Source organism: Pleurodeles waltl, chromosome 3_1 (assembly GCF_031143425.1).
Source record: "Pleurodeles waltl isolate 20211129_DDA chromosome 3_1, aPleWal1.hap1.20221129, whole genome shotgun sequence".
Lineage (NCBI taxonomy): Eukaryota > Metazoa > Chordata > Amphibia > Caudata > Salamandridae > Pleurodeles > Pleurodeles waltl.
The window spans coordinates 241,499,740-241,571,828 of record NC_090440.1 but is presented as its reverse complement, the minus strand read 5'-3'; positions in this window follow the sequence as shown (position 1 = coordinate 241,571,828).

The window sequence follows — 72,089 nt, the reverse complement described above, 5'->3', positions numbered from 1 at the left end:
TATTAAGGAGGGACAATATATCAGCAGTGAGGTATGTCAACAAGTTAGGGGGAACGAGATCCAGAATTCTAGCGGAGATAGCCAAGGAGTTCTGGCACTATTGTTTGAACCACAGGCTAGTAATTGTAGCAGAGTATTTACCGGGAGCTCAGAATGCAGTTGCGGACTGGAACTCCAGGTATCTGATGGATACCAGCGATTGGAGGTTAGATCCAATTATCTTTCAACAGATAATGAGGGAATGGGGTCCTTGTGAGGTGGATCTCTTTGCATCTCGCCTCAGTACCCAGATTCCGAGGTTCTTCAGCTGGAGGCCGGACCCTCTCGCATCAGCGACGGATGCGTTTCTACAGGACTGGTCCCCTTTTCGGGGATATGCCTTTCCTCCATTTCTATTGATTCCCAGGGTTCTGTCTCAGATTCGGAGACAGAAAGCAGACTTAATACTGGTGACTCCTGTGTGGAGATCTCAGCCCTGGTTCCCTATTGCACTCCAATTAGCGTGTGCTCCGCCGTTGCTCATCCTTCCTCGTCAGGACCTATTGTTGAGTCCGGGGGGCCTTCAACATCCTCTGATCTTATCGAGGACTCTTGCGCTGATGGCACGGATGGTTTCAGGTCAAATTGGAAAACCCCATGCATTTCGAAACAAGCAAAAAACTTTATCAAACAAGCCTGGGCTTCTAGCACCCACAAAATATATGCTTCTGCTTGGCGCAGATGGACTAGTTGGTGTAATGGAAGGAATATCAATCCCTTTGAATCAAGTATTGATTTGATAATCCATTTGTTAGCTGAGATAGCCTCCTAAGTCTAGCATATAGGACGGTTAATAATTTCAGGTCAGCTATTTCGGCCGGACATAGACCGATTGATGGTAAACCAGTTGGTGAACATCCACTGGTTTGTAAGTTATTGAGAGGTATACGTTTTTCTAATCCACCTCAAGCCAAGTATACTACTTTATGGGACGTAAACGTGTTATTAAAATTTATTGATTCCTGGCCTAGTAATAAGTTTTTATCATGCAGACAGCTCTCAGCGAAACTGACTATGTTACTTTGTTTGGTTTCTTGTAAACAGGTTTCGGATGTCAAGGCCTTGGATTTAGCTGGTAGAGTATATTCTCCTGAGGGTGTTACTTTTTCCATTTCTAAAACGACCAAAACTAACTGCAGGTCGGTATCCTATCCTTGGTACCCGGATAATTCAAAATTATGTGTGGTACAATGTTTGAAAGACTATAAGTCGGCCACAGAGGAGTTCAGACAGAACATGAATGGCCAGTTATTAATTTCATTACAGAAACCCTTTAAACCAGTCGCTCCGGCCACTCTGGCACGATGGGTTAAATGGCTCATGAGTGAAGCAGGGATTAATACTGATCAATTTGGAGCTCATTCTGTGAGAGCAGCTATGTCTTCTAAATCCTTTGGTTTAGGCTCTGGTTTGCAGGATATTATGAAACGGGCGATTGGTCTTCTGAAGGTACTTTTCGTAAGTTTTATTTTAAACCTGTGATTGATGTTGCATCTATTGTTATTATTCAGCTTTAAACTAGCATAATCCGAGCCTCCGGTCCTGACATAGAATTAAAACAATTCGAGCTTACGCGTCAAGAATTTTCAATTCTATTAAGGACACGGAGGCGAGGATTATCCCACCCGTTATTGTTATTGGAGGTTATATTCAAATGTATATTTTATATAAAGAGTTATGCCCTCCCTATAATTTAATTAAAGAAATGTTAAAGAATTTTTTCTGGAAAGATACGTCAAGGAGAAGTATTATTATTATACATTATCATTTTATTTCTAGGATCTGATCAGAAGAATTCTTGAGATCCTTTCAGATGACAGTGAGAAAATCCTTTGGTTCCTTCTTCATCGTAAGATGCGTGGTTGGCTTGTTGCCGGAGTGGATTGATTCTCATACTCTAGAGCAAGAGAGAAGTTTCGTATTCTTCATACTCGGAGGAAGTTCGTTTGAAATGGTTGCAGGATTATCTGTTGGACAAAAAAAAAAAGGATATGACATTGGGGGTCAGATCTCTTATTGGTATGGGTCACGATATGTGATTGGAGCATGTGACATGTGATATGTAGTCATGGGAAATGTAGTTTTTTCCTTTACTGTATTGTTATGGGCTGCTGTGAAAGTTCAGTAAAAGAAAGAGACAGCATAATCCTCGCCTCCGTGTCCTTAATAGAATTGAACATTCTTGACGCGTAAGCTAGAATTTTTTTTATTCACAACTCCAATCGTTCATTACAGGAAAGCTAACCAATCGATGAAATGTCTCTAATCTTAAGAGGGTAAGAACAAAGCGATGCCTAGGGTTCAAAACATGTTGCAAATATGGTTCCATGCCATCTGTCATCTGCATCAGTTGGTTCCTCACAGCACTCGGTTTTTGTGCTTCTACAGCCCTCCTTAAATCAGCCAAATAGGTGAGGCATTTCATTTTGAGTTCTTTCCTGGTCAGTGTTTCCATTATTTCTAGAGTAGCATAATAGTCTGGATAACCCAAGTCCATTAAAAAGTTCAACCAAGAGATTTGCAGTGAATAATTTGAAGTTTGACAATCTTTTATGATCGCCCTATTCAGACTTGCATGTTCTGAGGACCAGACTTTATGCCATAACAATACTGGTTGTATCCTTATTAAATCGGCAATATGCGTAATCACCAGTTCTGAATGGCACACAAATGATGAAGTCGATTTAGAAACATTCAAAGGCGACTTTAAAAAATCGTTTTCCGCTGTCTGCAACACATTACACTCTCTAAATCCCCATAGGCCTGCCCCATACATTGCAACAGAAACACATTTGGCACTATAGATTGTCAGCATATCTTTTGGAGTAATCCTCCATAATCTTTTTGAAAAAAAATTTATGGCCATATTAGTTTTGATAAATTGTAGTTTCCTAGAGTTAATGCATTGGAACCAAGTACCTTTATTGTCAAACAGGATTCCTAGGTACAAGAATGTCGATTTAACATCTATTTTCTCTCCCTTTACTGTGATGGGGCAGTTTTTAATAGACTTAAAGACACATTTCATCACAAATGTTTTAGAGCGATTACTTCTAAGGCCTAGTTCAATCAATCAAAAAAATGTATAGAGCGCGCTACTCACCCGTGAGGGTCTCAAGGCGCTGGGGGGGTGTGAGAAAATGTACATAAACCTAATCATACACCATAGCTGCTAGGCATCTGTTTATCTTTATTATGTTGCCATGTGCTCGACAAACCTCCTGAACTTTGATGACTGACCTTGTGTTCACAGCCTTGGGCTGCAATCTGCTTATCCCTGTAATTTACTTGTTCTAACTGTAGTTCCGAGAATGTTTGTCCTTAATCAGTAACTGCCAGAACAGGTTCGTACAGGTCGTTGCCACCTCCTGCCAGCTGCATTTGTACCTTCTCCCACCACACGTGTATCCCTGAAATATTCTGAAGGCCGCAGAGGACCTTGAATACGCTAGGGGTGGAGTTGTCCTCTGACTAAGCAGTTTTGTGTGTATATAAGGTTGGGTGCCCCAGAGTGAAGGGGCAGCCTCCATAGGATAGTCACTTGACTGTCCTGGGACTCTGTATTAGCTCGAGCTATAATCCATGTAATAAACTTCTCTTTATTCCTCCAGTTGGTGACTTCGCTTGATTTGTGTACTCTCTGCTAAACGGACCCTGAGGACTAGGGTGTCCCTCCACCGCTGGGAAGAAGACCCCGGGCGGGGATTCTATCTTTCCTGGTTCCTCAGTTGGCGCCCGAACAGGGACCCGAGTCAGGCATCCAGGGGACCGACCAGGTGACGGAGGGCTCACGATTGGATTTCCAAGGGAGGCGCCCCACACCGGATTCTGAGCTTCGTTCTCTGTCGTGGACCTGCGGATCTCCACTGTGTGTCTTCCAGCCGGCTCGACTTCTCCTGGCGCTGTCTGAATTCGGGTCTCTGTTTTCCGTGAAGTACTGGAGTCCCCAAGTGTCGAACTATAACAGAAGTGTCAGGTAAGGACGGGAGTTGAAAGATTCCTGTCTAAAAATAGGTCTGTGAGTATTGTACTGTTTCTATCGCTCTTTGCAAAGATCGACGTCAGTGGTAAGACTGACCTCAGCAAAGGGCATATTTGCCACTCATTTGGTGTATTCAAACCACTTGTGTAAGATTTTTTTTTTTTTAAATACTGGAAGAATGCCAGCGTTCAGTTGTTTTAGGAAATTGTGTTGTTGTCTTTGCAGTACGGACTCCCGTCTGGAGGAAACATGCCCTGCTCCTCCAGCCGGGACTCCGAATCATGATATATATGTTAAATATGGTATAGGTCCGATTATCTGGTCTGATATATGGAGAAAAAGAACCAAAGGTAGTTCTGATTTACAATGGCCTATTCACAGGACATTTGATAAAGATAAAGTAGACTATTTACAGGAACGTTTGTTTGTGACAAAAAGTAGACCAGGGATGTTTGATTCACTACGGACTTGGCATAAAGAAGCAGACCAAAAACGTAGGAAGGCAGAGAAAGAATTACAGAGACATAAGACCAGGACGGTGACTGAAAAGGTATATGACTCTGACGTAGCTGAACATCAACAGAAAATTTTAGAACATGACTGAAGGCTTCACTTACAAACTGATAAGTGTTACCCTTCCAGGACAGTAGTGGATAAGCCACAAGAGGAAGACCCCCTTTTAAACGATATGTTAGATAAACCCCCGTTATATACTCCACCAATATATTCTACACTACATCCTCAACCTGCACCAGGTGACCCTATTGTGCCACCCCCGGTTGGATCTCAGGCGAGTGCTCCGCCACCCACCACCACCCCTCCTGTCACCAGACCTATAGAGGATACACCCCACCCGACTGTACACACCCCTCGACTGGCCCCCGTTTGGCCCACCCCTGACTCCTGTTTAGACACCACACATACCCCCCGTTCCATGACCCCACGAAAGCGCACCCTCCGCGGACACTTGTTCTCTAATTCACAAGAGGAAGATGTCATTGAAGAAATGACACGGAGGTGGATGACTAATTGGAATGACTATGGGGTCAGGGACATTGTCCACACTATGAAACAATGGGATAGTTTAGTTCAGTTACATGCAGCTACCCTTATGTGCAACATTATAATACAAGAATATGAGGATGATGGTTCCTCAGCTCCCGCGGGAATGGTGGACCTCCGAAAACGCGCCTCTATTGGACTGCCGTTTGGTTCTGGTCTACATGATTATGTTGTTACTCTTCTCGTATATAGGGACCGCCTGTGGACATGTAGCCCTTCTATAAGGGCATCCATGTTTCCCATGAGAGAGGTTCCGCCGGTTTGGCGAGAGCCGGTGATGGATAACGCTGGCCAAGTTATTACCGCAGGGCATTTTCAACAAATGTGGGTACACACCCCATGGAAAAGATCTGAAACATATACCCTAAAAGCCGCCTTACCTGACCCCCATAAGAATCCTGCAGGATATTATAAAGAACTGCAACAAATTCTTGAATCCTGTACTATGATGTTGTCCGATATTGACATGTTAATGGCAGCAGTAGTCCCGCAGGAAGTATGGTCAAAAGTACGGAGGCACGACCATGCTGAACTAGGGGACATGAGGGACCAATTGCAAGCAGCAGAAAGGGACAAGGTTGGGGGAGCGAAACCAGACCCACTTATATTGGCTTTCCCACTGCGTATTTTGGATTTAATGAAGACCATACTTGCACCACACAGGATTAATTGGGATAAATTGGCCGCCTGTAAACAGAAAAAGGACGAGGGTGTTTCAGACTTTTATACAAGGTTTGAGGGTGTCTTTTCTGATTACAGCGGCCAAGACATGACTAATGAAGGGGGGATTAGACTCTTTGTTGACAAATTCGTGGACAATTTATTACCAGACATAAAGGGAAAATTGAAATTGTGTGAAAGTACGAGGCCAGTCTCTACTGCCACTGGAATACTGACAATGGCCCGATATTATGAGAACAGGGAGATAGAAGAACAAGAATGAGAAAAAAATGAAGGAGTTGAAAACGAAGGTGTTATTTCAGCAGGCCTACCCTCAGCCCCGTCAACAGCAGTCCTGATCAAGGTCACAAGGACCTCCCAATGACAGAAGGCAGTCCCAACGCCCTCCCCGTTCTTCCCTCTCCTACAATCAAGTGCGCCTATTGCAAGCAGGAGGGCCACTGGAAGAATGACTGCCCCAATAAGGACAACTCCACAGGCCGCCCCATGCCCCCACCGCAACAGGACAACAGACCACGCGGTAGGTCTGGTCCTGCAGACAGACCCCGCCAGAAGGCCCCTTCACGGTCCCACAGTACCCTCCGCCTGAATTATTTTGATGCTTCATCCCAGCGTCAATATTTTAATGATGACTATGATGCGTATGAAGGTCAGGGGTCCTCCTTTGACTAGGACAGCCTTCGACAGAGGGGGGTGGGACCAGTTTCTATTCCTGTTAGGCAGAATGGCCCTCACGTTGAGGTACAATTAGACGGTACTTCACATGATTTTTTGGTAGATACTGGGGCCACCAAAAGTTCTGTTAAACAGGAAGAGGTCCAAGGGGTCCCTCTGTCTGGCAATATTAACGTCTCTATGGGTTTTTCTGGTGTTCCGGTGGCTAACCCCGTCTCCCAGCCGCTGCATGTTGCTATAGGTCCTTACACCATTAGCTCCCCTCTCATTCTTACTTCGGCCTGTAGTGAGAATTTATTGGGTTTGGACCTATTAAAGAAATTGTACGCCACCATTTATTGCTCTCCTGATGGAGTTCATGTCACTTTAGGTCCAAATATTTCCCCGTCACAATTTTTGTCAAAACCACTTCCACCCGAACTTCGAGATTTGCCAGACATTTTATGGGCCACACATAAGGACGATGTTGGATGTCTGGACATACCACCGTATGTCATACGCTTGAAAGCCAATGCCAATTTGCCTTGTCTTCCCCAATACAAATTATCCCAACACATTGAACAACAACTCAAAAATATTGTGACCCAGTTGATTGATTTGGGTGTCGTTGAAGAAACACGTGGTAATGATTGTAACAGTCCTGTCCTTCCTGTTCATAAAAAATTATCTGATGGCACCGCGTCTCCAGGACTCCGATTTGTTATTGATTTACGGGCGGTCAATAAGATTGTAATACCCCAGTTCCCTGTTGTTCCTGACATTACGACATTATTAAAAATGATACCTGCCTCCGCTATTTGGTTCTCTGTTATCAAATCTTAAGAATGCATTCTTTAGCATTCCCATTCATCCAGATAGCAGACACATCTTTGGGTTTTCACTGGGTGGTCGCAGTTTCCGGTTCTGTCACGCTCCACAAGGCTATACTGAATCGCCTAGCATTTTTAGCCAGGCCCTCAAGGGTCAATTAGATACCCTTGTTTTTCCTTGCTCCTCGACGCTGGTTCAATATGTGGATGACCTTTTAATAGCATCCACTTCAGAACAAAAACAGATACTGTAGCCTTATTGAAACATCTTGCACACCATCACCATAAAGTCTCCCTCTCCAAATTGAAATATTGTAGACAGGAGGTTATATACCTAGGACACCTCCTGTCTAAGGAGGGACGTACGTTGACGGCTGAGAGAATACAAGCTATACGAGACATACCGGTTCCAAGGACACAGAGAGAGGTTAGGGCCTTTATAGGTATTACCTCCTTCTGTCGTCAATGGATTCCTAATTATTCTCTTTTGATAAAACCGTTTTTGCATCTCACCCACAAAGATTGTCCTGAAACAATTGAATGGAATGACGATTTTCAGTTTGGTTTTGATGAATTGAAAAATACACTCTGCACAGCACCTGTACTGGGTACGCCTGATTATCGTAAAGATTTTCAGTTATATGTGAGCGAGAGAAATGGATGTTCACTATCAGTGTTAACCCAAGAGCATGGCGGCAAACAACGCCCCTGTGCTTATTTTTCGGCTCTACTGGATCCAGTGGCCCGTGCACTCCTGAGTTGTCTACAGGCAGTAGCCGCTGCAGCGGTCGCAGTGCGACAGTCGGCCGGGATAGTCATGGATTCACCCCTCACCCTGTTGGTCCCACACACTGTTGACGCACTATTAAACAAAACAAAAACACAGCATCTTACTAATGTACGATTAACTACTTATGAACTGACACTTTTAGCTAGTCATATAACATTAAAAAGGTGCAACACGCTCAATCCTGCCACTTTATTGCCAATTACTGAAAAAACTGAAGATTCTTATGATGACATACATGACTGCATTCTCCGGACGGAGGATGAAACAAAAGGGAGAGTGGACTTACAGGACACTCCACTGAAAGACCTTGATGGCATATTATACGTAGATGGCTCATGCATCAAGCTACCCGATGGCACTACCTCTGCAGCCTATGCAGTTACAACAGCTACCACTGTAGTTGAAACATCTAGAATACCACATAACTCCGCTCAGGCCGCAGAATTAATAGCTCTAACACGAGCCTGTGAGTTAAGTAAAGGACTTAATGTGAATGTTTACACGGACAGCCAGTATGCATTTGGCGTAGCACACAATTTTGGTCGCTTGTGGGCAGAACGAGGATTCCTCACCTCACATGGGACATGTATTCAACATGGGACCCTTATAACTATCTTACTTCCTGCCCTGGCATTGCCCAAAACAATGGCTATCATGAAGTATAGTGCACACAAAAAGGTGACAGATGAAACTGGACGGGGCAACGCCCTAGCCGATCAGACAGCAAAAGATACAGCGTATGCAAAGACAGGACACATGTATGTGGTAGATAGTACAGAGAAGGTTTGTCCCCATTAAATATTTGGGAACACAGTAGAGAGTGTCAGGAAGATACAGGATGAAGCAACTGAACAGGAGAGAAAGGAATGGGAAGAAGGGAAGGCCAAGTTAGATGAAAATACGCTGTGCTGGACAGATCTGTCACAGAGGGAAAGATGGATGTTACCCGATGCATTCGTTCTGCCAGTAGTGACTATGGCCCCTGGTCCTGCACACGTTAGTGCGAAAAGCATCTGTAATTTGCTTGATCCGGTTTGGTCTAATAAAAATATCAGAAGAGTAGCTGACCAACTGGTTCAATCCTGCATGATTTGTTTACAACATAACATAGGGAAGGGTGCCTCAGTTCCCGCTGGGCATTTTTCACCACCAACGTATCCCTTTGAAGTACTACAAATGGATTATTTTGAGATGGAAAGGTGTAACAACTTAAAATATGTCCTAGTTGTGGTCTGTATGTTTAGTAAGTGGGTAGAAGCTTACCCTACTAAAGATAATACTGCCCTTACTACCGCAAAGGTACTTCTGAAGGAGTTCTTCCCATGGTTTGGGGTCCCAAGGTGTGTCTGGTCAGATAATGGGAGTCATTTGTAGGGCAGGTGATGAAAAGGGTGTGTGAAGGGTTGGGCCTCCGCCAGAAGTTTCATGCAGCTAACCACCCCCAGTCAGCAGGACTAGTTAAAAAATATAATGGCACACTTAAATTGAAGATGTCAAAGATATGCGCAGAACGCGGTATACGGTGGCCGGACGCGTTGCCCCTGGCTTTAATGTCTGTCAGGATGACGCCTCACTCTAGATCAGGGTTGTCACCCCATGAGATAGTGATGGGAAGGCCTGCAAATGTCTGGGGGGTCCCTCGACCTCACAAGTACTCACAACTAGAACATCCTGTTTTGATGCACTATTTAAATGAACTCACTAATTCTTTACATATATTCACCAACAGGTGCGTGAAGCACTCCCATCTGTATCCACTGATCCAGGTCACAAGATACTACCTGGCGACTGGGTTCTCACAAAGAATTTCCAGGGGAAAAAGAGTCTCGAACCTCGATGGAAAGGTCTGCGACAGGTCCTTCTTGCTACTCGAACAGCAGTTAAAGTTGAGGGAGCTAAGAATTGGATACATGCATCCCACTGTAAGAAAGTACCCCTACTCGTACCCTCTGATGAAATAAAAAGTGGTGACCACCCGATGACTGAGGACCATTTCAGCAACACTACGTCGAGTGATAAAAAACAGAACGACAGTGTGCTGCAGGAGGTTCCCTCAGATTTAGGTCACACTGAACAATTGTTTCCTGACCATACCATACCACAGTCCACAAGATACGATTTCCGCCCACGAAAATAAGAAAATGAACAATGAACTGATTGCTTGTCCCCTGTACTAAGTCTGACGATAGCTGCAGGGCCGTGATTTTGTCTGTCGGGGCGGACCAGGGTGTCAATAGGACTGCTGGTATCACCCCACAGTGAAGCAACCACCAGTCACGGGCAGCACTTAGGTCGGACTGAACTGCTAGTGGGACAAGCAATAAAGAGAAATGGGTGTTATACAAGAAGACAAGAGGAAAAAGAAGAAAATAAGTAATTTAAAAAGACTATTAGGCTCACGTATCGCTTGTCTCACCATAACAATACTATTTTTGGTACTTCTGTCCTGCATTGGGTGGGTAATACATGATTCTGATTCAGAGGTCTCACCAACTACGCCACCGCCTTCAGAACACAGCCATGTTTCCTTACTACTCCATGAGGAAGGACTACGTAAGGAATATGAAAACAATACCTTCATATCTATGTTACATCAACATCAGCTGGCTGTAAATAGAACAAATTGTTGGATATGTGACTTGCTACCGAGTTCCGTGCAAAGCATGTTCCCATATATTTCATTCCCTTTTTCTTTTGATGACTCCTGCAGCGCCTGGTATGAACTATCAGCCATTTGGGCTACCTCAATGGATGCTACTAATTCCGGACTATTGGTCACCCACCTATACCGGTTATGCTGGCCCACTGGAACGAGAGTTTATGGAACAAAGGAAGAAAAGTCAGAATATGCTGACCGACGAAATAGGTCTACTGACATATATTTTTTATCCTTTAATACCACACCCCGGATTGGCCGAAGATTTTTTGTAACACAGGTCAAGGCTCCACTTTGTTTTCAGAAAAGTGGTAATAGGAGTGTAGGTGCCAGTAACTGTAATGCTACAGTAATATTGAATGGAAATAATTGGCCTACCATGATACCATCACGAAACTCGTATTTTGTTTGTGGTAATAATGCCTACACCTCCTTGGTACCCACCTGGACCGGCACGTGTTGCATTGCTTGGTTACTACCACCAACTTACACAGCTGGCCCTCAACACCACAGGACTCGGAGAGGGGTAATATCTGCAGAAGATACCTCAGCACAATAAGCATTGGACTACTTTAAAGGAGTCCTTCCATTTTGGGGCACTATCATGAACAGTAGGGATATCAGACATCTCACACGAGTCGTGGAAGCAACAATAAATGAAACAGCAGGAGCTCTGAGTAACATCACTGCAGAGCTCGCTGCTGACCGGCTTGTTACTCTTCAAAACAGATTAGTTCTTGACATCATCTTGGCGGACCGTGGTGGAGTTTGTACTTTGATCGGATCGAGCTGCTGCGTTTGTATACCAGACAATGCCCATTCAGTGTATAAAGCTATTCAAAGGTTGCATATGATAGCTTCCACAATACACCAAGACGAAGGAACATGGTCCTTAACCGACTGGTTTTGGGGTTTGATTTCCCAATGGGGCTGGAAGATACTAATATTCCTTTTTGTGCTCGCTGCTGTATTCCTCACCTGTTGTCTTTGTGTACAGTGCCTACCTGCTTTGTGTGGGTGCTGTATGGCATCCCTTGCCCCCTGGCCTGTTCGCCCTCCTTAACACACAGCTATGCTGTCCCTTGAGCAGGAGATAAAAGACCTTATGTCCATTAACATAGACACTGAATGACGTTCAAACTTGCCTCACAATGGCAAAAGGAGGGATTGAGAAAATATACATAAACTTAATCATACACCATAGTTGCTAGGCATCTGTTTATCTTTATTATGTTGCCATGTGCTCGACAAACCTCCTGAACTTTGATGATTGACCTTGTGTTCACAGCCTTGGGCTGCAATCTGCTTATTGCTGTAATTTACTTGTTCTAATCGTAGTTCAGAGAATGTTTGTGCTTAATCAGTAACTGCCAGAACAGGTTCGTACAGTTCATTGCCACCTCCTGTCAGCTGCATCTGTACCTTCTCCCACCACACGTGTATCCCTGAATTATTCTGAAGGCCTCAGAGGACCTTGAATATGCTTGGGGTGGAGTTGTCCTCTGACTAAGCAATTTTGTGTGTATATAAGGTTGGGTGCCCCAGAGTGAAGGGGCAGCCTCCGTAGGATAGTCACTTGACTGTCCTGGGACTCTGTATTAGTTCGAGCTATAATCCATGTAAAAAACTTCTCTTTATTCCTCCAGTTGGTGACTCCGCTTGATTTGTGTACTCTCTGCTAAACGGACCCTGAGGACTAGTGTGTCCCTCCACCGCTGGGAAGGAGACCCCGGGTGGGGATTCTATCTTTCTTGGTTCCTCAGGGGGACTCGTGGGGGGGAGGGAGGGTCACTGTTCGAACAACCATGTCGTGAGGTTCTTTCTGAAGAGCAGGAAGTCTTTGGCTTTGCGAAGGTTGGTGGACGGGGAGTTCCAGGTTTTGGGGGCAAGGTAGGAGAAGGACCTGCCTCCTGTGGTGGTGCGTTGGATGCGGGGGGCTGTGGCTAGGGCGAGGTCGGCTGATCAGAGGTTGCGTGTGGGAGTGTGGAAGTTCACTCCTTCGTTGAGGTAGGTTGGGCCGGTGTTCTGGAGCCATATTAGATGTCCGTTAAGACTTTATTCGTTTCAGCCCACCCCTGTAGTCTGTTCAAAATAATACGACCAGCTATCTTTGCAAGAGTGTCAAGAAGCGAGATTGGTCTGTAACAGGCAGTTCTCCCATATAATTGACAAAAGTTGCCAAAAGACGTTGCAACACTAATGGGGTTCGTGTCATAAGAACATCATCATCAGCGTACATAAGGGCTGGTATCAGTCGGTGTCCAATTTGTGGTAGATCCTTACCTAAATTAACTAACACTGACTCAAGTTTATTTATATATAGTGAGAAAAGGAAAGGCGCTAATACACAGCCTTGTCGAACCCCCTGATTTATACTGAATGAGCTGCTGCACTCCCATGCACCCCAAACCATACCTTTGTGCGGCTTCCAGAGTATAGCTCCCTTATGAAGTGAACTATTGTTTTGTCTACCCCTAGTTGTAGCAGAGTAGAGCATAGTTTGCTGTGGATCATGCATTCAAATGCTGAGGTCAAATCTACAAAGGCCATATATAGGTTTCCTTTCCTAACCTTAGTGAATTTGCCAATCAAGATGTCTAAATTTAGCGCCTGTTCCACCGTTCCTATCCCGGCATGGAAGCCATATTAGATGTCCGTTAAGACATTATTCGTTTCAGCCCACCCCTATAGTCTGTTCAAAATAATACGACCAGCTATCTTTGCAAGAGTGTCAAGAAGCGAGATTGGTCTGTAACAGGCAGGTTTATGACGATCACCTTTTGAAAATATTGGTACAATAATAGACTCTGCCCAGGTTGAGATAAAACCTGTGGAACTACATGCTCTAAGAACGTGTGTCAATAGAGGGCCCTAAAGAGCACTGTTGGACTTATATATGTCCAATGGGACACCATCTGGACCTGGCGCTTTCCCACTCTTGCTTGCATTAATGGCTTCAATAACCTCATTTATGCTGAATCTGTCTGAATGTACTGTTTTTGAGCAGTATATTTCAGAGAAATGGGCTACCCATTCCTCTTCCGTAATAGCTATTTCTAAGCTGGGAGATTCACTTTCTCCCAGCAACGGGGAATTTACTAACTTCGAGAATATAATGCTATTGTTTTGAACACTTGCTTCATACAGGGTATTCCAAGCCTCCTCCTTTATAAGTTTTTTCCTATGTTTTACAGCCTTCTTATATTCCTGTCTATAGATAGAGATCTCGCTCCTGCTTCTTTATGGATTATGTAGGGCCTTCTTAAGGGTTTTATGAGTCCGTGTGCATTCAGAGTCAAACCAGCCCTTTTTTTCGGAGGACCTGGCATTTTTGCATTAACACTAAGTGACTTTTTAATCCCATGTGTGATTGCTGTAAAAGCGCTAATACATTCTTGTGGGTTTATGTTATCATTAAGGCAAATCTCAAAGTTATTAGCATGATCACTAAGCAACTGCTTCATAAAGCCTATTGGTTCAATCTGAGACCAGCGTAGAAAATACCAGTTTCTTGAGCCCAATTCTATATTGCTAAGATTATCCACATTTCGCATATACTGCTTTTTACCTGAAGGCAAAGCAAGATGTATGCTTTTCGGATAGTGATCACTAAGTGCAATATCATGAATCTGATGATTAGATGCACTATAAGAAAAATTATTAGATATTAAAATAAAATCTATTGTTGTGTTTGCGCATCTGCCATTAAAGGTAGGTTTGAATTGTGAATTACTACCATGAATTCCATTTGTTATTGATAAATCAAACTTGAACGTGGTATCGTTCAATATACTACCATAATAGTTATGACTGAAATGAACTTGGGCCTCATTACCGTCTACATAGAGGCCACAAGCTTTCTCGTTCAAGTGTGTGCATAGGTGTGTATTAAAATCACCTCCCCATACAATCAAGGTCTCTCTCCCAATGGAATTACACGCTAATCCCAAATCTTCCTGTATGTGTCTGATTATATTAGAGATTTTATCCAAAGGGGCGTTATTGTAAAAATGTACAATAACTAACTGTAATAGCTTTTAGAGTTTACACACAATCAGCTGATAAAAAACATTTGAAATTAAATTGACCTACTTTATCAGTTCCAACGTATTTGAAATAAAGGTGCAAGGCCCCCCTTCAGTCTGCCATGTATGGAAGGAATCGCGGGATTATGGAATGCCCTATATCCACTTATATGTATGGGGTCTATACACCAAGTCTCTTGGAGGCACAAACAAGGAAATGATCCGATAAAGCATAACCATTCAGTGTTATCTGTTTTACTATGGAGGCCTGCCACATTCCAAAACAGAAGGTGGAGGCCTGGTCTTGCAGCCCCTGAATCATATAGATCAGGGGAGGCATGATCTGCCTCATTGCAAGGGCTAAGTAAATGGGTAAATGAATGAACAAAATCTCCTCCATCACACCCTTCAGGTCTGATGTTATCCTGTTCATTGTTGGTTCCCGCAGGTACTTCCCCACTATTGCCCACCATACTATTATTATTATTTAGTGGATTAGGTGGAGGTTCCTCAAAGGTAACCCCCCTACTACCACCAGCCTGCTCATCCAGCAGTCAGTCCAGGTCTTCTAAAGGCAAAAGAGCTTGAAATGTATTACTAGTGGGGACAGCATTATTACACTCTGTTCTCATCCATAGTGAGGGGGTCCCATCTCTAGGTTGGTCTCGACCTTTATTACTGTGATAAAAAAAAACTAATGGGAGTAATAAAATACTGTCATTAGATACCCATCAGGGACTTAATTCTCAGATAAGTCTTTCTACCAGTTTTGGAGATTTAAATGAGTACCACACAATCTCCCATTAATGATCCTACCTACCCATTCAACGCTCCTGACCATTTTTATATCTTCGAATAATGTGCCAATCATGCCGGGTTCCATTCGAGAACCTATCCAGTTTAGGGATTTGTTTCTTAACAACGTCCAAGTTTCACGGTTCTCGGCAGATATGGTAGGAACATTTGTAAGCACCACTACGTAGGGAGTTACTGCGGGGGGTAACTGTAAGGTATCACTCAGTAAAGGTGAGATATCCAAGGGGGTGGGTGGGTCATATTATGGGTCTCAGGGCCTCTTGTACTTGTCTGCCCCATTTGGTGTGTACGATCGGTGTGCCCTGCTTGTATGCAGGGCTCTGTGGGAAGCTGCTTGTCTGCAGATGAAATTTGCAACTACATTACTGGACATAGATTTAAATCGACTATACCATTTGGTCGAGGGATTTTAGAAGTTAGATCAACCAGTTGTGTCTTCACTAAATCAAGAATTGATGCGACATTACTCTCCACTTGGATTAAGCCGTTTAGAAGACTATCAAGTGATGTTTTAAATGTGAGTTCTAAAGCTTTAAATGTATCTAATATGTTTACGTGTGCTTTTATCGTAGTTTCGGTTATCTTCTGTGGGGGTTTGTTAGTGGTGGTTTTAGTTTGCGACTGTCCAATCGGTTGAATAGTTGTAACATCCTTATTACGAGGTTCAATTATCGAAGGGCTTTTAGAGCTCCCCCTTCGCAATACTCGAGGTTTCCGTATATGTTTGGGTGGCGGGGGAAATCATCAACCTCTAATATGGACTTGTTTACATATTGAATACAGCCGTTTTGGGCTCCATCCTGGTTCCTAATTTCTATTCCCTGCAACTGGTGTATGGAGTCAGGGTCTGAGTTTAAGGGGTTATTATGGACAGGTAAGGCCCCTATAGGACTCCTTTTCTGGAATGTCCAAAAATGCTTTTGCTACACTTGTTTCCACGCTAACCCTCTATTAATGCACTTCCGCATTAGCGGCTTCCTGCTGCTAAGGAATCTGGGGAATGTAGTTAGCAGCCCCCAGACCCTCTCGAAGCATCAATTCAATTAGTATACTGTAACTAAGTAACAGCGTTGCCTAAATATATAGATAGATAGATAGATAGATAGATAGATAGATAGATAGATAGATAGATAGATAGATAGATAGATATAAATGTGTTCCTGTTTCTGTCTTTGACCTCTGTATCTGTTTTTGGTTAGGGAGATTTCAGTTCTGCATGTTAAGCACCAACCCCTGCATAGCTTGACTATATGTTAACGGTGTCTGTTAAGCGAGAAAAGCATTCCTACAGAATATCAGATATTATATATACATACATATGTATATAATTGTTTTGTGGGTTACTCTCCTTTTAGTATCTGTTTTGGGCAGTAATTACACCCTTTTCTTTTAATTAAAAAAAAAATCACCACATGTTACCTCTGTCTGGCTTTAAAACCTAACAAACTAATTTTGCCCTTTTTACCTCTGCCCATACCTTAACCCTGAAATCGCCTTTGCCTCTATATCCCTTCAACTCTAAAATCACCCTTACCCGTTTACCTCCAGACACTTCTTAACCATAAAATCACCCTTACCTCCCTTTTCCTCTACTGACGCCTTGACACTAAAATCACTCATACTTCCCATTACCTATCCTCGTAACTTTACCACTTTTTTCAAGATAACATTAAAATAATGTTATTAGAAATATATATATATACTTACCTGTGGAGTAAAAGAGCATGCACTAAAGGATGCGGGGGAAGAGTAAAAACCCATTAGCATCACTTAACTGCATGGTAAAGACTATGGGGTAAGGGTCATGTGGGGTAAAAGATAGGGAGCAAAGGTCACATACCATTCCTATCACTACACACTTGTGAAGTTGGGATAATTAATTAAGAAAAATACCAGTCAAATCAGTTTAAGGGCAGTTACTTTTCACATAATCTACAGTAGTTTTTAAGCTATTTCATGGCAGATTTAGAGTTTGGCAGACAGGTTACTCCATCACAAATGTGACAGAATGCCCTGTCTGCCAAACTGACGGTTTAGGACCACCAGCTTTCCATCAACCCCATTTTGCTCAGTTAATGGCAAGCTTACTCTGACGGTCCATCAGAGGAAGGGCATAACACTACCCACCATATTTAGTGACGGTGGTGTGCTGTCCCTGTTTTTGGTCCATCACGGCCAGGTAATACCTGGCAGTCATGGACAGAAAAAAATAATAATCCCTACACACAGGGAAAACTAATTTTATCATCATTTGATGCCTATGAAGAACCATTGACTGCAGGTGAGTTTGGGATGCCCAGGTTTTCACAATCTTAGTCTACCAGAGGTATGGGTGACCTCTTTAAGTAGACAGGATGAAGCTGACATGGTAGCACCTAAGCACATGGACCCTGATTTATACTTTTTGGTGCAAAACTGCACTAACGCAGTTTTGCACCAAAAAGTTTAGCACCGGCTTACACCTTATTTATGGAATGGTGCAAGCTGGTGCAAAGGGTAGGCTACCGTAAACAAAATGCTGTTAGTCAGGTGGGGCTAGTTGTATGTAAGAAGGCTGTTTTGCACCAAAATGACGTTAGGGTGGTTAGAGTAAAAAGAATTACTCTAACCTGCCTAGAGTCATTTTCTGACACAAAACCATCCATACCACATGACTCCTGTCTTAGAAAAGACAGTCATGCCCACCACCACAATGGCCAGCACAGGGGACGAGGGTCTCCTGGGCATGGCCATTGCACCCAGGGCCCCCAATGGCACTTTAAAATAAAATACTTACCTGTAGTACTTACCTATACCTGGGATGGGGTCCCCCATCCTCCACTGTCCCTCTAGCATGGGTGGGGGTGTCTCTGGGGCCTGGGGAGGACACCTGTGGGCGTATTCTGTGGTGTTCCACCATGGAAATAGGCCCACAGGTCCCCTAATGCCTGCCCTGGCCCAGGTGTTACAAAATGGTGCAAAGCAAGCTTTGCATAATTTTTTGACCCCTCCTCCTTCCTGTGCATGATTTGCGCTCAGGGGGATAAATATGGCGCTAAGGCCTCTCAGTGATGCAAAGTAGGTTTCCATGTCCAATAAATGACTTTAACTCCATAAATTTGGTGTTAGACAGGTCTTGTGCCAAAGTATAAATATGGAGTTAGTTTTGCACAGAATTTGCGTGAAAAAAATGACACAAATTAGGCGCAAAACAAGTATAAATATGCCCCTAGGTGCCTCCCATAAGAAACCCCAGATGGAGGAAAAGGTCTGAGGGTATAAAACCTCCTTGAAGGCATCTAGGAGACACACCAACACAACTGATAGAACATTGTGACACAACAAGTGAAGGGATTCAAAAGGTCAAAATGGTGTTTCAGCCATCTTGGATAGGGCATCTATATTTATCTTGAGAATCCTCACTAGAGAATTCTGGGAAGCAGAATGCCCAGGAGAAAGGAGGGGGATAAAGTATTCCCTCAGAATGGCCCCCTCAGGAGAAAGCATGAAGGAGGCAACACCATGGGTGGCCGAACGCTGCAAGCTAAGCTTGTAGAAACAACACGATGGCCCACCAGCACTCCCAGAGCTTCCTTGTGCCTGAGTTGCGTGTCCCATCCGATAACAGTGCACAAGTTGGTTGGCTGGTTGACAATTAGCAGTGCCACAGACTTAGCACCAGATTTGCATCCTTTTTTTTTTTTTTACCTAAACCGGCGCAGACTTAACTCCATATTTATATTTTGGTGCTAGACATGTCTAGCGCCAATATATTGGAGTTAACAAATTTTTTTGCCTGCGGGAAACTACCTTGCATCAATGAGATGCAAGGTAGGCTTTCCCGGGCAAAAAATGCCTCAAAGGCCCTAGCGCCTTATTTATCCTCCCATGCACAAATCACGCACAGGAGGAGGAGGGCCTTAAATAATGGCGCTAAGCCTGCTTAGCGCCATTATTTAAAGCCTGGGTATGGGCAGGCGTAAGGGGACCTGGAGGCAGATTTCCATGGTTGGAGACCATGGAAATTGCCCACAGGTGCCCTTCCCTGTCCCCAGGAGCACCCCCACCCACTCCTACCCACACCAGGAGGTCACCAACAGATGGGGGACCCATCCGAAGGTAAGTCCAGGTAGGTTTTATTTTTTCTATCCAACACTGCCCAGGGGCCCTGACTTGTGGACCCCTGCACAGCGCTGGCCCCATTGGGGTGGTGGGCATGGCTCCTGTCTTTACTAAGACAGGAGCCATGTCCATGGGCTTGTGTGCCAGAAAATGGCGCTATACTGCTTAGAGGTAATTGTTTTGCCTCTTAACAGTGTAGCGCCATAATTTGGCACACAAGCCACGGTTCCCCCTATGCCTCCCAGGCCCTGTTTGCGTCCTTTCAAAGGACACTAACAGGGCCTTAGCGCCAGCTAGTGTCATTCCTTAAATATGGCACCAGGCTGGCTTCTAGAAATGGTGCAAGCCGGCGTTATACTTTTTGCCATAAACCTGCGCTAACGCAGGTTTGCAGCAAAAAGTAAAAATATGCTTCTTAGAGTGGGAGACTATAGTTATTTGTTTTTTCAAAAACAAACTTTGGGAGTTTCTTTTTAAAAACAACACCTTTGGTAAAGTTTGGTGAACGTCTGTCAAAAGCAACAGCTGCTGGTTCAGCAAACTTTGTACCTCGACAAGAACCACCATGGTGCCATCTTTTATCAAAGAACACCACTGGGCCGGCAGAGTTCTCTACGTTTGGCCGATTGTAGGCTGTCAGTGTAGCTGATATAGGGCCTGATTCTAACTTTGGAGGACGGTGTTAAACCGTCCCAAAAGTGGCGGATATACCACCTACCGTATTACGAGTCCATTATATCCTATGGAACTCGTAATACGGTAGGTGGTATATCCGCCACTTTTGGGACGGTTTAACACCGTCCTCCAAAGTTAGAATCAGGCCCATAATGTCTTGCACCACCATGAAGGTCTTTACTTCGTCTCTCAAGCTCTAGATCAGGCCTTATATATTGTAAGAAGGGTTTTCACTCTGAAAGTTGAGTTATTTTTTTAAATAATACGTGCCAGTTTTCAAGTTGCCTTTAACTGGTACTTATGGTTTGCCGCTTTGTGTTTGAAATGATGCTGATGCAAGGTAATTATTATGGTGCAAGGATAAGTGAACAACCAGTTGGTGCATCATGTTATCCACTATAGTACCTTTAACGAAATTTCAAATAAATGAACTTTACAAACATGAAGAATGTAGTGTACCAAAAGGTTAATCACATAATATTTTATTGACAATTTGTTTTATAAATAAAACATTTATATTTTGTTAGAACTAGTGTATAGTCTTCCGTTTGTTGTATATGTAAGGGCATCTTTATATTCTTTCTCGGGTTACATAAGTTGTGGTTGAGAAAGTCAGTGCTAATGCTCATGTATTCCCTAGTGTGCTGTTTCGGCAATGGAGCACAGTTCGGATACATTCCCAAAATAGTCCTGCTGAAGTTTTATGTTTTGCAAGTTCATGCCAAGAGTCCTGCTTGCACTGCAGAGGGTCAGGAGAATCAGGGAGAGCGTTGCTGGAGGCTGTCGGCGAACTGCAAGGAGCCGACCGCCATCATGGATGGGCATTGCTTGAGCTTTGTGGTGGCAGTCCCTGCAAGAGGTCGATGATAAAGTGCACAGAGTTGGGCTGATGAAGCTTCGTGCTGATTTGCAGTGCAAGCTATGAGGTCTCTGTGAGAACAGCACGCATGCGGTCGCTAAGTGCCCGAAAGCTTGACTTGAGCGCCTGTGGGGCACACCAAAGATACAGAACCTGAGAGGCACCACTTGGGGCTCGGGAACTCGCTGCAGCTGTGGGGTTGGTGTAGGATGTTGGGGAGTCTTTTATGTCCCCCAAGGCTCAGATCAGGAGGCCTACAGACTAGTCCTTGGAGTAACTCTGGAGTCCCTGGTTCAAGATAAAGTTGCTGATCCAGTTCTTCTTCCTCAGACAAGAGGGCAGCTGGCAGCAGATCAGCACAGCAAAGCAGCACTTCCTTTAGAGCAGCAGTCCTAGATTTGCAGTTACTGAAGCAGAACAGCAGTCCTTCCTCCTTCAGAGTATCCACAGGCCCAGAAGTGTATTGAAGACTTGGGCACAGATTTATACCTTTTCAAGCAAAATTGCGCTAACGCAGTTTTGAGTGAAAAAGTTTACCGCCAGCTAGCGCCATTCCAAGATGCCGGCTAGGTGTCATACTTATGGAGTGACGGTAGCCGGCGGTAAGGCCCGGCTAGTGTCATAAAGGAGGATGCTAGCCAGGCGGGGGAGGCGTAGGGGGAACAGGAGGTTGTGCGTCAAAGGATGGCACTAGTCTGGTTAGAGGCATAAAAATACCTCTAACTAGACTAGCGTCATTTTTAAACGTACAACCCCCATGGACATGACTCCTGTCTAAGTAAAGACAGGAGTCATGGCCACCACCCCAATAGCCGTGGCCAGGGGACATATGTCCCCTGGGCATGGCCATTGGGCCCAGTGTCATGTAGGGGGGCCCAGATTAGCCCCCCCCATGGCACTTCAAAAAATTTTAAAAATATTTACCTGTACTTACCTTACTTACCTGGGATGGGGTCCCCCATCCTCTTGTGTCCCTCTGGTGTGGGTTGGGGGTGTCCCTGGGGCTAGGGAAGGGCACCTGAGGGCCCATTCCATGGTCTCTGACCATGGAAATAGGCCCACAGGTCCCCTAACGCCTGCCCTGACCAAGACTTTAAATAATGGCGCTAAGCAAGCTTAGCCCCATTATTTAAGGCTCCCTTCCCCTGTGCGTGATTTTAGCACGGGAGACAAATACGGAGCTAAGGGGATATCGTCATTTTTTGAACGGGAACGCCTACCTTGCATTTCATTGACGCAAGGTAATTTCCCACAAGCAAAAAATGACGCTAACTCCAAAACGTTCGAGCTAGACCTGTCTAGTATAAATCTGGAGTTAGGTTTGCGCTGAATTTGCATTAAAAAAATGACGCAAATTCAGCGCAAACAGAGTATAAATCTGGGCCTTGGTGCCTGAGGTCCAGTATTTATACCCAATTGCCCCCTCCTTTGCCCCGGGATCCTGAATAAGTGTAACCACGGGCCGCAAGCAGCTCAGTATCCAGGGAGAGGTTACTACATCTGTAGCTCCTGGGGGTTGGAATTTGTTGTTGAAGGGTGGAGGAAGGTTTGGGTCCAAAAGTGGTCTGCTAACTCATGGACAACTCACCTGCCAAATGTCAGAGCACCGCATTAGGGTGCTGAAAGCAACTGTGTGTGAATACAAGCCTGCCTGATATCACATAGCGATAGTGGTGTGGAGCGAGTGTGTTGGAGTGATTGCCTGGGATTTACTACACCGCACAGCGGGGGTACAGTGCACGTTGTTTACTATTACAGTAGACATTGGAGTTTACCTGGGCGGCCTAGGCTGGGGAGTTATTTTAATAGTGCTGAGGTTCTCGGTATTTACACCTTGCTGCTATTGTTGGGATCCGGGATGCATCCTATAACTGTTTGATATTGAATTAGGGTGATCGATAAAATGGGTCTCGTGCTGTCAACGTGGTTGCACCACATGAGGGTGCTGGGATAGAAAGTATTATTTTTTCTCACGTTTACATACTGCTAATGTCGTATTAACACAGTTGGGCCTAGTACTACTAGTTATATTTCTAAATGAGATTGATGCCCACATTTACATGATGCTCATCTTGTGTTAATTAATCTGTGTGTTGAGTACAAACTTTATTTACATATACATCGTGTAAAGTCTCTTTGTGATGCTCAGTGTAATTGTTGTGTTGTAGTGCTGTGCCAATGCTTTACACATTGCCCTTCTGATTAGCCTGACTGCTCTGTGCCAAGCTACCTAAGGGTGAGTGGAGTTTATACAGTGAGTGTAGTCACCCACCCCTGATGGGAGTGGTAGGTTCTGCCTGGCTAGGGCCACACCTCAGCCAACCAGAAGGTGCAACATTTGGCAGGCGAGTGGTGCGTTAGGACTTTCATTTGCACAGCATCACACAGTAACTAACTGCGTGCCACTATTTCATATTGGCAAAAGTGTTCCTTTGTTCCTAAGGTGTCCCTGAAGGACAGGTTGACGTCAGTGTCAGGGATTGTTGTTCCCCATAGATCTCTACCTCGTTGGCTACTGCTAGTTTGCCACCATGCCTGGGGTCCTACCTAAGGGGACTTGTTCAAGTTGGCTGAGCTGGACCTGTATATTGTGATGCAACGCAAAGAGTTCTGCCCAGAGAGGGGGGTGCTTGACAGGGAAGTGCCACAAAGGCGGATCTCCAGAAAGCCCAGCGAGCACGGGCAGAGACCCACCCAGGTGGACCAGTGAACAGTGAGAGAGATTCTGAGTGTGGGGAGTGACCTGAGCTGGAACTAGGGTTCTCAGATGGACTAAATGTGGATGACAGGAGCCCCAGGCCTTCGAGACGGAGAATCTTCTTGGCCAACAGTAACAGTGGTTTCTCCTGGGGCATGTCCTCTAAAGAGCTGGAAGACAGAAGGGGAGAAGGAACACTACAATCAGAACTTGCCAAACAGGACAAGGAGCAGGCCCTATCCCTTGCCAACCTAGAAAAAGAGCAACTCCTTGCCAAATTGGAAAGCGAGCAGGCCCTAGCTGAAAAGAGACCAGCCATGGAAGAGAAAAAGATGGCTGATGAGCTTAACGTCAGAGAATTGGACATAAGAGCCCTACAAATAGGGTCCAGTTGTAGTAATGGTGGCAGTGCACCTGCTGCTTCTGACAGTAAGAGTAGAGGTAGCATTTCCAAGAAATTATCACCAAAGTTCCTGTTGGGGGGACATCAAGAAATGGCTTCAACATATGAGGCAAAATTAACAGTGCACAGGGTCCCAAAGGAAGTCTTGGGGGTAACTTATGGCGGTTCTTCCTGAAGGCGGGGCGAGATGCCCTCCTGACACAGGCAGGGGAGGGTATGGTGAGCTACCTTGTCTAGAAAGTCATTGTGATGAGTAAGTTTGGGGGAAGACCCAAACCATGCGTCCCATACGGGAGGGATCTCTTACTCTACAATGGAAAGACAGTGGAGGGGTGCTCCTCAGTTGGATGGGCTGGTTATCTAACCACTATGGGTGGGGGAGATGCCAATCAGCGTAGACAGCTCCCTGTGGAGGTGGGTGGTAAATGGGTCTCATGCTCCTTCTCACAAGGAGAAGGGAATCGGGGATGGGCCAAAGCCCAGGAGGTCCCATGTTCTTTCTCAAAGGGAGGGGTAAGTCGGGGACAGGCCAGCGCCCAGGAAGTTTCATGTTCTCTCTCAAGGTGAGGGAGAGTCAGGTGGGCAAAAGCCCAAAATGCCCTTCACCCAGCCCCTGGGACTTGTGGATCCTCAAAGGGAGCAGCAGGTGGGGAAGCTAGCCAGTACCGGAAGGAACCCCACTCGGATGGGGTCACCAAGTAGCAGGGGGATGTAAGGGGACAGTCGGAATTGTAACCATCAGTTCTGGATCTGGGCCTGCCCTCACACAATGCAGTCTCCAACCCCCTGGTGTGTGTCTGGGGCCAGGCGTGGGCAAGGCAGGATCTTGTCAACAACAGAGACAGGCAGAAAGGGGTATAAGTAGTGGACCCAAAACCCCAGACTTTTAGAACCTTTCTGGATCAAGAGGAACCTCTGCCAAGGAGAAGAGCTGGAGGAAGGGTACTGCCCCTTTGCTGTGTTGCTTTGCTGGGTTGGCCTACAGTTGCTGCTTCTGCCTTAAAAGAGAGTAAAGGGTGAACTTTGCTGTGTATCCTGCTTGAGAGAGTTCTCCAAGGGCTTGGATTAGAGCTTGCCTCCTGTTGGAAGTCTCAAGGACACCAAAGACTTCAGTTTCATCTGTCTAAAGCACTGGGAACTGTGAGTTTTGTGTTGTTCAGGAAGAAAAACCACTGCAACGTGCCAACGACACCGCTGGCCTGCACCATGATCTGCTGACACCACACAGAGCCACATCACCCCACTTCACACCGCAACCCTGGTCTCACCGATGCCGCCATCTGACCCCGCCACGAGCCACTGCTTGCACCGTGACCTGTGGGCCCCACACTCTGGCATCACCTTGCTCACACTGCAGCCTGGGCATCCCCAATGAAGCTGCTCCTGCTGACACCAGCGCCGCTGCCTGCACCATGGCCTGTGGACACCACTCATGAGGTACACGAAGCACCGTTCCATCCCACACCGCAGCCCCAGTCCACCGACGGCAGCACCATCGACTCCAGTGTCATCACCAGGTGTCCCTGTCTGCACCACGACCCGTGGATGTCGCACGGAGCCTGTCCTGCACCGCTTTGCCGATTTGGACCTACCGACGACAGCGCTTCAGCAATGACAATGCTGCTGCCTGCATTGTGACCTGGTGACATTGCACGTCGCACCACCCCGCTTCACACTGCAGCCCTGGTCTCACCGGTGCCACTGTATGCCATCACTGAGCCGCCACCTCCACTGTGACCTGTGGGCACTGCACATCTCATCGTCCACTTCACACCGCATCCCAGTGCCATCCACGCCAACGCTCCTGACTTCATCAGCCTGGAGTTCGATCTGCAACGGGTGTGACTTCAAGGGCCTGACGACCCTTGCACTGACCTCCAGAACCGACACTGTGACGCCGCTCTCCGGATCTCATCACGAGGATCACGATGCCCTGCACTTCCAAAAGTACTGTTTGCGGGCCTTCCTGACACCGTTGCTGGCCCGCAATGCCACGGCTGGCCTGAACTGTTGGATTTGTTGATCACGACGCTGTGATAGTCCCAGGTGGAGCTATCGACTTCAAGGACCTGCCTTTTTAAGTAATTCTTGTAACATTCATATCTTATTTATTGTATGTTGGATTTTTATCATATTTGGTCTTGTTTTATATAGATAAATATTGGCTATTTTTCTAAATCTGGTGTGGTGTCCTTTGTACTGTTTTTACTGTATCACTGTGTGTTATGTGCAAATGCTATACACATTGCTTCTGAGATAAGCCTGACTGCTCGTGCCAAGCTATCAAGGGGGTTAGCAGGGGTTATCTGAGTGGGTATCTCCCTTATCCTGACTAGAGTGAAGGTCCCTACTTGGACTGGGTGCAAACTGACTGCCAACTGGAGACTCCATTTCTAACAGGAACCAAGACTGCACACCGAAAAATGACACAACCCCTTGCAGCGTGGAAAGAAACGACACGTCTGTGCCGAGTCAGAAAATCCGACGCAACACCTTATTTTTCTACACACCTCCGCCTCTGCGGTAATCATTATTTGTGATGCATAGGAGGTACTGTGTGTAACAAAGAGACAACTGTTTATTTCTAAGGATTGAGACTCTTTTAAACCTGTTAATAGTAATATTTCATCTTGTGCTTATAGGATCTTTGTCGTTTTGACCTTATTTTATTCAGATAAATATTATCTATTTTTCTAAACCTTTGTGGTGTCTTCACTGTGTTACTATATGATTTATTGCACAAGTACTTTACACATTACCTTCTACGTTAAGCCTGACTGCTCAGTGCCAAGCTACCAAAGGGTGGGGACAGGATAAATTTGATTGTGTTGTGACTTACCCTGACTAGGATTGTGGTCCCTACTTGGACAAAGAGGTATACCTCTGCCAACTAGAGACCCCATTTCTAAAAGGGTGGTACCCCGCCCAATAAGGGGAGCAGGGAAAAAAAGAACTCATCCTTGGCCCCTACTGGTGCCTGGGCATAGACCCTGGGCTGGAAGACCAGGTGCCGGAAGCCATCCTGGGCCCGGTCAGGAGGGAAGGGGGAGAAAGGTGAAAGACATCTGGGGCCATGGGCCTCTATTTCAGGGGCCAGCAAGAATTGAGGTCCTTGGGTGACTAGGTGCCTGGTTATAGACACTGGTGGCTGTTGGTGCCTTGTCCTTATGCTATTCCAGTGACCTAAGGTTGCCCCGGTGCAGGGCCAGGACTGCCATCCCGGGGGGCAGGAGGGGCCATACCATAGGGTGGTCCCCGAGAGCAGCAAAGGAGATTCTACTGAGGATCAGGGTGCTTAGAACTGGAGGGGGTGGTTTACCAAGGGATGGATTAAAACCACCCTGGCTTTAGGGTGGGAGGGGGTCATGTTGGACATGGCACTTCTTTTTGGATTTCCCTGAAATGTTTTGCTTTATCCTCCTAGTTTTTTGCTGATCCTCTTTGTGTGAGCTTAGGATTCTGAGCACTTTACCACTGTACTGTAGTTGGAAAGTGTGCATGCCATTCCTACCCATGCCAGGAAGGGGCACTTACGTGATTGTTTGAGGTGCCATACCCAGAATTGCCCTGTAAAAAGGTACAACACATACCCCCGGCAGGTACGGCCCTGGCCCTCAGTGGGACGTTGCACTGAGTGTGCCACCCACCAGAGTAGCCTTACAAACATGTGGTAGGCCTGATTGTGCACCTGCATTAAGGGTGGTATCTCCCCCACCTTGGCCATCCCTGAGTAGGCCTTCCACTACCCCTAGAGTACCCCCCGAGGGCAGAGCTGCTGGTGTTTGCAGTGGAGCAGCCTCATAATGTTTACTATCATTGGATTCAGGGTGACAAACCTTTCCAGTGGTAAAGGTGGCTTTTTCAGTAATGCCTTAGAAATGCCAGTTCTAGAAAGTGGGCATTTCTATGTTATAAAACCCCTTTTGCATGTCTTTTTAATTCAGCGTTATTCCTCTGGAGGCTGGGGGAAAACACATCTGTGCATTCCCCAGCGACAGCTATAAAACTTGGGCAACTGGAAAGACAGACCTCTGCCATTTGAGGGCCTGCCTGGATAGATTGGAGGGGGAGGTTTTGACACTTGGCCTCTTGCAGCTAGATCATGGCCTCACTAAAGATTAAGATCTGCATTCCACGGACCCATAGCAGGCAGTCCTGAAATTTAGGGGAGACAGCTGTGGTTCAAAGGGTAAGCCTTTGAACCACACCCAACTTCAAAGGCACACTTCAGTATAACTAGGAGTATCACACTTCAGAAACTTAGAGATACACTTGGAGGTATCCAGAACTCCATGGTGCACACTGCTAAAGGACTCTGTTGTGCACAGGAGTACTTACTGCCCTGGGAAGGGACCATGCACCCTTCCTGCATCGTGGCTAGCCTGGGCAAACTGCTGGCTACAGTGTGGCACTAAGAAGTGTGCTCTCCAACGGCTTGTTGGCTTACCCACTGTTCTTTGTGGCGGTCTCAGGGAAATCAAATTCCTCCTATGAGGGACCTACATCTTCTACATGTGTTATCTGGAGAGCGGTGCCCCCACGTGTCTATCTCATCTGCTGGATTCCACTGGGTAGCAATGATGTGAACATAGAGCTAAGAATTGTGCCTAGAGACCAGATTTGCTGGTGTGGAGCCTTCAAAGTACTGCCCGCATTTAAGGAATGTGGCACTTCATTGTGCGGCCACAACACGCATTAGCATCTGGTTGGTAGGGAGCAGATTCTCCGGTTGCGGGATCCCGCGTGGCAGGCTTTTGTCGAGCATGCTGCATTTCTCTTGTGCGACACCCACCTGCATGCTCATTGTGTGCGATGTCTATGTCACTGGTTGAGATGCTTGGAAGTGGGGCGTACACAGGAGGAGTGCCTTATTCTACCTTGTGCGGCACCGATAAACTTGTGTCTTTGTGTGTGTGACTGATTTTGTCTGCTGTGGCTCAAGTCATTGTTTACCAGACGTTGTGCCTCATTCCAGGGAGGCGCTGCATTGGTCACTTTTTGTGTGGAAGTGGAATTGTCTGGTGTGGCTCAAGTCATCATGCACCAGACATGGTGCCTCATTCTAGGGAGGCGCTGCATTGGTAACTTTTCGTGTGCAAGCGGAATTGTTTGGTGCGCCTCAAGTGTTCGTGCATCAGTCAGTGTGCCTTATTCCAGGGAGGCAACCATTGGTCATTTTGTGTGTGCGATCGGAATCATCTGGTGTGACTCAGGTGATTGCACATCAGACATTGAGCCCACACCAGGAGGTCATGGAAATTGATAACTCTTTGTGGGTGACCATAATCATATGGTGCCACTCAAGTCACTGCGCACCCAAAATTGTGCTTCCTTTCAAGGAGGTGCGAATCTGGTTACTTTTTGTGTGCAACAGAGATTCCTGGGGCAGCCCAAGTCATCGCACCCCAGAATCCATTCCTGGGAGGTGAATAATTGGTAACTACTTGTGGTTTGGAGTGTCTGGCTTAGATGAGCTCCACTGTGAACAGTGTGTCCCAAGGAGACTCTTTGCAGACAGGGACCTGCGTCGGAAGGGTGGTGTGGAGAGCCTGAGTGAACTGAATGAACTTCTGGAGTTGTGGCCAAACCTTCATTTGTCAACTGTTGCCTGATCACCCATTTTATCTTGCTTTCCCCCTCCTTTGCCCCAGGATCCTGTAACCACCGGCTGTGAGCAGCCTATTATCCGATGAAAGTTTACTACATCTCTAGCACTTAGGGACGGGAATTGGAGAGTGGAGGAAGGTTTGGGCCCAAGAGTGTTCTACAAACTCATTTACAACTCACCTGCCAAATGTCAGAGCACTGCATTAGGGTGCTGGAAGCGAGTGTGTGTGTATGCGTGTATATTAGCCTGCCTGATATGTGGCACCGCATAGTGGTGCAAAGTGAGTGTGTGGGAGTGATTGCCTGGGATTTACGACACTGCACGGTGTGGCTGCTGTGCAAGTTGTTTACTTTTACGTTTGACATTGAAGTTTACCTGTGCGGTCTAGGCTGCAGAGCTATTTAAAAAGTGCTGAGGTTCTCTGTATGTATACCTTGCTGCTGTTGTTGGGAACCGGGATGATTCCTATAGCTGTTTTAGATTGAATTAGGGTGATCGCTAGGGTGGGTCTTATACTGCCAGTGTGGTTGCACTGCCTGAGGGTGCTGGAAGGGAAAGTATTTTTTTTTACTTGTGCATACTGCCAATGCCGTATTAACACACTTAGGCCTAGTACTACTAGTTATATTTCTGAATGTGATTGATGCACAGATTTATATGATGTTCATGTTGTGTTAATTAATGTGCGTGTTGAATACAAACTTTATTTACATACACCTCGTGTGAAGTTTCTTTTGTAATGTTCAGTGTACTTGTGTGGTAGTGCTGTGCCAATGCTTTGCACATTGCCCCTACGATAATCCTGACTGCTCTGTGCCAAGCTACCAAAGGGTGAACGCAGGTTATACAGTGAGTGTAATCACCCACCCCTGATGGGTTCTACCTGGCTATGGCCTCGCCTTAGGCAAACAGAACGTGCTGCCTCCACCAAGATGTATATAGAATCACCTGAAGAAAACAACATATGTTTAACAACAATTACTACAAATTAATAGAGCCCACAACCTAGGCTCTGCCCATTTCCCTTGGTGCTGCAGAGCCAGACACCAGCTACACACATCGTGGAGGAGGAAAAGAAACTTCATTGAGGAGAAGACAAAAACTTTGGTGAACTATGTAATTTACCAATACAGTTGTCTGCATGGTCTGCTACCCTCAGTGGAATAGAGAGGAAGGGCAGCATTATGACAGAATTCCCCTGATAGCCCCTGATAGCGTAGATACTATGGAGGTGGCATCGCAACCCATCCAACCCCAGCCTGGTATGCCTCACTGCTTTTACTGTCACAAATGCGCATCTGGGAAATGTCCAACTTACACTGTGCTAGCACACATCTGCCCTAGGTGTTTTTTCCTTCATACGCGAAAGCAACATCCTCACTATGTAGGAAAATGTCAATGTGTTGACCACGTCTGTACACTCTCTCCATGTAATTGTCAACTTTGCAGATCTGTTGTTGTAAGCTTCTCCGCCTCCTGCCACTACCCTCACTGCGGTTGCACCACCTGCACTGCCCATATGTACTGACTTCTGACACCAGATGGATGAGATAACCTGGTAAGTCAACATCCATGTTAATCTTTAAGTCTAGGTTTCATTTAGCAGGATACTCCTTTAGTTATTTTGGATTGTCAATGAGTACAATCATAGATAAATGAATATTGCTGACAACCTGTATTGTGTAAACATCCTTTATGTGTCAAGACTGAAGAAAACGTATTCAAAGGATCTACAATAAACAACAATGGGGCATTTGTGAAATAATGTGATCATATGGTGCAAGGGCATATAGTGAAAAAATCACACAAAGTGATCATCTATAAAGCAATAGGCAGTATTGAGTCCCAATTACAGGGTAATTACAATCAATGAATAAATTATGGATAGACAAACAAATGTAAGAGATTTCTTGATATCTCCTTCTGGACTAATATCACAATGCATATATCAGTTTTTTGACCCAGAAGGTATTTATAGGGTCATTATCTGGACAGAAACACAGTCAGAGTGAAAGTAGAATCTGGGGAAGCGGGTGACCAATCCTAAATCAGGTGAATATATACATGCCTTGTACAAAAATGAGCGGCTTGTGATATATCTGAGATCGACAAGGTCCAAATTAGAGGATGGACCAGCTACATCCAAGAATTAACCTCTGGGTGGTCAGATCTGGTCTCGGAAGTGATGGAAAATACCAACCAGAAGTTTTATAGTGGGTGAGTGTTGTAACAAGCAATGATGGCGGCACTGCATGCCCAAGACACGACAATGTTGATGTTTAATCGCTGTGTAACACTATGGCCCTCATTTGGACCTTGGCGGTCGGCGCTAGTATGGCGGTAGTACCGCCAACAGGCTGGCGGTACTTACCGCCATACTATGACATTGGCGGTATGGCTGAAGTCATACCGCCAAAGTACCACACCGACCGTCACATCGGTAACAGCCACCGGGCTGGAGATATCTATCTCCAGCCTGGCGGCTGTGACTGTACCGCCGTTAGTATCATGACCCAGCATACCGCCATGGTTTCAGTGGGTTTTTTACTGCCACGAAAACCATGGTGGTAGGCACTATCAGTGAGAGGGGATTCTTTCCCTGTCACTGATGGGGTCTTCCCCCTCTTCCCAAGGCTTCCCTCCCAACCCCCCTCCCTCTCCAGATCCACCTTCATTCACACACGCACACAAGCATTCACACACTCATTCACACATTCATCCACGCATGCATACATCCATTCACACACATCCACACACACCTACATACATACAAGCACACACGCATTCACACAACATACACGCTCTCACACATCCATACATGCACACACATACAACACGCAACACACACCTGCATTCACGCACACACAGACGTATACACACACAACACACCCCAACCTCCCTCCCCTGTTGGAGCACCCGACCTACCTGTTGTGAGGGCGTCCTCCGGCAGGAGACGGGACGGGGCGCTGCTGCCAGCAGCAGCGTCCGCCAGCAGAACACCACCAGGTCGTATCATGGGTCATGATATGGTCTAGGGTGGTCTCCTGGCGTGGCACTGCTGCTGGCAGTAGCGCCACCTTACCGCCTTCCGCAGCCATGGCCACAGCCAGATTTCCACCATCCTTCTGGTGGAAATCCAGCTGTGGTCATAATAGGGCTGACAGCTGGTAGCCGTGGCGACAGTCTTTTGGCCGCCGTCGCCACAACAGTAGGCGGTTTTTACCGCTAGGGTCAAAATGCCCCCTATGTTTCCCAATAGGTATTATTTGCATTATTACAGTTCAATACTCTGTATATGTCTCTCTCCACAGCTGCAGAGAGCCAAAGTCACTACAGCTGCAGACCACCAATCTGCCACATCAGGGGTCATTTTCCAATCAGCTATTCAACTTTCTATCATCCATGGCTCAAATGAGACTGGAGCCATTGCACATCCACTACCATGCACATCCTCCAGCATCTCTTTGACTCATTTAGCTCTTAAAGAAATGTCTGTCCAATTAAGTTGTCAACTTGCAGCATTGATGCATAATTGTTCTCATTCACCCTGTCATAACTGTAATAGCTCTCATTATTCATTTATACAACTGCTGCATCAACAAATTTCCACAGCCATCTGTTGGAAGAGATTGTCAGCAGGGTTCAACCAAAAATCATCTGTAGCACTGCATAGTTCTATCTAATGTCCATGAGCCTATTCTGAGTAGTGACTACGCAAATATGCCAAAGTTAATCACTATCTGTCTATGTTCGAGTACCATGTTTGCCTTAAAGATACACTCCAACAACTCTTTCTGTTTTAGGCACCTTCAGAAATGTAAAAGTACAAACTGTAATTTTTCTTTAATTATTGTGCCTTGAGCCAATGAGCCTGACAATGATGCCCATTTATCTGTGACCAAAGAACAGCATGCAATCAGGATAAAATCCATTGCCCATGCAGGCCACCGTTTCAGTGGCCTTGAACACTACTCAGAATGAGGAAATTGTTGACCTTACAGACTGGACCTCAAAGACTATCGCACTCCCATCCTGCATTCTCCCTTGTCTGGCAGACGCCTGGATTGTAAGTGTGACACCACAAGACCTAATGCCATATTTGGTAGGCATGCTAAGCAGGACTCACCTCCACCCACCCCTATCCCTGAAGGTACAGCTTTTGACTTCCCTGTTCTAGCCTTCTACCTAGGTATAACTCTCATCTTGTCCTCATCATTGTATGGTCAGGAAACCACAGATGAGGTTAGGGAGATTTTCACTGAATGTCCACTACCCAAAAACCTCTCATTTGTCGATTCTAAATATGGAGGGCTGCAAGGTGGCCATATGACTTGGTGATTCATGGAGGGAGGCAGGAGATGACATGAGAAAGAATTGTACTATGGGAGGGTGAGATTTTAACAACAGACCTCTATGAGTTGTGAGATCTGTGATATGGAAGGAGCCATATGTATCACAACTCCTCCATAGCCATCCTCTCAGGAAGTCCCACTCCCTCTACACCCAGGCCTTTCTTGTCCCTTTGTCTGGAAGGAATACATAACACACCTCAGGAGGTCATTCACAGTCATGTGACCCTGGACACTGGGAGAAAGGCACATTTGGTTTAGGCAGAAAAATGGCAACTTTCTAACGGTGGCATTTTCAGAATAATTACTTAAAATCTGACTTTACCATTAAAGGGGGCCTTAAATTAGAATTCAAATCAGTGAAAAAAGTGCTCAGAATCCTAAGCTCACACAAAGAGGATCACTTATTAAGTGCAATAAGGTAAACCAGAGAAAATTAATTTTAGAATTTTTTTCTCTGTCAGGACATTTAAAACTTAAATAGACATGTCCTTATTTTTTTTTTAAAGCTGTTTTTATTGGTTTTGTTTAGTACTAAAATACTAAAAATGATAGAAAATTAAACATTAAGTGATATTCAACACTCACACTTTCCATATCCTTAACACATTATTATTACAGCACGAGCATATGTTAGCATTACAGCAATGTTCATCAGTAATATTACTTTAAAAGTACATAAGTCCACCCCTTTGCCTACATGAAGATGGGGAAGGCACATAAATTGTATATGTAACAGTCACGTGTAGACACATCAGCATGTTGTGGTGAAGGGCTCTAGGCAGTAGGTGACACAGCCTGTGAATCAAGTGAGTTCTTTAAGAGGTACTCTCGCAGGGGTTGCCATATATCTTTAGTTCTCAATGTGGTGGGTTGCAGAGTGGTATAGACTTTGCATGTGGTATCACAGTAAATCAAACTGTTTATCCAAGCCTTTACTGTAGGTCGTCTGCCGCGTCCCCAGCAGAGACCCAATTCTCATTTGGCCAGTAATAGTGCAATTACTTTATATCTACGTGTCACCACGGGCACGTCAGACACATATCCCAGCAGTGCCATCATGGGAGTGGGGTTTAAGTCCACGTCTGACATTAGTGAAAGGTGTGTGTATATCTCACCTCAATATTGTTGGACAATGGGGAAACACTAAGTCATGTGAGCAAAGTCCGCATCTGGCCCACCACATGGGACAACTTGATGACCTGGTGTAGTCAAGGTTTGCCAGCATTGCCGGAGTGACATACACCCAGTGTAAAAACTTAGGGGCAGATTTATACTTTTTGATGCAAACCTGCGTAAAAAAGTATAGCGCCGGCTAGCGCCTTTCCATGAAGCCGGCCAGATGCCATATTTATGGAATGGTGCTAGCCGGTGCTAAGGCCCTGTTAGCGTAACATGACCGGGGAGGCGTAGGGGGAACCGGGGCTTGTGCACCAAATTATGGCGCTACACTGTTTAGAGGTAAAAATATTGCCTCTGAGCAGTGTAGCACCATTTTCTGGTGCACAACCCCCATGGACATGGCTCCTGTCTTCTTAAAGACAGGAGTCATGCCCACCACCCCAATGGCCATGCCAAGGGGACGAATGTCCCCTGGGTATGGCCATTGGGGCCAGCGCCGTGCAGGGGGCCCCAAGTCAGGGCCCGGGTGGTGTTTGAAAAAAAAGAAATACTCACCCGGACTTACCTGGGATGGGTCCACCATCCTTCCTTAGGTGACCCCTTGGTGTGGGTGGGGGTGTCCCTGGTGCCAGGAAAGGGCACCTGTGGGCAATTTCCATGGTATCTGATGATGGAAATCTGCCTAAAGGTTCCCTTACGCCTGCCCAGACCCAGGCGTTAATTAATGCCACTAAGCAAGCTTAGCGCCATTATTTAAGGCCCTCATCCCACAGTGCTGGATTTTAGCACGGGGATAAATATGGTGCAAAGGCCATATCGGCCTTTTCTGGATGGGAACGCCTACCTTGCATCTCATTGACGCAAGGTAGGTTTTCCCCGTAAAATAAATGACGCTAAGTCAGCGCAAACCAAGTATAGATATGGGCCTTAAAGTGGAGCAGTCTATGGTGGAGGTTCGGGGATATGAGTTTTGTTTGAGCACAACAGAATTCCCAGACCTTATCAGGGATGGAGCACCCCAAGTCAGTCTCCCAGCGAGCCCATGTTCACCCATCGTAGGTGTGCCTCAGGGCCATTCAACCTTTATACTATCTGGCAATGGGCACCTCGCATCAGCTGTGGATATCAAAGTCATCAATGGAGGGAAATCGGCGGGGGGCAGAGGATGAGAGGAAATACAGGCCCTGAACGCAGCATGTAAACGTTGAAGGATAAATAGGTCTATTGGTGTGGCTGTGCCAATGGGCATCAGGGCATGCCCATTGGGGAAAAAGTCACCAACTGTTGTGATAATAAACTTTAGGGGGGTGCTCTGTACCACCCATTTCTAGGTAGGTGGAATCCAAGGGTTGTTGAGCAGTGGAAGTGCAGGACAATATAATGGGCCCACCCCCAGTAATCTGTAGAGCTTCTTCCAAGCCCAACATGTAGTGGAAAGTGGTTGTATGTCATTAGGGTCTCGCTTGATGCCCTGTGGAAGGAGATAGGATAAAGGAATGGGATCAGCATGATCCCTCTCAGGTAGATTGTGGCCACCCTGGCATCCACATTGAACCAGTGAGCAGCAAATTGTGCCTGTGCAGCAAGATAGTAGATTTGGAAATCAGGCACTCCAAACACCCTTCATACGGCAGGACCAGAGTCGCCCACCTAAGCAGGCCCCGGAGCTGGGCAAAGTAGATATTGGTTTGTGGTATGGGAATGTTTCGAAAAAGGCAGAGAAACTGAGGGAGTACAATCATTTTGATAAGGGCCACCCATCAGAGACAGTGGTAGCCCTACCCACCTCTCAACCTGTGCCGTTAACTTCTCCATGGCTGGCCCATTGTTCAGACGGATCACCTGCTCCCTGAGTATAACAATACCCAAATACCTGCTGTGTCCTGACACCACCTGAGCAGACAGTTGCTTGATTCCATTGTGGTGGTGGGTTGGACGGAAATAGCTCAGACTTGGTTGAGTTAATATGCAGCCCCCAAAACTCTTCAAAGCGCACAATTTCAGAAATGGGGGGCAGAGGTTGGACTATGGGTGCCAAACGAATACTAAGATGTCATCTGCATACATGGGAAGTATTAGTTGGTCATGTTTGAACCGAAGACCTTTCTGCATATTCTTGGCTTGCAGGAAGCAGACTAAAGGGTCCATAGCTATAATAAAAAGCAGGGTTGACAAGGGGCACCCCTGCCTGGTTCCCCGGGCAATCAGAAATGTACCCGTAAGCACCCCATTTACTCTTAAATGGGAAGTCAGGTGTGAATAGAGGAGCATGATGAGTATTATAAATCCCTTAGGGAGACCCAATTTCTCCAGCACTGCTGGGAGAATTGGCCACTCCAACGAGTCAAAAGCCTTCTCCACATCCAGGAGTACAACAGCTGCCAGCACAGTGGGAGATATGCAGTTTATGGATGCGAAGACTGGGCAAAGGTTGAAGGCTGTGGATTTGTGAGGGACAAAACCAGTTTGCACTGGGGAAATAATCTTGTCAATAAACAATGCCAGCCGTGTTGCAATGGCTTTAGCTAGAATCTTATTATCGAATTTTAAGAGGGAGAGGGGCCGTTAGGATGTGCACTGCTTAGGGTCTTTATGTGGTTTTAACAGAAGTGTGAGTACCACCTCTCGTACGAAAGGCGGAAGCTCCCAATGGTCAAAAGCCTCCGCATACATCTCTAAAATATGTGGGGTTAGACTAGACTTACATGCTTTGGAAAAAGCACCTGTGAGGCCATCCAAGCCCAGGGCCTTGCTCCCAGCCAACCCATCTATGGCCTGCCTGATCTCTTCAACCGAAATTGGCTCGCTGAGAAATTGGTGCTGCCCATCATTCACCCACACCATTTCCACCTTCTGTACATATGCCGCCCTATCCGCGCCATCCCCAGAGAGAGTGGTGGAGTAGAGCCTACCGTAATACTGTAACAGCATAATAAGAATGCCCTTACTACCTATGAACCCAGGGCCCTCAGGAGTGTGATGCTCCATTATGAATGTGGAATGTTGCATCGGGTATACGAGGTTGGCTAATGTTCACCCAAGCTGTTCCCCCTCTCAATAGCAGCGAGCCCTCACATACCTCCCCAAATAAATCAACCTACCGCTCTGCCAACAAGTGACACTCCTCCAGCAGTTTTGAACATTCACCAAGTAATAGCTCCCCATCCTGTGTCACCTCTGAACTATCTAGCTGTGCGAGAAGCTCCTCTACCTGCTAGATACTACGGTGGATGTCTCTGAGTAAACCTGCGTGTTTGGAGATGGATATTCCCCAGATATATGCCCTAAAGGCCTCCCAGAGAATGGCCTGGCGGGCCACCGATCCTGTATTTAAGTGCCGCCACGCATGCCGAAAATGAAAGGCATTCCCAATTCTCTGAAGCACTCTAATAGCCTGCAGCTTACTAGTGGGGTGCATGCCGGTACAATCAAATGATGGGTCTTGTATCATATTGAAGTCCCCGCCCAATCAGCATGACAGCAACATCAAACCTGTCCATAATGGAGGAGATAATGTGGAAAAAATCTGGGGAGTCTGTATTGGGCGCATAGACGTGTGTCAGAAGGACCTCATACTTGGGAAGACGTCCATGGAGTATGATGTATCTACCTTCTTTGTCTATGAAACTAGTGAGGAGGGAGAAGTATCCGTGTTGCCCCAGGACTTGGCGAGTCCCTCCGAAAAAGATGCATCTCCTGGATAAAGGCAATCATGGCCCTGTGCCCATTTAAATAGGCTAGTACCTGTTTTCCCTTTCGTGGGTTATTCAACCCCCTTACGTTCCAAATGAGGCATGAAAGGTTGGTAAACATGTCTTGAGCTAAATCAGTCATGTCCCAAAAGTAGGATACCAGGTGTGATAGTCAAGTGTGCAAATCCCTAGCATAAGTGTTGTTGCTCGGCTAGTTGCAGACAGGCGAGAACATTGGTTATAAACATACAACAGAACAACAAATCAGGATAAATTGAAACTGATGTTCCCTGATACTTCAATGGGCCACATTCACGCACGTTCACGCACCAGTCAAAGCGCCGTATCTCTATCCCAGAAGTGAAGCAGCCGGGTGACCAGGGGCCAAGGCGGGGCACCCGGTGGGGGCCGAGGGCCCAAGGATAGGTGTGCCCTCATGACCACAAATGAATTCGTGAAACTCTGGTGGTCATACAAGTCTATCAAGAGCCGCTCCACGAACTGGTCCGGGTGTCCCATGTTGGTGGATTCCGCAATGCCAGTTATGCAGATGTTATTGCTGCACGATCTGGCTTCCAAACCCTCGTTCGTGAATGCCATTGTTTTAAGGAGGTGCTCCATTTCATCCACCCGTTTAGTGAGTGATGTATTGCCATCTTCCAGTCCGGAAATGCGTTTCTCTGCTGAGTCCAGGCAGGTGGTGTGACAGCTAATTTTCTCTCCCATACTGTCTAATCTGCTAGCCAGTGCGTCAAACCTGGCATCAATTAAGCGGAAACCAGCATGTAGCTCTGCCATTATTGCAGTTGTCCCATTCATCGATTCACCCGTAGTCCAATCTGGGTTGCGGGCAGTTGCCCCAGGTGTCGCCCCAAGCTCCTCGATCAGCTCCACCCTTTCGAAGGGGGTTTTCTGTTGGCGTGTGTCGCTTTCCAATGGCAACTGATCAGCAAGGATTGCACCACAATGGCTCAGGTCTCCACCGGGGCACGATATGGACTGGACACCGCAAGGGAGGGAGGGGGGACGGGTCACAGGGCCTCCGGTGTGCACTGGCAGGCTGGCAGACAGTGTGGCTCAAGCGCTTCGTCCCACCAGCGCCTGGGACGCATGCCAGTGATTAGGTTGCCGGGGGAGGGGGCCCCAGGGCCCATTCTATCTACAGTGTCTGTTGGGGGCTCTGCCCGGCCCAGGAGTCGAGTCCGCCACCCAAGCAAAGGTAAAAGCCCCCACCATGTGCTGAGACCATCGGGGAGAACCACAGCCCCACCCCTTCACGCGACTCCGGGGTAGTCAACGTCTGCCTCCCAGCCTCCGATTTTTCCACTGCTCCTTCCGGGGCCTTGGCATCCATCCTAGGCCCAGGCCATCAATGTCGCGGGCCACCTGCAATGGAGGTGCCCTGGGATTGGCCTGGGTGCATTGTTAGTGCGCGGGCTGGACACCCACATGGGGACCCCCCACCCACCTCTCAGCTGTGTTGGGTGGAGGTGGGCGGCCCGGGTGGCCAGCAACCCAAGCGGCCCCTGTCAGCTGCAGGCCCTCAGAAGCCTGCATGGGGCATGGGGTTGCCCAATATCTACTTTGTTGGGCACCCTTGGCTGGAGCATCACAGCCGTGCAGCCATCTTGATTGTCGGCATGGCCACCCCCCCCATGTCCTAATTTTTAAAAACCTCTCACCCTCCCTTATGAGCCGTTAGGACCTATCTTAGGGTTGACATATAAGAATTAAACAGGAAGGTTTAGTGTTAGCAAACACTTTTTTTTGCCAGGCTGAAGCAGGAGCTTAAAACTGCACTGCAGGCTGCAGTGGCAGGCCAGAGGCATGGTTTACATTGCTACTTTAGTGGATGGCACAATGAGTGATGCAACTCACTTGTATAATTTTATTTACAGGCCTGCCACTACATGTAGTATACCATTTACTAAGGATTTACAAGTAAATTAACACTGTCATTGAAGTGTATGCCAATTTTCCCATAGTTATGGGAGACAGTGCAAGCACTTTACCACTGATTAGCAAGGGTAAAGTGCACAGAGTCCTAATTCCAACAAAGTGAGTTCAGCAAAAATAGGGTGGTGGTGAAGGCAGAGTCTAGGAAATACTACAAGGATGGTGGGTCTAATATTGTCTCTCTAGTATCAGCCCCTATAAGGAGTCTGTGTTTCTCTCAGGGATTAATTGGATCTCTTTCAAGCCATCAATGCAAAGTGTAGTCTTAAACTCTCTCTTTTGTAGTCACTAAATCAGAGCTCTCCACCCTTTTCACTAATAAGCAATTTATTCCAAATGAAAATCATACTGAGCTACTGACATTATGTGTGTTGTGCACATCCGACAAAATAGCACTATTGGCCACCATATGAAAGATTACCAGCCAACATCACTTCAGTGCAGCATTGCCATCGGTAATGCAAAGTAGGACTTGTAATTTGGAATGCCTACAGCTGCAGTGCTGCTGACAACATAGCGAAAATACAAAGATAATATAATGTCTCCCAATGCTGCATGATTCATCACTCAATATATCAGCCTTAAATATGTTTTGGTAATCATGGGTTCTGAAAATACACACATTTTCGTCTCTGGTACACACCTTTCAATTTTATACAAGAAGCAATTCCCTTGGGGAATGCTATTGAACCAGCAGGCTGCAGTTGTTTTTTTATTTTTTTTATAAATATTAATATTATAATTGAATAGGGTTGCGTTCTTGGCTCCGTTTTCGGAGCCAGTCTGCAGTGAGTAATTTCCTTGTTCTCGCAGCCTGCTTTAGAGAACGAGAACAGAGAAGGTGGGGCGCGGGTGAAGGAAAAACAAGCCATTCGCTCTCCTCCGCAGGGGAGTCAGCAAATAGAAGCGGAGAGGACTCCGGTGTGTGTGTGTTCCCACGCACCCGTGCACTTCCTGTTCCTCGAGCAGCCTGGGAAAGAGGAGGGGCTACTGACTTGTTGGTTTGGGAAAGAAACATTCAGGAAAGTGGCGCAGGGGGTGTATCTATGCGCCTTCTTGGAACAAATAGTAGCCGCGTCAGATGCGTCAAGGGTTTTCGTGATGGGAAAAGCACTGAGCCAGAATTCTCTCTGCCCTGCTGAGCTTTCACGAAAGCCTCAAAGCTCTGTAAATCCACCTGTGAACAGTACTCTGTAGTCTCTTTGTTAAGGAGTATCTCACTTACGTTTATCGGTACCTTTGTTTGCACGAGCCACCGGCCTCGTGTCTTTTACATGCCATATCGACGGCCTTCTCCAACCTAGTGCAGCAAGTGCTTAGATACTATGAAAAGCTCACATACATGCAGTTCAGACCTCCATGGATACATTAGTACAGGGTTTTAATGTTCCTAATCTCAAGATCAAAACTACTCAACTGCATTCTAACAGAAGTACAATTCTCGGTCTATGCAAAGATTCACTCACTGGTGGGAGAAAGTCCCAGTTTACTCACGTGATTCAATTGTGTTATCTTGGAGAAATAACTTTAGTTTCCAGCACTTAAGTTCACTTCCCTTTATCAGCATAACATTGGTAGTGGCTGGGAGCAATTCAGAGAAAAGATGTGTGCTGTGCAAAAAATATTATATTAATTTATTGAACATGAAGCAGAAGCAACTATTCAAGTTAATGAAACCTATAGTCATTCTGCTGGCTCCACAGGACCCCATGTCTTCTAAAGATCACACCTTGGACAAGACTAGTATCTAGCTCCACCACAGGAGCTCCTGAGTTACTTGAGACCGTACTAGTTCTGATGATCGTCATATCCCTGATACTGGAGTAACACAATGCTGTACCCTTGTCTAGACACTCACCTGCAGTTCCACTACTAACTCCACTGCTAGAGTGCCAGAAAGCATTACATGGACTAGTTGCGAACAAGAGGTACAACAAGGCTGGCCTGGCTGAATTTCTCAGCAAATTGACAGTGGTCACTCTCTGAGCTTCCATATTAACAGCAGCCTCAGCTGCAGGGCTCACATCGTACAGAAGAGGAAGACTGCCTACCGTTTTGTCCTGCCCCACCAGGGGAAGCTATTTCCTACCGGAAGCAGACTTCATACCTATCGTCTAGCTTCTGGTCCTTTCCTATCTTGATAAGGGCAGTGTCCTGCCATCCAATGTCCCTAATATCTGACTCACTCCACTGAACAGCTTCCTCCATGCAATAGCAGGTCAACACATTTCAGTAGCACACCACCAGTTCGAGAGCTACAATGGCTTCCACTGCCCACCAACATGACTTTCAAATTCTATATCAGGACCGGAGGCTCAGATTATGCTTTCTCTTTCTTTACTGAAAATTCACAGCAGCCAATCAAAACATATTAAACAAAAAACTTCATCTCCCAAGATGCTCTAGTCCTTGAATCACATGTACCAATCACTGTATGTGACCTTAGTCCTTATAAGCCATAACCCCCAAAGTCATTTCCTCTTTCTTTGCTGCTTCGCAGCAGATAAGTAACTTTTATCCATTGTTATACTGTTTATGATGTCATAATGGTATTACTATCGTTACATTTTTTAATTGTGTAAGCGACGCGAATCCACTCGCTTTTTAAAATGTGTTGATAGTGATTTTGACTTCCCGCCGAGTTCGCAGGCTTCTTTAATTGCAGAGATTGTGGAGAGAAGCGGGAGAGGGCTACGCGCCGAGCGCGTAGTCTGTTTTCACTGGCAACCGAGGTTGCCAAGCGCGCGCGTTCTCTACGAACCGATCTCAATTCCAATCCTGTTTTTCTAGAGATCGGTTCGTTTCTGAGCGGCGCGCGAGGCATCGGAGCTTGCCTTTCCCCAAAGGAAAGAATTTCATCACCTCCCTGACGCCCAGCTGAAATCCCTGCTGAGTAGTAAAATTAATATAAGGCTTTGCCTAGAGTGAATTTTTGCAGGCAACTTCCTCCACATAATATAGATATATAATTGCTAGTATATTAATATATATATATATTTTCACTTGATTGCATGCTTATATATATATATTTATATACATTTGAAAGTGCCTGTAGGGGTTTTTTCACTCCCCCTTTATATATTTACTAACTATACTGGTCCTGTCAAGATTTATAATGGCACAGTGGAGTGACCAGGATGCAGGGTACTACCCTGGCGATACTGACAACCAATTGGAGGTAAATTTGGTTGAGGCACTAGACTCCAGAGTGCAGCAGTCAGTTAATGATGCTCTGGTGAGAACACTTGGCCCTTTTTCAGGGCAGCTATTGGAATATGCCCAATCTCAGGGTTGGATGACTGGCAATACCCCCCCCTCCCTGAAGAAACGGCTACGCCTATACCGTCAAAGTCTAAGTCTAAATCTAAGAATGTGTCAAAGGATGCCCCTTCTGGAGAATTACATGCAGACATGTTTGAGGAATTGCGCAAGAAAAGGAGCGCTGAACACAATTATAGCTCTCATCGGGATTCCTCTTCTTCGGAAGATTCTGAGGACCCCGATTCGGATGATGTTACCGAACCAACCCGCAGTAAAAAAGCTAAAAAACTTCCTACAGCCCTTCAGTTTTTAGATTTTGACCCTTCCGAGAATATAAATCCTAGGTCCTCAAGTTGGCTGCTAGCACCTGAAGTGGAACAATATGTACACGCAAACTTAAGGAAAAGTTTTGATAAAGAAGTGCGTTCCCGACTCAAGGCGGAATGTCCCAGACCGGAGCTAGACAATAATGTGGCGGACACGCCTGAAATTGACCCCACTATGATTACCTTTTTGAAAAAATACGCGAAGGACCCCAAAGAGGGTTTAGACAGATCATGGCGCCTCTGTCAAGATAAACTACTTGATATGTCAGGCCCTCTAACTAAAATCCTAGATGTGGCTATCTCTTCCAAGGAATCGAGCACCCCGGTGAAACAGATGTTCTTTTGGGCTGGGCTCAGAGAGCATTGTGCCTTTTAGGCAATACAAACTGTGCTATTTCCACTGAGCACAGAAAATCCATTCTTATGCGAATGGATCCTAAATTAGTTGACTTAGCATCGTCAGAAGCAGGGCCGGCAGCCAATGGTCTCCTATTTGGGTCTTCCTTCATTAAAGAACTGGCCAAATTTTGCTTTACCTTTTCCACCTTGGATAAGGCTCAATTGTCCCTCAAAAAAGTTTTCAGAAGAGGCCTTTTTATCAGGGCTGGGCGTTATGGCGGACGAATGCCCGGCTGAGGTGGTTTTGTCAGTCCCCAAAATTAGTACCCGAGAGGTAGAGGTAACTGGTCCGGAGATCAAGCAGATTCCACGTTCTATCCCTCACACCCCCGTGGAGGAATGTCCAGATTCCACAGAGGATACCGTAGAAGCCAGCAAGGAGCTATCCAAGACTCCTCCTTTACCGGTAAGACTTATTCTCCATTCACAAGTTATTCTTGGGGGAAGAGTGAGGCTGTTTGTGGACAAATGGAGAGAGATCTCTGGGGATCCTTGGGTTATTCAGACTGTGTCAGGTTTTCACCTGGACTTCCCCAGCACTCCGATTCAATTAACTCCTCCGGTAAATATGAATTTTTCCCAAATAAGTCAGAGTTTCATAGATCTAGAAGTACAAGCATTACTAGACAAAGGAGCAGTGATTCTTTCAACTCCTCATCCTACCAGGTTCTGCAATCCCATTTTTGTGGTAGACAAAAAGGGGGGTGGTCACCGTTTGGTGTTGAACTTAAAAGATTTCAATTCTTGGATTGTGTACAGGCACTTCAAGATGGAAGGGATTCACATGTTGCGAGACATCCTTTTAGAAGGAGATTGGATGGTTCGGTTAGACCTAAAGGACGCATACCTTTCAATCCCAATTTTTGCCCCTCACAGGAAATTCCTTCAATTCCAGTGGAAAGGTCATTGCATGGAGTTCACGGCTCTCCCGTTCGGCCTGTCGTCAGCCCCATGGTGTTTCACAAAACTCTTGAGACCAGTGGTAGAATGGTTGAGAACCAAGGGAGTTCGTCTTATCATATATCTGGACGACATCTTATTGATGGCGCAAGACTCTCTGACTTTACTGACGCATTTGAATTGGACAGTCAGTCTGTTACAGGAATTAGGTTTCCTTATCAATGCACAGAAGTCATTATTGAAACTCTCCCAAATGATAGAGTTTTTAGGTTTCAAGATAGATTCCATCCTCTCGCAATTGATCCTTCCAGCATCAAAAATTTGCAACATCAAGAGAGAGTTGAGATCGGCTTTGCTCAGCCCGACTATCTCACTAAGGAACATTGCTCGTTTGGTGGGTCGATTAGCCTCATCAATTCAAGCAATTTTTCCGGCCCCCTTGCATTATGGAGCTCTCCAGAGACTGAAGATCCAATACTTAAGACAGGGTTTGAGTTACTCGGCTCTGATCCCTCTGACCTCAGAAGTCAAGGTAGAGATTCAATGGTGGCTTCACCACATGGAAGCATGGAATGGCAGAGCCATTTTCGGATCTCACCCAGAAATTGTCATAGAATCGGACGCCAGCCAGTGGGGTTGGGGAGCTCGTTGCGGCTCACTAGTGACAGGGGGACGTTGGTCAATGAGGGAAAAAGATCTACACATCAATTGCTTAGAACTTCTAGCGGGGTCCTTTGCAATAAAGAGTTTATCTCCGAGCAGGACAGACTGCTGCATTCTTCTAAGAATGGACAATATTTCGGCAGTGCGCTATGTAAACGAGCCGGGAGGAACGAAATCCAGAGTCCTGGCGGAGATAGCCAAGGACTTTTGGCATTACTGCCTGAACCACAGATTAGTGGTGATGGCGGAATATCTCCCGGGGGATCAGAACATAGTTGCAGACTGGAACTCCAGATATCTGACGGATCCCAGCGATTGGAAGCTGGATCCTCTGATCTTTCAACAGATAGTCCAGGAATGGGGTTGTTGCGAGATAGATCTTTTTGCGTCTCGCCTCAACACTCAGATCTCGAAGTTTTTCAGTTGGAGACCAGATCCACAGGCTTTAGCGACAGATGCCTTTCTACAGTATTGGCACTCATTCCGGAGTTATGCATTCCCTCCATTTCTCTTGATACCCAGAGTCCTGGCTCAAGTGCGGAGGCAGAAGACAGATCTGATCCTAGTGACTCCGTTGTGGAGGTCTCAGCCGTGGTTCCCTATTGCGCTCCAGTTAACGTGTGCACTGCCATTGCTCATTCCTCCTCGTCAGAACCTGTTACTCAGCCCGGAAGGCCTTCAACATCCCTTGATTGTATCGGGGACTCTAACGCTGATGGCTTGGAGGGTTTCAGGTCAAGATGGAAAGTCCCAGGACTTTCGCAGCAGGCTGAAGGTTACATCAAGCAAGCATGGGCAACTAGTATCCACAAGAGATATGCTTCTGCATGGCGTAAATGGAATAGTTGGTGCAATGGAAGGGGTATTAATCCCTTGGAGTCAAGTATTGATATGATTATCAATTTTTTGGCTGAATTAGCCTCTTCAGGTCTGGCCTATAGGACAATTAATAATTTTAGGTCGGCAATTTCTTCGGGTCATACACCTATTAATGGCAAACAGGTAGGTGAACATCCCCTGGTATGTAAAGTTCTGAGGGGTATTCGTTTTTCAAACCCTCCTCAAGCTAAATATTCTGTTCTTTGGGATGTGAATGAGTGTTAACATTTTTGGAATCTTGGCCAAGTAACAAATACTTATCCCGTAAACAGCTTTCAGCCAAGCTGACTATGTTATTATGTTTAGTCTCATGCAAGAGAGTTTCAGATGTTAAAGCATTGGACCTATCGGGTAGGCTTTATTTTCCGGAAGGCGTAACCTTTAATATTTCCAGAAGAACTAAGAATAATTGCAGGTCAGTATCTTATTCTTGGTTTCCAGACAATTCAAAATTATGTGTGGTACAGTGCCTTAAAGATTATGAAGTGGTTACAGAAGAGTTTAGGCAAGATATGAACGGGCAAGTTCTAATTGCATTACAGAAACCATTTAAACCGGTTGCCTCTGCCACTCTTGCGAGATGGATAAGATGGCTTATGAATGAAGCAGGTATTGATACTAGTCATTACGGTGCTCATTCAGTGAGAGGAGCCATGGCATGTAAGTCATTTACTTTAGGCTCTAGTTTGGTGGACATTATGAAATCTGCAGACTGGTCATCTGAAAGTACTTTTCGAAAGTTTTATTTTAAACCTGTTTTAGATGTGGCCTCTGTTGTTATGGGTCAGCTTTGAACTAGCATAATCCGAGCCTCCGGTCCTGATATAGAATGAAAAAATTTCTAGCTTACGCGTTAAGAATTTTCAATTCTATTAAGGACATGGAGGCGAGGATTATCCCACCCTATCATGAATAATGGTATTTATATTAATTGGTTTTGAACCTTATTCATTTATACCCTCCCAGTATCTTATATTGGGTATTGAAATGTATAACTTTTATGTTTGTTATTAATTCTACGAGTTTGTGAATATTACCGGCTTGTTTTATGACTTTTTCTAGGCTCAGATCAAAAGAATTCATGAGGATCTTTCCATCCTGATATCTACGTTTTAAGGTTCCTATTTATCACTTGAGTAGAAATACGACTTGAAGTTCAGTCTGGTCTACTCTTCGTTGGACGTTCCTTTCCAGGATGAGGTTTCGTGTCATCCATGGCACAAGAGGTCGTTGGAAAGGAGTTACAGTTTCCGGTTTGAGCAAAGAAAGAGGATATGACGTTTGGGGTTATGGCTTATAAGGACTAAGGTCACATACAGTGATTGGTACATGTGATTCAAGGACTAGAGCATCTTGGGAGATGAAGTTTTTTGTTTAATATGTTTTGATTGGCTGCTGTGAATTTTCAGTAAAGAAAGAGAAAGCATAATCCTCGCCTCCGTGTCCTTAATAGAATTGAAAATTCTTAACGCGTACGCTAGAAAATTTTTCATCCTATTTACTGTCCGCAATGGGATCAACTCTGGCAACAAGTCAATTAAAAAACTTTATTCAGCAAGAAAATGCCATAAAAGATACAACAGTGCAAGTATATTTGCATACACATCTTATTAGTAAATTACTGCAATATTTAATAAACACTTCAAACAAGCAGATCATGATATGTTTCACCCTAAAAACTACATATTTAAAACACCACCTGAAAAAGAAGGGAAAAAGCCATTCAGGAATATTTTTTTCTCACAGTAAGTGCACCTTTAATAAAACACAGATCACATTTCTACTGGATCTTACTGTGGTAGGTACTGAAAGCCCAGTTTATAAATCGTAGGTGACAACCGAGATTAATGTCTTCAGGGCACCATACAGCACAAACATGTGTCGGTGAGGCCTTCCAGATTTCCCAGAACAGAAAATCTCAGGTCTCACTAGCAAAACATTTAAAACACCTGAACCAATTGTATTAGCAAAGCCTAAATGAAAGTTCTACTTAGTTGGCTCACTATAATTGCCAATGCATTCTACTGAAAGATTTCTGGCATCATACTCTGATTCTATTTCAGGATCAGATGCTCCGATTATGCTATCGCCTTCTTTACTGACCCAAAACAGCAGCCAATCAGATTACAGAAAAAACATTAACTACTTTTCCCATGAGGCATAAGCCTGCTATCACATGGTCCAATCACCTCCCATGCCCTCTGTCCTTATATGTCTTGACCCCCAACGTCACTTCCTCTTTCTTTGCTGCTCCGCAGCAGATAAGTGAGGTTTTTTATTCTCTTCTGTATTTGTATGTTAAATGTAGATTGTATCAACTGTATTTCTAGTTTTGGTAGCGACGCGATTTCGCTCGCTGTGACCCATTTATTTTAGCGCGTTTCGCACGCATAGAGTACGGCTCCTTGCCGATTTCATTCTAGCCCTGTGGAGCGGGAGCTTACTACGCGGCCGTGTAGTCCCTTTTTATTTCTATGCTCGCACTTCGCGCGCGCATTACGAGCCAATCCCATCACTTTCACTTTTGATGGATCGGCTCGTTTGCAGATGCGCGGAGCACCAGTAAGCCAGGTTAAAGAAGTCCAGTGTTGTTTTTCATGCTCCCTGATGCCCAGTTTATATAAAAAATCAAAGAACTTGGGCCGTAATAATTTATGCGGCTCTGCCTAGAGTGCTAATCACAGGCCGCTCCCTCCACGCTTTAATTGGGCTTACTTTGCCTGTCAGGGGTTTGCACTCCCCCTCATTTGTTCTTCTTAATAAGACTACAAACCCACCTTCTGATGGCTCAGTGGAGTGAAAATGAAACAGGGTACTACCCTGAAGAGTTGGGCAATCAACTTGAAGTAAACTTGGTGGAAGCCCTTGACAATAGGGTCCAGCAATCTGTAAATGACGCCCTGGTAAGAGCTCTACGCCAAATCCCAGGGTTGGCTTAATGAACAACAGTCATCTTCTAATGAGAGAAAATCAAAATGCAAATCCAAAACCAAGAATTTAGAAGGAAACGAAGACACGGTTACTGGTTTACATGCAGATGCATTTAATAAGTTGTTTAAGAAACACTCCACTGAACATAATTATAGTTCCTCAAAGGATGTGGTATCCTCTCAGTCCTCTTCTGATTCTGACACCAACTCCAGTGACTCAGACGAACCGGAGTCTCCGGTCCCCAATAAAAAACCCAGGAAAGAAGCATCCACATCTAAAACCCTCGATTTCGATCCAACGGAAATCATACATCCTAGAGCCTCCAACTGGGTTCCGTCATCAGAAGTGGCGCAATACGTCCACGACAATATCAGGAGGAGCTTTGACAAAGAAGTCCGTTCACGCCTTAGAGCAGAATGTCCTAGACCGGATGTAGAAGAGAAGGTGACGGACACCCCTGACATCGACCCCACCATGGTCACCTTTATGAAAAAGTTTGGCAAAGACCCCAAGAAAGGATTAGACAGGTCTTGGCAGATCTGCCAAGATAAATTACTTGATGTCACAGGCCCCTTGACTAAGATCCTAGACATGGCTTTTCTTGCCAAAGAGTCGGGTGCCCCAGTGGACACTGATGTCCTGATTGGTTGGGCCCAGAGGTCCCTTTGCCTTTTGGGCAATGCAAATTGCACGATTTCGTCAGAACGGCGTAAATCAATCCTCATGAGAATTGATCCTAAATTAACAGACCTGGCAACTCCTGAAGCTGGCCCATCGGCTGATGGCCTCTGTCAGGTCCTCGTGGACCTGAATAAAGACAGGACACGCCGCTAGTATATAAACGTGCTCCTTTATTCAGTCGCATTCAAAAACTGCCGTCCCACTCCTTTTCCTCCTCCCTCGTCACCTCCCCTTTCTCTCCCTGTCCAGTCCATCTAGTCCTCCATTAGAGGGGTGGTTACCTCTCCCCCCTTCTCGGGCTCATTAGGTGGTGTGGTCTGGTTGGTGACGACACCACATCCCTCCCCAACGGGGAAGGGAATAACTAAAACCGAAACGTTCAACTTATCTGGTAACATGTTGACCTCGCCCGCGTGGGCTGCCTCGTGGGGTGTCTTCGGCCTTCAGGGTGGGGGCCCTTGTGGTTGTTCAATCACCGGCATAGTTCTCGTAACGTCGGGACGGGCCTGGATTCTGCCTCAGCAAGTATCTTCCTGTCCTGGACCGGTCCGACACCTGGTTCTGTTCTGGTCCCTCCGTGGATGCTGTTTTGCCGGTGGGTTGGCTTGGTCTTTGCTCCGTCATCGGATGGGTTATATTGTGTTCTGAAACGTCTCCTGTTTCTCCGCTTGCGCACCTTGGGCTGTCTGTGTTTGTATCAAGGTCTGCCCACTCTTCGCCGCTCTCTCCGGCTCCTCCGTCAGTTGTTACCTGGGGTACATGTTTGAACAGTGCTACATTACGTGTTACTGTTTCTGGTCCTCGTCGGGCTGTTATCATGGTGCCTTTCTTCGCTGTTACTGTCCAAGGTTGCGATTCGAACGGGAGGCGGAACTTCCCTCCTGGGTGGCGGTCTTTTACTAACACGGTGTCTCCGATTTGTATGGTTGTTTCGCGAGCTCTCCGTTTCTTGGATGCTTGTACATTGGTGCTGTTTCTCTTTTCTTCTGATTTGTTCGGTGGTGGTGATCTCTCTGCCCATGACGGGTGGTGTGGGATGGCATCAGACACCGTTCTCCCAAAACAGAGCTGGCTGGGGGTGACTCCTGTGGTGGCATGCGGTGTTACTCTGTATTCCCCTAAGAAGGTATATATTGCTCTTTCCGGGTTCTCACCCTCTGCTACCGCTATGCGAATGACCTTGTTGAGTGTTTTTACAAACCTCTCCACTTCTCCATTTGCTTGTGGCCATCGCGGTGTGATTCTCCGATGTCTGGTGTTTGTAGACGCTAAGAATTCTGCCCATTCGTGGCCATTGAAGGGGGGCCCGTTGTCTGTGCGCACCTCTCCGAAAAGTCCATGGGTGGCCATCATTTTTTCGAATTTTGGAATGACTGTTTGGGCGGATGTGGAGCATACGATTTCGACTTCTGGGTAGCGCGAGTAGTCGTCAATCACTACGATCATATATGAGCCATCTGGGAGGCTCCCGAAGTCTGCGCTTACTCGCTGCCACGGCGCTGTCGGCCCTTTCTCGGTGATAATCGGTGTTGGGGGGTCTGGGCTGCTGCTGGCCTGACACACTAGGCACCTTTTGACTGTGTCTTCCACTAACTTGTCTAGGCCGGGGAACCATACTTTGTCTCTGATACGGGCTTTTGACTTTACCATTCCTTGGTGCGCCCCGTGGGCTAGGGCAACTGTTCCGGTTGTCAGACTCAAAGGGATGACCAACCGTAGACCTCTCAAAAGGCAGCCATCTTCACTCACGGAGAGTTCTTGCCTTATGTTGAACAGTGCGTGTAGCCGGGCTTGCGCTTCTTGCATTCTGAAAGCGTCGGGGCGTTGTAAGGCTCGCCAGTTCCCTGTTCGGGTCGCCGTTATGGCTAGTTGTAGGCATTCATCTTGGGCAGTTTCCTCAATCACTTCACTGAGTGGTATGGGTAGAGGCCTTGCGCGTTCTACTACCATTCTGACGTACTCCTCTGTCTCTTGTGCTTCTTCCACTTCCTGTGGTTGAAGTCTTGCATTAGTACTTGCAGTGTGTTCTCATGGATTGTGAAGACGAAATGTACCAGGTTGAGGTCTTGGGCCGTGCGGCAGCCAAGTAGGAAGCCTGCTCCGTCTTTGGAGACATACACTTTGGTGGCCATTTCTGTGTCGTCGTGAGTAATGTCAGTTGTAAACACCCCTGCTATGTTCAACGGTCGGCTGTTTCCAAATGCAAACACCTGTATGTTCGTGGGCCGGAGTGCTGGCCGCGGTTGTGATAGGTTGTTGTAGACATCCATGGCCATTAGGTTGAAGGATGCGCCTGTGTCCACCAGTGCCTGTGTTGGGGAGCCTTGGACTGTGACCGTGCACGTGGGTAGGCGTCGGCTCCCTACTGCGTGTATTACGTGTATTTTTTTTTTTTGTGCTTAGGGTGGGGCGGGGGCACTCCCTCCCTTGCTGCGCAGTGCTGCTGTGGCTCCGGCGCTGTTCCGGCCGGCCGTTGGTTATTCTTCTTTTCTTCTTTTTTTTTTTTTGATGCCGGGAACGCATGGGGGCGCTTCCCGGTTTGGCTGGTGTTCGCGCTTGCGTAGTGCAGGGCGGATGGTGTCGAGCGCACTCACTCGCTTGGAGAGGCGCGTGGCTCCTCCTGTCGGGAGGGGCGAGCAGACGGGAGCTGGCGCACTGCAGTGCGGTGCTGTGCCCGCTGCGTGCGGCCGGCTGTGATCGGCGGCAGGCGCAGGTCGCTGGACGAGCGTGCGTCTCGTCAGGGCAGGAGCAGGTGAGTACCTTGTAGTGGTTGCTGCAGACCACGTTGTGCTGAGGTGCTTCGGGGGGCCGGGTTGCGGTACAGTAGTGTTCGGCCATGTGGTCGGACACCGTCAGGGCGGGCTGGTGTGCCGACGTTCCACTGCTTCAGGCTGGGCCGTTTAGATTGGTGTCGTCGTGGGTGGTGGCACTACTATGGACAGTAGGCCCACCTCGTCGCCAGTTGTCAGGTCCTCGTGGACCTGAATAAAGACAGGACACGCCGCTAGTATATAGACGTGCTCCTTTATTCAGTCGCATTCAAAAAACTGCTGTCCCGCTCCTTTTCCTCCTCCCTCGTCATCTCCCCTTTCTCTCCCTGTCCAGTCCATCTAGTCCTCCATGAGAGGGGTGGTTACCTCTCCCCCCCTCTCCGGCTCATTAGGGGGTGTGGTCTGGTTGGTGACGACACCACAGCATCCTGTTCGGTTCATCCTTCCTAAAGGAGTTAGCTAAATTTTGCTCCACATTCTCATCTCTAAATAAAGCGCAAATGTCACTTAAAAAAGTGTTCAAAAGAAACCTTTTTGCCAGGGCCGGACGTTTCGGAGGGTGTATGCCCGGCCGGGGATCCTTTCAAAGCTGTCAATACCACTACCCTAGACGGAGAGGAAATTGGTACTCCGACCAATCGGACACCACCTTCTACCCCACTCGCAATCAAGGGGGCCACCCCAGATATAGAAGAGGACCCCGCAGGGGTCAACAGGGAGAGATCCAAGAATCCAGTTATTCAGGTGAGCATTATTATTCTCAAGTACGTCTTGGGGGCAGAGTGGGTTTATTCCTGGAAAATTGGAAAAGGATTTCAGGAGATCCCTGGATTCTTCAGACAGTATTAGGGTTCCAGCTAGAGTTCCTAGAGACCCCTGTTCAGCTCTCCCCTCCAACACAAATGTATTTTTTCCCCTCGCAGATCACACTTTTATAGACACAGAGGTTCAGGTCTTATTACACAAAGGAGCAGTGAGTTTTTCAACTCCTCATCCATCAGGCTTCCTCAGTCCCATCTTTGTCGTAGACAAAAAAGGCGGAGGTCATCATCTAGTTTTGAATCTAAAGGAGTTCAACTACTGGATATTATACAGTCACTTGAAGATGGAAGGAATCCACTTGCTACGAGACATTCTTTTAGAGGGAGATTGGATGGTTCGTCTCGATCTGAAAGACGCTTACCTTTCGGTCCCCATCTTCCCCCTCACAGGAGGTTCCTACAATTCCTATGGAAGAGGCACTGTCTAGAATTCAATGCACTTCCTTTCGCCTCTCATCGGCCCCTTGGTGCTTCACAAAACTGTTTTGACCAGTGATGGAATGGCTGAGAACCAAGGGAGTCAGATTGATAATTTATCTGGACGACATTCTTCTGATGGCTCAGAGCCCTCAAACGCTCTTGATCCATCTGGAATGGACCATTAGTCTTCTGCAGGATTTAGGTTTCCTTATGTGCAGAAGTCATTATTGAATCCCTCCCAGGTGATAGAGTTCTTGGGATTCAAGATAGATTCCATCTGCTCCCTTCTGATTCTCCCACCTCGGAAAGTTCGAAGTATCAAGAGAGAATTGAGAGCTGCTCTTCCCACTCAGATGATTTCTTTGAGGAACATTGCCAGAATAGTGGGCCTCAGAGTTGATTCCCCTGATCGACGAGGTAAAAGCAGAAATTTGTTGGTGGCTCCAACACATGGAAGCTTGGAACGGCAGAGCGATTTTCGGTTCTCTCCCAGAAATAGTGATAGAATCCGATGCCAGCCGATGGGGATGGGGAGCCCGATGCAGCTCAGTAGTAACTGGAGGTCGCTGGTCGACTTGGGAGCAGACTCTCCATATCAATTGTCTAGAGCTCCTAGCAGGGTCATTTGCCATCAGGAGCCTTTCTCCTCAGAAGACGGGCTGCTGCATCTTGTTACGAATGGACAACATATCTGCAGTGAAGTACGTCAACAAACTAGGGGGCGCGAAATCCAGAATACTGGCGGAGATTGCCAAAGAGTTCTGGCATTATTGTCTCAGTCATCACCTGATTGTCATGGCGGAATATCTCCCAGGAGATCAGAATGCAATAGCGGGACTGGAACTCCAGGTACCTGAGAGATTCCAGCGACTGGAGACTACGTCCGATCATTTTCCTACAGATAACCAAGATATGGGGCCTATGCAAAGTGGATCTTTTTGCATCTCTGCTCAATACACAGATGCCGAAGTTCTTCAGCTGGCGCCCGGACCCTCTGGCATTGGCGACGGATGCATTTCTTCAGGATTGGTCAAAGTTTCGGGGATATGCCTTCCCCCCTTTTCTAATGATCCCCAGAGTTCTCTCTCAGATAAGGCGTCAGAAAGCAGAGATCATATTAGTGACTCCCTTTTGGAGAGCTCAGCCTTGGTTCCGCTTGCTCTTCAGTTAACCTGCGCTCTACCTCTTCTCATTCCTCCACGTCAGGATCTTCTTTTGAACCTGGAGAACCATCAACATCCAATGATCATTTCAGAGAAACTAACATTGATGGCTTGGAGGGTTTCAGGGCGAGATGGAATGCCCCAGGAATTTCGCAACAGGCTGCTGATTTCATCAGGCAAGCCTGGGCATCAGGCACCCATAAAAGATATGCATCCGCATGGCGCAGATGGACTGGTTGGTGTGATAGACGGGATCTCAATCCCGTGGACTCAAGTGTTGAAATGATAATTAACTTTATAGCAGAATTGGCAGGTTCAGGATTAGCTTATAGAACCATCAATAACTTTAGATCGGCCATTTCAGCTGGTCACGCTCACTTGGATGGTAAACCTGCTGGTGAACATCCTCTTATCTGTAGGTTACTTAGAGGTATTCGTTTATCTAATCCTCCACAAACCAAGTATTCGGTTTTGTGGGACGTCAATATTATACTGAGGTTTTTGGATTCCTGGCCAGCCAGTAGATTCCTGTCTCGTAAACAGATTTCAGCTAAATTGACAATGTTATTATGTCTGATCTCTTGTAAATGTGTATCAGATGTCAAGGCCTTGGATTTGGCTGGTAGGGTGTATTCACCTGAAGGGGTTACATTTAATATTACCAAACGGACAAAGACCAATTGCAGGTCAGTAACATATCCAATGTTTTTAGATAATCCCACACTTTGTGTTGTTTAAAAGAATATGAAGCGGTTACAGAGCAATTTAGACAGGATGCTACTGGTCAGTTGCTTATAGCTTTGCAAAAACCTTTCAAACCAGTCTCGTCAGCCACATTGTCTCGATGGGTTAAATGGTTAATGAATGAAGCTGGGATAGATATTAATCAATTTGGAGCTCACTCCGTGAGAGGGGCATCGGCATCCAAGACATATGCATTAGGTTCTCGTCTAGAGGACATTATGAAAGCGGCTGATTGGTCGTCAAAATCTACGTTTCGCAAATTTTATCATAAACCTGTAGTAGATGTTGCTTCTGTAGTTATTAGTCAGCTTTATACGAGCATAATCGGAGCCTCCGGTCCTGAAATGGAATCAAAGAAATTCTAGCTTACGCGTCAAGAATTTTCAATTCTATTAAGGACACGGAGGCAAAGATTATCCCTCCCAAAGAAACAATACTGTTAGAGTAAAGAATGTTTGTCATTATTTATTGATTGTATATAAACGTTATTTCTTCCCACCCTGAGATATCTATATGGCATTAAAAGTTTTCTTTTTACACTATATTACATGATATTACCTTTTACTTATATTTCTTAGGTTCTGATCAGAAGAATACTTGAAACTTTCGGTAGATTCCTCTGAAGATATCGGTTTGTGGATCTGTTGTCCGGTTCAATTGAGGAGTTTTGGTCCCAGTGGAGTTCGGATCGTATTACATTTAGGAGTTTGAGAACCTCTGACTCTTTGACTATGTAAGAAGTTTTGTTTCTGAAGTTCATTATTGTTGGATTTGGACAAAGAAAGAGGAAGTGACGTTGGGGGTCAAGACATTTATGGACAGAGGGCATGGCAGGTGATTGGACCATGTGATAGCAGGCTTATGCCTCATGGGAAATGTAGTTAATGTTTTTTCTGTAATCTGATTGGCTGCTGTTTTGGGTCAGTAAAGAAGGAGATAGCATAATCCTCGCCTCCGTGTCCTTAATAGAATTGAAAATTCTTGACGCATAAGCAGATTTGTTTTTTACTTCTCTCTAACCCAGTTGCGTACACGATTTCTCAAGTTAGTCCACAAATCATTCTGTCCCAGTAAGGATCTTCTAGCCCAAAGCTCACAGAAAATGGATTTGAATAGTGCTAACTAATCTCCACCTTTGCATTGTGAATGGCCCAAAGGCCTGTAGGGTTGACTATGTTCTCATGAGTTGAGTATTTCTTCTTGCATGTTTTAATGGCATGGCCTGTGCCCCCGCAAGGTTTAAAGCATGACTGGAAGTCACATAAGATGTGTTTGACTCCAAGTAAGATGACAGCTGCACGTGAAAATGCATGGTAAGCCCCAAATAGCTATATAGTTTGATATGTAATTAAAATAAGCATTGTTTTTTTTAAGATTGCATGCTTGAAGGCCCTAGAGATGACGCCACTGGAAAGGGAAGTGTTGATTAGTCCAGTGATGACCGATGTCAGTGCTGAGAGACCTAAGTAAATGGCAGTGATACCAAAATGTTAAGGTGTTTTTAAAAAGAGACCAGAGTTTTATTTATGTCATATTCAATGACGTGGTTAGTCACATTTGCTTACAGGGTTTTCGAAGGGAGGGATAGGTGGTTGAGGCTCAAGAGCCCCTGGAACAGAGGTGGCAATGAAAGTACCATAAAAGTATCAATTTGTTGAAGAAAGACAAAATATTACTACAGAGATCGTGCCAGCAACCCGGATGTTTAGCTAGGAGACACCATCTCCGTGATCCATGACCTTAAAGTAACCCTTCGCTCTGGTGCATGCTTATTTGTAGCCTCTAGAGTGTGCAAAAAGGCTGTATGGATGGATCGTAACTTGGTCTTATTTTAGGCTCTTTCCGTGGCTCTTTCAATTGACAGAGGTTATCAGTGTTACATTTGTTGTTCTTTTTTGGGGTTCAATTTACGGAGCATCAAGGGCTGTGGGTAGTTTTGTTTCAAGGCGATCTTTGATATCACAAGCTACTAGCAGACCTGGGTTACACGATTCAAGGAGCAGTTGGGGTTTCAGACTTTATTTTAATTGGATTTCTACATAAGGTAAAGTGGCCAGTCTCAAATTATTCTTACATATACTGCCTATCTTGCGGTTACTGTAGAGTTTGGTTAACTAGTAATCCCTTCACCTTACGTGTCTTCAATAGTGTTTGGGCTTGACGCGTTGGATGGATCATCTGGATCACCCATAGTAAAGTCTCTCTAAGAGATTATTTGTATATTTTGGGCGAGCTTAAGGAAATCAGATTTGAACGCAAACAAGGTAAGAAGTTGGACTTGTGACAACCTTAGTTACTTGAGAGTCACAATGCCAACCTTTATTGTGATTAATAAGAAACAGCTGACATCCTGGAATCTGACCATACAGTCGATTTAGTGCCCCTGGCAGCAATGGAAAACCTCGGTTTGGAGGCTGATTTTGAAGGTGTTGGCACCCTTTCATTCAGTCTGTCAGCAGGATTCAACTCTGTCAACACCGTCAATCATTCCATCATACTTGATTGTCTAAGGCCTATTGGCATCACTGAGTCGGTGCTGTCCCAGTTTAATTATTGCCTGACCAATCGTTCCTACTATCTAACTTTCAATCCCTTTCTTGCTCCTTCCCTCTTAATGAAATGTGGGTTTCCTGAGGGCTCTGGCTTGTCCCCATAGATTTCTAACATTTATGTTGACCCTTATTCTTAGGCTGAATAGAGGTGAGTAGTGTTGTCTTAAGGATTTAGTGGGCCCTGTGCAAGACACATGTTGGGGGGGCCTGTTTGGAACAACTTTGAAATTTGCTATGCACTTTCTGCCAAGTCAAGCCTGCATACTCCCAAAACATATTAAATAATATGCTAACCTTTCATTGAGTGGGTAACAAAAAACAATTAATATACGTCTTGCCTGGGGCCACAAAAAATCCCTAACTTGGCATACAGACAGAATAGGAGTAGCAGAGAGAGGGAGATTGGTGTGTATAATGAAAGAATCACTAGACAGAGGTCAAATGGACAGAATGTTCACTTTCCTGTGGGCCCCCGTGGAAGGTGGGGGCTTGGGGTAATGGCCACATTTTTCCATGCCTTAAAACCCCTCTGGAGATGAGTCAACTGTTCATGAAGCTGAGCTGGGTGCCCATGGGTAGCTATTGGCTTAATTTTAATTTGACAAAGCAAATGAGTTTGTGGTTGGCCATGGGGTGAACGTCTGTTACAACACCTGTTAGCCTAAAGAGAGTCACCTCATGTTTCCTGTCCCTATGGGAATTTCTCCCTAAGCCCAAACACCTTTGCCATAGATGTAGCCATGCCTTTACTCTCCAACATTTACATAAGATTCTTGCTTTTCGTAACAATATTGTCAATACGTTAATCTGTTATCAGTAGCAACCTGTTGAGTTATACAAATAGATGCTGCATATGGAGGTTTTCAGAACCAGACAGCCTGTTTTGTCACTGCCTTATCTGGCTTTAGGTGTACCGGCCACTCTAAGGCCACCATGCATTTGCTATCCATACCAGAGTGGATAACAATCAAAATGCGATGTGCTATACATCATGCCCCTTATAGGCATTCTTCATCTTTTATCTGTATATTTTAATGTCCTTCTACTTCTGATAGAACATTCAGGTTTAGTGGTGCAGGGCAGCACAGCTAGTCACCCTGCTGCGCGGTCCTGCATCACAGAGAAAGGGGAGGAAAGGATTTTTACAATATGGAGCATTCCCCCTGCACTGGCCCCTTTTTGGCAGCCTAGTGTCAACACAGACATCCTTGCACCATGGTGTACCATGGCGCAAGGGTGCCTGTGTTGCATGCAGGATGGCAGGAAGGGACACCTGCAAAAAACAACCCTGAGAGGCCTTTCCTGGAATGCAGCACACATAGAAAGAGGAAAAAACAAGGAGAAATAGTGATATTTCTCCTGGTTACGCCTGGGGTGGCTTATTTTTTTGGCACATTCCCAGGTTTACCAGGTTTTGGAAAATCTGGATATGCCTGAAAACCCAGTTGTGTGGAACACCACCTCCCTTGTGCAGAGTAAGGTAACGCAGCAATTTGTGGCATATTTTTGAAGCCATTCAAAACCATGCAAAGTGACTTTGCGTGGCTTAAAAAATACGATGTAGTGTTTTGCACCACACGTGTACCACGTTGCGTTGCAAACATGGAGCAAGCTTCTTATAAATATGCCCTTCAGTTCTTCTACTTACAGGCTGGGTACAATATCTCTGTCTTTTTGGCTTTTGCTCCTTTTTGGAACTCTTACTGAACCACTTTGCTATATTTTATTGACTCCGGTCTTCTGTAAATGATTAAATACTTTGCTGTTTCCTGCAGCATTGTCGGTGTCAGTGGTCTAGCTTATGTACCCTAGCATCAGGACGCCTTTACAGGTGAAAGAACACTGTAAAACATCATAATCCTATGGATAAGGTGTATGCCTTGAGCCAATGGACCTACCAAGGTGCTTTCAGCCTAGTATGGTGATGAAGGGAGATGAAGGGAAAAACCTATTTGAAGAAGATTAAATTAAGGATCATGGCTAAGGAAGCAGTTAGCTGGAGGTTTGATGGAATACGTGGTTTATTAGCTGTTTGTAAAACTGGAATACAGTCGGGCAGTGGTGGAGGTGGGGCAGGAAGTATAGTAGAAGAATATCATGACCAGCTACATAAGTCTGTTTATCTGTTCAAAGTAGGCAGCAGAATCCCTAGCTGCAGGTGCATAATAAAACCCTAGGGATCTCCTGTGAAGGATTTGTAAGTGCTGCCTCCCGGGCCAGACAGACTTTAGGGATTAGATGGCAGGAAGCTGAGGGGTGCCCCATAGACCAGCAGCCCCTGAGGCTCATGGGGGGCAGGGGGCCCTCTGTTATGTCAAAGCTTTTGGACCTAATGACACAGTTGGAAGTCTGCCTAACATACAGTTGGCATCGTTAGTTAATCCTGATAGTTTATCAAGAGAAGACCACAGAATATCTTTGCCTAAAAGATCTAGACCAGAAAGTGTTTACTTATTGGCCTCTTAGATAGCCCTAATGTCAGAAATAGTTCTACGAAAGGCCCACAGTACTCCCCCAAATAGGTTTGCACATACGTTCTATGGAGGAAAGTGGGGTAAGATTTTACCCTTTAGTGTAGATTTTCCTAGTAATTTATGAAGGAAATTCTTAATTTTATTAAGGACATGGAGGCGAGTATTATGCTTATCTTTTCATTTATTTTTAAAATAGAAGCGCGGTCAAAACTACAAATCCCAAGAGGCTAGGAACAATAGCCAATGGGAAACGAAACGAAGACTACAATAATGCACCAATCAACGACCAAAGCACCCTTGAAGCGTGCGAACAGCCCTCTTTTCTTGTGCGAGGGATCAAAAGGTAAAAAACATAGGAATAATAGTTAAGATAATACAAGCAGCCATTAAAACTGAAAAAAGTCCTTGTATGAAGTTCACAACTTGATGCAGTCATTGCAGCTAAACCACAGATTCTGGAACAGCAATGTGGGGGAGAATCGAAGATGACGTATCGCTCCGAATTATCCTTGCGATGAAGGTTGATTCGAGGAAGATTAAGCTGTTAGGGAGGGAGAAAACAGAAGTGAAAACAATGTGGTGGGATAATACTTGCCTCTGTGTCTATAATAAAATTAAGAATTTCCATCATAAATTACTAGGAAAATCTATATTTTATGTCAAGAACGGAGGCTCATATTATGCTTGTTTAAAGCGAATTAATCACAGATAAGGCAGCAGCGTGAACAGGTTTACAGTAAAAAACTTTAAAAACATTATCATTAGACCAATCAGCCAATTTGAGAATGTCCTCCAGACGAGAACCAGCCCAAAAGGCCTTAGAAGCCATGGCTCTTCTGGACGAATGAGCTCCAAAAGAAGAGGTGTCAATGCCAGCCAAAGACATAACCCACTTAACCCAACGAGCAAGGGTAGGAGAGGAAACTGGCTCATATGGTTTCTTGAAGGAAATAAGAAGCTGGGACGCTGAGGATGATTTCAAATCGGCTGTCTTTTGTTCATAAATCTTTAAACATTGGGCTACACATAGCTTAGGATGGTCCATGAAATAAGGATACAACACTGTAGACCAATGAACTGAAAACAGGACACCTGAAGGAGTAAATTGGTGAGCAGTAACATCGAGAGCGCTGACATTGGAAAGGCGTTTCATAGAAACAAGGCATAACAACATAGTAAGTTTTGCAGATAACATTTTCAATGAAAGAAGTGAATTATCAGGCCATGAAACATAAGGGCTTAACACTAGGTTGACATCCTACACTGAACTATACCTTGGTAAAGAGGGGTTACAACATTTTACTCCCTTTAAAAGCCGGCAGATTAAAGGATGTTCTCCTACTGGTTTTCCGTTGATATAAGGATGAGAAGAGGAAATAGCTGATCTTTATAGGTTAATGGTGCGGTAGGACTTACCTTTGCTGGCTTCAGCAACTAGGAAATTGACTATAGCGGATACATCTGCTGAAAGTCGCTTGAGTCCTTGAAATGACACGAGTGCCAGTCCGTTATAGAGTTTAGGTTTCCTGGTAAATATTCTGTATGTACCGAGATTATGTTTTGGAGGCAGAAATCCCCCAAACTCCTGGCTAGATCCGCCAAAGGTTTGGACTTGGTGCCTCCCAAGTGGTTGATGTAACGGACAGCAGAAATGTTGTCCAATCTGAGGAGAACAGAACAAGAGACTCTGGGGGTCATTATGACCCTGGCGGAAGGCAGAGAAGCGGCGGTAAGACCGCCAACGGGCTGGCGGTATTTTTTTTAGCATTATGACCATGGCGGTTACTGCTATGGTCATCCGCCGCTTCTCCGTTCCGCCCGCCGGGCTGGAGACCTGGGTCTCCAGCCCGGCAGCCGTCACAATACCGCCACCGGTATTTTGACCCGGCTTACCGCCGTGGATTTCCAGTGGTAGGAACCGCCATGAAATCCATGGCGGTAAGCACTATCAGTGCCAGGGAATTCCTTCCCTGGCACTGATAGGGGTCTCCCCCACCCCCCACCCCGACACCCTTTCCTACAACCCCCACCACCCCTGCCACCCCCCAAAGGTGTCAGGGCCCCCCTCCCCACCTGACCCCCAACATCACATAACTCACACACACATGACACGCACGCAGGCACCACCAACACACACGCACACACACCGACATACATGCCTACATCCACACACTCAGTCAGACACGCACACCCATATACAGACATACACGCACACATCCATACAGACATACATACAGACATACACGCACTCATTCCCAAAACATGCAACACACCTGCAAGCATACACGCACTCACACACCCCCTCTACATACACAGACGCACACCCACATGCACCCACACAACACCTCCCCCACCCCCTCCCCTAACGGACGATCAACTTACTTGTTCCGTCGATCCTCCGGGAGGGGACGGGAGCCATAGGGGCTGCTCCGCCGACACCACACCGCCAACAGAACACCGCTGCTCCGAATCACAGGACGTGATTCGTTGGGGGGTGTTCTGTTGGCGTGGCGGTGGAGGTGGAGGTGGAGCAACCTCCACTTCCCCGCCGCCCGCCAGTATGGCTGTTGGCAGCTCTCCATCCTAAATAGGACGGAGAGCAGCCAACAGTCATAATACGCCGAGCGGCAAACCGCCACTACTGGCGGTCTTCTGCACGGTGGTCACTATGCGGTCTTGTAAAAAGATCACTGAGGTTGTAATGACCACCTCTGTCTTTTGCGAGGCTTCTGATTGCAAAGGAGCCGGCAAGCATCTCTAAACAATTGATATGCAACTTGGACTCCTCTAGTGACCATGTACCCCCAGTCGAAATCGGGCCACACCGGGCACCCCAACCCAAAAGACTTGCGTCCCATTCCAACACAAGATCTGGGGCTGATGCAAAAATGTTTTTTCCATTCCAAGCGTCTAAATGGTCTAGCCACCAATGTAACTCTATTTGAGATTCTTGATCTAGGGAAATGACATCTGAATAAGCAAGACTTTTTTGAAGACATTGAATCTTTAGTCTTTGAAGAGCTCGATAATGAAGCGGCCCTGGAAAAATAGCCTGAATGGAAGAGGAGAGGGGACTTACAATTCTTGCTAATGTTCTGAGAGAAATTTGGGCTGATCGTAGAATCTGGAGAATTTCTGATTTGATGGATTTTACCTTTGCAGAAGGTAAGTGAAGAGTTGCGGAGACGGAGTCTACGAGGAAGCCTAAGAATTCTATTTCTTGTCGAGGGATTAAGGCAGACTTTTCTGGGTTGATGACAAGCCAGAGATCTGAGAGAAGAGAACAAGTTAATTGGATTTGAAATTGAAGGGAGGAAAGATTTTGATTCATGATGAGAATGTTGTCTAAGTAAATAATCAGTCTGATACCTTGAGCTCTGAGATACGCTACAAATGGTTTCATGAGTTTGGTAAAACACCATGGAGCGGAAGAAAGGCCGAAAGTGAGAGAGGAAAATTGAAAAATCTGATCCAGCCATTGGACTTGTAAGAATTTTCTGGGTTGGGGGTGAATTGAAACAGTAAGATACGCATCTTGAAGATCTAGGCGAACCATCCAATCTCCTTGTAAGAGAGAGTCTCGGAGATGCAAAATAGTCTCCATCTTGAAGTGCCTGTAGACGACAAAGTGGTTGAATTATTTCAAGTTGATGACTGGCCGCATCTTTTTGTTTTTCTTCTGAACAAGAAACACGGTCCAGAGAACAAGGGACGACGGCTTGTTTTTGAAGGAGAGCCTGAACCTCCAATGAGATCAAGTTTGTCATTTCTGTAGAAAAAGTTGGGGGATGAGGGAGCATCGCCTGAAAGGGCTCTGAATAAAGTTCTATGACGTAACCCCAAACTGTTCAAAACCCATGGATCCGAAGTTATAGCCTGCCACTTTGGAAGAAAATACTTTAAATGACATCCTACAATAGGAAGGCCAGAAGGGTGTCTTACCTGCTTGAGAGGTATATTTGGAACCTCTGTTGCCTCTGCCACGATATCCACGGATCCCCTGTGGGTAGAATTGTGGTCTATATTCCTGGTACGAGGTTTGGTAGGTGGCTTGGGAACCTTGGGTGTTATATGAACGGCCAGCAAAGCGGTTCCTACCTCTGCCGGCCCTGGCAAAAACCCGTCCAGAATTTTTTTTTTTCATGGACTGTTGGGCTTTGTCCAGAGATGCAAAGGTGGCCACGTACTTACTAAGTTCCTTAATAAAGGAATCCCCAAAGGGCATGCCTTCTGCCTTGATACCTGGATCAGAAACCGCTAAGTTAACCAACTTGGGATTCAGTTTTAGAAGGAGTCCCTTCCTATGCTTGTGCGTTATGGTGACATTAGCGTTGCCTAAAAGGCAGACAGCATGTTGGACCCATAAAGATAGTTTGTTTGGATTCACAGCGGCATGTTCTAACCTAGCCGATTCCGCTAAGTCAAATATTCGTGTTAACGGGCCCACCACATCCAAAAGTTTGTCTTGACATGTGGACCAGGCCTTGTCCACTCCCTTACGTGGGTCTTTGCCAAATTTAGTGAAAAAAGTGAGCAAAGAAGGGTCAATGGATGGGGTAGAAGAACTTTTAGAGTGAAGAGATGGGCGAGGACATTCAGAGCATAACTTTGCTCTAGTCTTTTTGTCCAGCGGAGTACGCAAACGTGAGGCAACGTACACTCCAACATGTTCAGCTGGGAACTATTCAGTTGATTGAGGGTGATGTATCTCGCTAGGACCAAACATAGGGACTCCTTGAGAGTCAGAAATTGTGGCAGGATTGGAAGAGGAGAGTTTGGACTTTTTTGGAGGAGAAGCATTGAAAGGATCATTATTGTCCATATCAGATTTGTCAGCCTCCGAGGCTGCATCACCCTACTCATCATCCGTGTCCAGAATTTTAGATATAACTATAGGGGAAGAAATATGTTTAGTTTTCATTGAGCATTTAAAAGACGATTTAGTATTAGGAATCCCCTCCCTTAAGGGAGGCCTGTGAGGAGCCACGTCCTCCGCCTTGTGTGAGGAAGACTCACCAATCAACAGCTCAATTTTTGAATAATTTTTGGGGAGAGGGTGCTTTCTGCTATCCCCTGCAGATTGGGCCAAAATCATCTTGGACACGAGGTTTAAAGCTGATTTTTTAAGATTTTTTGACAATTTATTCATAGAGGCAGAAACTGCCTGTTCCACAGAGACTTGAATAAATCATTCAAAGTGTCATTAATAAGTTCCTCCTCCTCATTTTGGTTAAAAGCTATGGGAGAACTATCAATTTCCATTGTAAAATGCTTAACAGAGGGTAGAGGTGGAAAAAACAGCAAGGAAAGGGTTAACCAGTCTTTTGCCGGCAGAGTTAGAGAAACTACGCCTATGGGTGGGGAAAAGGGGGAGTGGCGGTGACCGGAGGAAGGGAAAACCTTTTGTAACGAGGAAAAACCAGCCTTGTGAGAATGGTGAGAAAATGCAGCTTAAGGGGAGCCTGCCGCTCCAGAGGAGGTAAGGAGAGATGCAGCGTTCGCCTCAACCGTCGCCGTTCTGATATGATGACGTGAGGTGAGGGGAACGTTGAGAAACTGTTAGGATACGTGCGAGACGAACACAAAGGCAAAAACCTGGGCGTGCGGCTACAAGCCGTCTGAAGGGAGCGCGCGAGGGAAACAGTGCGTTATATGAACAAACATATGAAAATGCGCGTTATGTCAACAAACATATGAAAATACGTTATAAGCAGAGCAATAAAACATTGAAAACTTATTCTGAAGGGTACTTATCATGACCGCGAGCAGCAAGAAAAGAGGTGCTGTTTGCGTGCAAGATAACTACTTCAAGGGTGCTTTGGTCATTGATTGGTGCATTATTGTAGTCTTCGTTTCGTTTCTCATTGGCTATCGTTCCTAGCCTCTTGGGATTTGTAGTTTTGACCACGCTGCTATTTTAAAAATAAATGAAAAAAAGCATAATATGAGCCTCCGTTCTTGACATAAAATTGGAGCTGGAAAGGTCACTTACACAGTTGCGTAAATCTGAACCCATAGAAGTAGTCATGGGTTGTCACTTCTGGGAAATGATTACTTAGAAATGAGAGTGTACCAGTAAATGGAGAAGAGATCCATCAGGGAGCATCAGAGGATCTTTAAGGGGCAGGGGATAAACCACTTGGAAGAAAATTAGTGGAGCAAACTGAAGACAATGGATAATCTGAAGGCAAATGAAGAACCCAGTTTGAGTCAGTAACCAAGAAAATAACAGTTGACAGATAGTAGTTTTGATATTTATATAGTAAAACATATTTCATGCTTCATAAACATACAAAATGTGTACAGTATGGGCAAATGCATTGTATGCTTCACTCATGTACAGTAGCAGTTCAAACACCACAGCCAGTACCCAGCTCTATGCCATAACCTTAAACAACAGTCACCATTGATGGTTCTTACTTTCTTGAACACCATTACAACACCTAAGATAAGGAAAACAACAGCCTAGACAGCCTCAGAACCACTCAGTTCAAGAGGGTGAGTTCAAGTGGAACCCACCTCAGAAATCCAAGCACAAAAACTTGAAGCTGAATGGACAAGAATTGAGGAAATCGCATGAGAACTCTACGTCCTCTTACTGCTCTGTTGATGCCTTCCCTGAGAGTTCACAATTTAGCATCTTCCAATTTTGAAACCCCCGCCCAGCTGCAACTGCTTGTTCTGTACTACTGAGGAACAAGGAGCAAGACCTTGGTCAGGTACCACATAAATTCCAAATGATCAGTGGTGGTTACTTCAGAAAGGTGTGTGGTTGCTTTCATCAAGGAGATGGTCTTTGTCATCAAGGGGATGTTCTTTTTTTGTGAGTTTAAACAGATTACTTTCTGCATGCTTTGCATCCTACTGGTGAGAGTAAATGTTTATCCATGCAGCTTTGTTTATTTCAGTAGTACATGGTAAGCAATGAGCAAATATAGGTAGGGCCTAACAGTAAAATGGTTTAATTTGAGAAGGATAACTAATTTGAAGAGCTAACAGTACTTGTTGATGCCCAGCACTCCTAATTCACATATAGAATAATGTATGACAAATCAGTGGGATTTTGGCAGACTTGAAATTGAAAGGGTAAGTCAGATAAACACTAATATTACACCCAACTCTCTATGTGTTCCTCCATGTGCATTCAACAAGGTGACCATACTAACTTCAGAGAAAACACAAAAAATAATAGATTCCCACTGGGGTTAGGGTATGCAATTTGGCTGACGCGGATCAGTAGAAGATAGGAGAGTAGGTATGGACTGGTTAATATGTTCATTTTTCTCTACTAGGCACCTTGTTAACAGCAGTGCAACAACTAGCTAACACCGGTCACAGTGCAATACAAGAGTACTCCTACTCTTGGTGTGGTGGTGGTTGATGGTTTACCTCTCTATTCCAACTCCCCTTCTACCTGAGCCCATCACATTAGCTCCTGTCTGTTTCGGTGTTTAGAATTCAGGGTGGAGATGTGCACTGTTGTCTAGTCTTCATTACATGCCTGTGATGGAGAACAGGTTTTGTGACATCTAGAAGACACCCCAAAAAAGAAGAAAAACAGCTGAAGGAGGAGCAGAGGATATTAGGCAGCTGAATGTTTTGGACTTTGCCTCAACAATCACTTTCCTCTTGGGCCATATGCAAGTGTTGTGAGTAACTTAGAGAGGGCAAAAATACCTGGCCATGTGAGTAAACAAAAGTACTTCTCTTTGGTTGCTTCCAAACAACGCCAAAGACTCAGAAGCATGTGACATCACCCTCACTATTTTTGGACTAGGTTCTCAGGGACCACAAGATTGTCCTGGCGTACCACGTGTATCCCTGATTCCTTGGGGTCTCCACCTGTACAGGAGACTCAATTCCCCCCTTTTAGCCATCCTCTTCTCAGTAAAGGTAGGGTCCACGATAAACCAATCTGCCTGTTTTAATCCATCTGATCAGTACAGCTGCACCCTAATTTGGATATGCTTGTTCAGCTTCCCTCTGATATGAGCTTTGGGCTTGCCAGTATGTTTACATCCTCCAAAATGAGCTCACAATGATTTCCAGCTGCCTTACTGCCAAGTTCATTGCCAAGTTGGTTGTTCTAGTTCCTTTGGAAACAGGTGTTCTCCAGTTCACAAAGGCAATGGTACTTCCCCAGGTACTGAAGGTCTTGTCTCTACTGGAGATTCTCAAGCAGTTACCAGTTCTCCCAGCATCCTTTCCTTTTTCTTTCCTAGCACTGCTGATACCAGTTCAGCTGCATGCCCCAGCTCTGCTCCTGAATACTGCAATCAGTGGCAGGTGAGGTTCTATTGGTTCTGGTTCCTAGAACCACCTACACTTTGCAAGATATTGCATTATGTGAAACTGAACAGCACCACAGACAGCACCCACGAATCTGGTGAGCAAAAGCAGATATACCTAGCAAAGCAGGGGTGTGAAATTTAATAAAATCTCTTCTTGGTGCTGGGACAGGTTACTTCATAACTCTACTTGTCCTGTAAAAAAACACAATCTACTTGTCCCGTTGATGGCATGTAGTGTGGCAAAAAATTCCAGCAGCAATCTTATTATATAAGAGCTCTGATAATAACCCGCTCTGAGTATGCCAGGGCTATTTGGTTTGCCAGTGCTTGTTTATTTTCATGTTTCTCATAATCTAGTTGAATGTGCTTATACTGAATCTCCATCATGACTATTTTTGGAAATACTAGCATGAATGAACACATTTTACTTATCAATGCTTCAAAGAAATAGTGGCTAAAATCTCTCAGTAGTTTAGCAAAATGTTTTTCCCTAGTTGCATTTTTGTGATCATTTTGTTTTTAAACGACGTATCATTAATCTTGCCTTCAAGCTTCTGCAAATATTTGCATCAAATCAGAGAGCATTCTGGGAGCATTATATGTAGCCTAATATTGCTACACTTTGCTAATGTGTGTACACAGTTTTTTACTGGAACCACTGTCAGTTGTGCAGCCCGAGCTTACAACCTTAATATAGTGTGCTCACCCTGGTAATAAAGGTTTTGCATTAATGAACCATAGTTCGAACAGTATTAACATTTGGACACAAATATTAACTCACTGCACACAATCCCCTTTCCTGCTCCATATTGTGGCACTTTAAATTGGCAGCCAGAGGGTTTGTGCTGCAGGGGTTGAACCTACTTGTCCAAAGGACAAAATAAATCTGAAAACCTGTTGTCCTTGACCCCAAACAATAGGTCCTGGGTGTCATGCTATGGAATTCCACAACTGCCTGCAAACGTCCTTGAAGGCTTTGTTCATCAGGATACTGGTAGCCTGACAGTGAATAAGGACGCAGTGGCCAGTAATAGTTAGAAATAGCTAGGTTCTCAAGCTGGCTATGGTTTGGAAGAAATCCCAGTCCAAGCCGTCAGCTTAAAGAATAAAAATGTCCACTCAAAGTAATTTCCATCTTCTAAGGACGCGTCTTTGTTCAGTCTGTTTTGGTGATGGTTGCTCCCAGAAGCACAAAGCTTTGTCCTACAACATGGAAATGGAAGCAAAATGCCTCAAGTCTTATGGCAAGAAACTCTAGTTTTCCATAGGTCTCTTGATTAAGCAGACTATGGGCTACTCCTATGACATGAGTTCAACTATTACAGCTCCTTGCCACCAGCTAATGCACAGGAGATGGATAGGTTCATGTCCAATCTAGGCAATGAAGCAGCTAAGCAAAATCGGCCAATCTCCTAGGTCCTTAATAACCATTACTCCATGGCCTGAAAAAAGAGACTTCCCATGCATTGTCAGGCTGGATGAAGTCTTTGGATCTTTAGCTTCCCCACTATCAGCTCCTCTTTCATAAATTGCGCCTCTATGTGTCTACATGTTGGTAACGTCCTAAAGAGAAAAGAAGAGATTTAAGTAATACTCTCCTTTTGAGTGGTGCAGTAACCCTAATTTCTTCCCCGTAGCCCCTAAGTAAACTGTGATTAGGGAACTTCAAGAGAGATATGCTTTATAGGTTGACTTTACACTCAGATATGATGCTGAAAATTAACTCTGTATTACTATGACATGCAATAGCAAGTTCATGATAAAATGCAGATATAGTGTCACCATCCTACAGCACCAGCTTGAAATCATGCAGAA